At 44.5% G+C, this 72,089-nt stretch overlaps 1 protein-coding gene across 2 annotated transcripts; it reads right to left on the reverse strand.

The window, feature by feature from the left end:
- Positions 1 to 6,611: 6,611 nt before the first annotated feature.
- RIOK1 (RIO kinase 1) lies at positions 6,612 to 38,918 on the reverse strand. 2 transcript variants are annotated; one of them, XM_074985917.1, is made up of 18 exons: positions 38,768 to 38,918; positions 38,133 to 38,244; positions 35,135 to 35,327; positions 33,368 to 33,458; positions 31,638 to 31,707; positions 31,130 to 31,172; positions 30,265 to 30,357; positions 27,974 to 28,086; positions 27,751 to 27,831; positions 22,754 to 22,840; positions 21,836 to 21,973; positions 21,247 to 21,350; positions 19,117 to 19,223; positions 15,572 to 15,637; positions 12,614 to 12,733; positions 11,110 to 11,163; positions 9,460 to 9,606; positions 6,612 to 7,949 (listed from the first exon to the last, which is right to left on the reverse strand). In XM_074985917.1, exons 2-18 carry the CDS (start codon positions 38,201 to 38,203, stop codon positions 7,839 to 7,841), a joined length of 1,689 nt encoding a protein of 562 aa, XP_074842018.1. In that variant the 5' UTR covers positions 38,204 to 38,244; positions 38,768 to 38,918; the 3' UTR covers positions 6,612 to 7,838. The 2 variants fall into 2 exon arrangements, with proteins under 2 accessions (XP_074842018.1, XP_074842019.1); XM_074985918.1 differs by lacking the exon at positions 38,133 to 38,244 and having other exon boundaries at positions 38,768 to 38,820.
- Between the last annotated feature and the right edge of the window lie 33,171 nt (positions 38,919 to 72,089).

A 72,089-nucleotide genomic window follows, 5' to 3' on the forward strand; every position in this document is an offset into this window, starting at 1 on the left:
TAAGCTTTCGTGGGCAAAGAGCTGATTCATCTGATGAATCAGATGAAGCGGGTCTTTGCCCACAAAAGCTTACGCTCCAAAATATCCGTTAGTCTATAAGGTGCCACAAGACTTCTTGCTGTTGTCTAGCAGCATTACCAATGCTTCCACTGCTGACTGGGCTCTCAGAAGACATGTGGGGTAAACTGCAGCTAAACAGCACAGAATGCTTAGAGCCAGGCCTGGTGGCTGGAAACACACTTTACGGGATCATGGGAAACTTGGCCCCATCCATGATAAGTGGTCATCTGGCTAACTAAAAATCATGCCAGATTATGGAGTTTGCCAGACAAGAGAGGTCCTCATTAGAGAGCTTCAACCCATAGTGGCTGTAGTGTATGGTGAAACAGCTGTGAACAAAATATAGTCCACACAAAGAACTGGCTAGTCACACAGCACCGGCTTCTCCTCTTTTCCAGCTGTTACGTGGCACTGGAACCACATCATACTAATTATTAAATAATTACAATATATTTTTCACTTGTGTAACTGTTGTCATTACCACAGGATTTTCTTGGTTCATCAGTGTCTGTTAAGATCTGGTCCTCATTCTGAAAAAGGCTGAAATCCCCTATGCTAAAATCTGTAAAACAATCCTGCTGAATTCAACCCTCTTGGATTGATCCTTTAAAATGTAAACTAAATAGGTTTTAAAATGTGTGCGTTCTAATGGCAGAGCTGGGTTTGTTCTTACTTTTGGGGAGTTTATGGCTAAGTTTCTCCTCTAAGTTACTATTCAGTGACTAAGCCCTGAGATCACCATAGGGTGACGGCAACGATCATCACAGAAGAGGCCATTAATGATATGATATTCTTCATATTCTAAAGACCTTTGTAATCTCATTGTCAGGCAAGGTCCACTAAAGTCTGGAAAAAAAAAAAAAGAGAGAGAGAACGTGCCCATAATTACCCCTCTAGAACTGTCCTTTCTCAAAATCCAAGTAAAAATTGTTTTGAAAGGAGACACTATTTTTCTTCTGTTTACATTGGTAATAGAGGCTTAGATTTTCACAGCTACCTAGGGACATAGTCACACAACTCCCACTGAAATAGATTTCACTGGATGTACACCTACATCCCCTCATTGGCTTTGGTTGAGATCTTCAAATATTTCTCCTGGACCCATGCTTTGGGCCTTACCCTGCTCTCAACTCCCATTACCAACAATGGGCAGGCATTGAGAGTGCCGAGCTGCTTAGGGGATCAAGCTGTTTACTATACCCACACTACGCCATGGTTTCACGCCACACCATGATGCTAGACCTGCCGCACCAGGAGCAAGTCCCTGCCCACACAAGGAAAGGCATCCCAAGCAAGCTGAAGCCACTCCAGAATTATTAAGTTGTCCTCCTCCCTCCCTTCCTTTTACTTTACCTCTCAATTTACTCTAAAGGACATAGTCATGGGAAGGAGATCGGTAGGATGAATGAAAAAATGGGTGAGGGGTGGGGTGAGCAGGCAGGTACTTGTTCCACATTAGATTAACGGAAAAGTAACAAACAAGTACCACACACAAGTTACCTCAGCTCTTGGGGAAATGGTACATTTGAGAACAACAATGTATGGGCCTTCCTTCATTTAGTCTTCCCCTCCTCTGCAGTTCCTCCGTCACTTGAGACATAAGCATCACCGCAGCAGAGCAAGTTGTTATGAGTGTTAAAAGTTGTGGGAAAATAAGACCAGGTCATGCTTTTTTATACAGAAAGATAAAATACACATTTGCATTTGCAAAGCTCCTTTATCGCCTTTCCCTCAGTTCCCAAAACACTGTACAGTCAACAGTTCTGCGCCAACTAACACATCTGCAAGGCAGTGTTTCATTAATCTCAAGGTTACTCATATGCCTAAGTATTTGCAAGATGGGAACCCACACAGAGTAGCACTAAGGACATTTCTGTGCTGTGGCCAGGAATGTGCTTCCCAGCTCAGGCAGAGAGAAACACACTAGCATTGCCCCAGATAGCTTGATAAAAAGCAGTGTTATAGCTGGTGGTTGCTCAGGCTAGCTGCCCAAGTGTGTACCCAGCATGTCTTGGCAGACTTGTCCTCAGATGGCTCGCCCAAGTCGCCGCCTGTTACACTACAGCTACACTGCTCTTTTTAGTGGGTTAGCCCAAGCACGTCAGTCCACCAAGCTGGGAAGCGCACTCCCTTGCTGCAAGTATAACCACTCCCCTGTTGAGTGAAGAAAGCAGCCAACTGGTGCACAAAATGTGCCATATAAACAGAACTAGGGAATGAAAGGTTTGGCTGGGACAAACCTGTATTCTAATAAAACACAACATGAGATCTATAATGCTACACGGGATGCTGTCTTTGAAGATCTCAGCTAAGACAACCACCCCCATGGACTACATACAACTTCATTTTTAACTATGCTTTTTCAAAAAGCAATCTTCCCCCTCCATTTCTTAAGTTACTCTTTTGTTAAGAACAAAATGGGCAGCAGAAAGTGAGTGCTACAAAAGAGAAGATAGTGACATCTGCCTCAAGCATTCAACTGTGACAGCTAATTGATGCTCTCCAAATAAGCAACAAAAATAGTAGCCGCTCTATACCTAATGATTACTATCGATCCTATGTAATTGCTGAAGTACATGGTATGAAGCTCATTTATTACTTGAATGCACAGAAAGCCACAGTTGCATCCAATGAATGTGGCCAGTCCTTGGAGCGTCATCCTTTGAATGAAAAGCCATACATTTTTCCAGACAGACATTCTCTTAGGGGCAGTCTTTGTACATACGAAAGGATAGATTCTCTTTTAAATATATTAATACATATCAACCCAAACACACCAAAACCCCAAAGTTGGGGTGTTGAAAATCCAAACCTGGACTCAACTCCACATTTTTCATATGGCCCACACCTGTAAAATTGGCCCAACCAGCCATACCAGATATGAACACCCAGAGTTTTTGGGCTAGTTGAAATCTAAATCAAAACAAGCTTATTCTTAAAAACGGTCTGACCCTGCAGTCTTCGTACATGTCAAAGACCGCTGGAAGATAACATATGTCTGGCTTTCATAAAGGCTACAGGATCAAGCTCAATATTTTCATAAATGAGTAATTTAAAAATCCATGTATTAATTTCCCGACCCCCCCGCAAACACACACACACACACACACACACACACACACCCACACACACACACCCCTTGCTTGATTTTCCCCAAAACGTAGGTGATAATCTTTTTTTTCCCAGCATATCCTGAGAAAGAACTTCGGCCTCCCTCTACAGGGAGTAAAAGTGATTTCACATAAAGTGAAATAAAATGGGGAGCAGGACATTAAACAGGTACTAGCCCAGCCTCTCTCTTTTCACCTAATAAAGTAGGGGAAAAAACCCCCCACAATCTGAGCTTTTACAAAAAATGCTACATGTTTATTAAGTTTAACAAAGCAAAACACCCCAAGAAATTAACAGTTCATGGATCCTTTGTTTTATTTTTAAAACATATAAAGAACTATTTATCAAAGTATCAATTTTCTTTTACCACTTACCAAAAAAAACAAACAAACCCCTAACTACTTTATGAGCCACCAAATCACTATGACATCTAAGTAACGGCCTGATTCTTCATTCCTTTCCACTTCTGATCAAAGTTGAGGAAAACAAGGGTTGGGGGTGCAAGACTGGAGTGTGGACTCCTAGGATACTTTCCTTTTTCTCGATTACTATTAAATCCTCCCTGCAGCTGCTCTATAAGGGTCAGGCTCTGCTGATCAGAAATGGGCAGGGAAGGGGAAGTCAGCCCCACTCTCCCCCACATTTCACATCCACAACTTTGCATCCACAAATCAATGATGTGCACAATTTTGCAGGGAGACATGAAATTCCTTCATTTGTACCTCCAATGTACCTGCAAATTAGATAATCAGAGGTCCAAGTCTCCTGCACATGCAGGAGAATGGATTGTATTGACTGGCTGAAAAATTACAGGAAAGGCCATGGAGTCCTGGCAAATTTAGGTTTTTGCTTCTCAGAGGCCGCATCTTGCAGTTTCCTAGGTGTAGCTCTTGAATGAGTGACTGATGCCAAATGCAAGCACACAGCAAGTACAACGGAGGCCTGTCAGAGCCAGTTTTGCATTCTTTAATCAAAGTATTTTAGCGTGAGAAAAACCTCCCGTCGACACCTCCTTATGACCAAAACTGGATTTACTGGCTTCACCAGGGACAACGCATCTGTACGTCTCCTCCACCTCCCAAAACTTCCGTGCAAATGTTATGTAAAAAATAAAGTCTATATTTAACACGTAAAAGAAACATGCCAACACCTGGTCCAGTACTGACTTTATAGATTTGCTAAATTTTGCTTGGACAGAGAATACCAGTATGTTATTCAGAAATGCAATATCAAAGTAACTGCAACAGTGCTCAGGCTACGTAAGTCCAATATCCACTCCTCTCCAACAGTAGAGTGTGCTGGATACCTACCAGTAGAGGAAGGTGTTTTTAAAAAAAAAAAAAAAAAAAAGAAAAAACTAATATGCAACAACATGCCCACAGGGAAAAAAAGTTTCTTATGTCCAAGTGATTACTAATTGGCTTACGTCCTGAAGCATGGGGGTAAAGCATCCCTTAATTTTTATGCTACCCATATAACTGTGGACATTCACATTCTGCATGTTTAATCCTCTTGAATACTACTATGTATTTTGGTATAGCACTTTTCAGACGTGACTAGTGATTTTGAGCATCCCATGTAAGGCGCCTTAAAGGGGTCTGATTTTGAGTGGGCAGGTGCTCAGCCATTCCTAAAAATTAGGCTTCTTTACAGTTTCTGAAGTTAAGTACCCAAAATTGCTAGTGGCAATCTGACTCAGAGAAGGGCTAATGGGAATAGGAGCTTGTAGCCAACCAGGCTCGGGTTCCCCAGAGACGAGGCTGCACCCAGAAGGAGAGTGCTATATTTGGTTTATTGAAAGCGCGTGACACCCGCGACGGGAGCCCCGGAGACGCCGCAGTCACCCATGGGGGGAAACCCGACGCGCCGGAGCTTCGCTCGGGGAGAGGCTCTGTAACAGGCCTCCTAACACTAGCTGATAAAGCTGAGCTCATTAACATAAGATTGCCTAACATTGCCTATGCATTTCTTATCACTATCTTTTGTGGCCTACTGCCAGCGTAGCCTTGAAATCTTGGCAAGCGCGGCTTATTCTGCAGCTGTTCCCATGGCAGTTTGCAGCTTTCACCTTGCACAGACTGGTCTGTTTAGATTCTCCTGAGGATTCACAGAGGGGTCGATCTGCTCTCATGAGACCGTTACAAACTCTTCTCGCACCCTACAGAGCTAAAGGCACACTCAGCAGATCAAGCTCTGGACGGAAAAAATACTAGCAGTTTTACGACCTGATCAAATGCAACAGAATTAAGTAAAGGAATTTCCATCCTACCCCACTGCTAAACCAATGTAACACTCATGAACTTTGTCATACATATGGAAATGAGATATGGCCGCTAGTTCATTTTAACTGTTAGCATTATTTACTGGTTAAAAACATTACATAGCAGACTTGTTAGAACCAACCACTCATATCTGTACTATCCCTTTAGCCATTGGCGCGAACAAAAGCAGCTTATCATTAAATAAATTCATATTGCAGCTTTTTAGATATACAGTAAACCCTCAGTTTTACAGACCATGATTTAACGGAATTCGGGAACAATGGACATCTCCCCTGTAGTTCCCAGAGTCCTCTGGGGTTTGTAAAATCATCCCGCCACCCCCCAAAAAAGCTGAGACTTACCACTGCCACAGCCTGAAGAAGCCACCATCTCCTCTTGCTAGAGCCACCATGCGCTCCTCCCACCGGGGTGGGGCATATGCACAAGCAGACTAGCACTCGCATACGCGCCCCACCCCGGTGGGAGAAATGTGTGGCGGCTCCAGTGGAGGCCCGTCCAGCTGCACACAGTGAGGCAGCTTCAGCTGCACGTGGCGGGGTCTAGCGCCTACTCCAGGAGCAGCGACTCTAGTGAGCGGCAGGGTTTTTGTTTTGGTTTTGTTTTTTTTTGGGGGGGGGGGGGCGGGGGGAGGGCAGTAAACCCTCACATTTAATAGACTTTTGGGATAGTGGACATCCCTCCCCCCATTACAGTAAACCTTCATAATGCGCAATTTCGAGTTGCACTTAACTCACGTTAACACAACTCAAAATCCTACTCCCCTCATTCCCAGCTCAACAACCCTGGCCCTGCACAGTCCCCGTTCAACCCAGCCTCACTCATCACCCACGCGCATGGCTCCAATTCACACCCCCCCACCCCGGCTCAACTCCACAGCCTCAGTTCAACCCCCTGTTCCCGGCCCCACCTACCACCCCGCACACGGGGCTCTGACTCAAACCCCTGCCAGCTCACCACCCCGCCACATGGTTCTAGCTTAACCAGCACCCAGTTCTACAGCCCTGCTGTGCCCCCCTCCCTCCCACACACAGCTCTGGCTCAATTCCACCCCCAGCAGACCTAACCCACCACACGCTTAACCCCCGACCCACTCCTATGGCCTCAACCCACTGCCAGGCTTAACTGTCCCCAACTGCCCCCCACCCCCAACCTCAAGACTTACCTTTCAAAAGGAGCTCCAGGTTCCCCTTCTGCTTCCCCAGCTATAGAATGTGCATTCTGCAGGGGAAAAAAGCGCCCCCAACCTACGCAAAATTCCAGTTATGCAAGGGTGAGTGGGAACACAACCCTCGTGTAACTCGAGGCACTACTGCAGTCCATTGCATCAAAGGCTTACTGCATATGGTATGCTAGACTCCAAATAAGACCCATTTTCCGAAGTATACCAGTCACTAAACGTTATGCTTGTATTTTGAAATATATTTCAGACAACAAATGTAACAGTTCTGCTTGCATAAACCGCTGTGAAAGCATACTGACAAAGAAGCTGCAGTCTTCTTTGATGACCTCACTACAGAGGTTCTCATTTGCAATGAAAGCATCTGCCAGTTAAATTTGACCGCTGAAACACCAAAACAGAGATGGAACTGACAAAGAAGAATTACTGGAAGCTTAACAACTACCACCTCTCAGCAGCATGCAGCCAATTGATATCAACCACACGAGAAGCATTTTAGGTGCAGGAAAAAAGTTTCAAGGTGAAGCAATTAAGCAGATACACCAACATTTTCAAAGTTTGGGTACCTGAAGTCAGGCATCTAAATAAGTGGCCTGATTTTCAGAGGTGCTGATCACTCACAGCTCCCAGTGACCCCAGTGGGAAATGTAGTCAGTTAGCATCTCTGATAAAAATATCAAGGCACTCATGGTTCAGTCCTATTTCCATTGCAGCCAATGGCAGTTTTGCCACTGGTGTTCCATGAGAGTAGGTGGTTTTACGTGCACCTAGGTAAGGACTGGTGCACCTTTATTCCCTCCATACAAACACACAGTACTAATGTCCATGATAAAAATAGAACTGGATGTCCATGCTGCTCTTGGGGTTTTCCTTTGTTTTTAGAGGGAGAGAGAAACAAGCATGCATTCCTCTTCGTTCTGTGTTGGGCTTGAATCATGAAGATGCTTCTTCCTGGCAGTCCAAGAAGCAGAATAGCCCCCAACACTGATGGCTAAAGGCTTTGCCTATTTTTACACAGGCACGCAAGTCAATCTTCTCCACCAAAAAAGCCCCAGTGTGCACTGCATCCAGTCAACCACAAGACTGTTAACATTCCACCATCACAGTGAAATCTATATTTACGTAAATGGAACAATTTTGTAATGAAAATAACTAACAGAGACCAATTGCTGGCAACAGCTAACCCTGCCCTCATGATCAAAGGGAAGTTATTTGCCTTTCTTCATTTTTGCTGTCTTCTCTTTTCGCTTCTTCACGTGCTTTGGGATTTTGTTTTTTCTCTTCTCTCTTTGGGCTTCTTTTACCAGCTTTTTCCTTTCCTATAAAAAGAGAACACCACTTCACTAACAGTAATGACCCTGAGTGATTGTGAGCAGGTTCTTAACATGTGATATGTTACTATTTGAAAAAGGAAAAGTTAAGCACTTTTGGCCCAGGCTTTCGAATGCTGTATTAGGAAATTAAATGAACTCCACATGACTCTAGATAAGACTGATCCACAAAAATCCAAGTTCTAAATTTCTGAGGCATTTGAAGCCGAGACAACTGTTGAACATAGAAGTTTATAAAGGGGATGAGAACTCCTACTGTTTAATTTGTAAACTCCATGCTTAGCAGAAATTGTAAGAGGAATCTGATGCATGGCTTTTGGATATGCAGGCGGGACTACTGCAGTGAACATTCTCATCGACTGCCAAGAGGGAGACCAATCCACTGCCTGCAATGAGCTCAGATTGCAGCAATTTGATCGTCAGAGATTAAGTGAGGGAATTCTATATGGCAACACTACGCAGCTGATTAAATCAGGCAGTGAATGCTACTTTATCTAACCAAAACTGCTGGGGCAATTTAGGTAAGAAGAATTTAGGTCCAACTGGGATCTGACAAATACAATAAGATTAACATCCCATCCTAGAAAAGAGAACAAGGGACTCTCCATTTTACAGCGTACGTGAAAGATAAATCCTACTGCCAGAATTTCACCATAGCACAGCCATTGTAGTTCAGATCTTTATGCTCAATTTTCATTCTCATCTTCTGTGATGCCTTCAATCTTTTTGAGCTGCATGGGGTTTTCCCTTCATGCAGTGAATGCCTGAAATGCTGCTGATGGGGACAGACATTGAGTGAAATTCTCTGTGGGCCTGAGGGAGGTCTCCAACCTGCTAGAGTGGATTCACAGTGCTGGGTGCAGAAATCTACAGAGCTGACACTCAGGAAGATTCTATACCTTTTGCTCAGACACAGCTGGGCATCAGAGCCGCTCTACCCAAACCCCTGAGGCTGAAGCCCCTGAAGAAGGGCGTGGACAGGGGTCCTGGCCCCTCATGCAGCCCAACAGCCAGAAAAGATGCTATAGAACTATGAACCGTGTCCAATGGCCACGATGGATTGTTCCTCACACCTCACGTGGAGTACCCAGCACAAAGCTTGTGTGTGTATTCTGGCTTTGGGTGTGGGTGCACTCACTTCTCTTAATTAAAACAGTTAAAAGAATAAATTAAAAGCATCTTTGCTCTCATTGAGCAGTGTGTGGGCAAATGTATTATATAGATGGCACTTGAGTAGCTCCCTGGAGCAGAGAGGGTAGCCATGTTAGTCTGTATCTGCAAAAACGACAAGAAGTCCTGTGGCACCGTATAGACGAACATATTTTGGCTTAAGCTTTTGTGGGCAAAGACCCGCTTTGTCATACATACCATGCACCCGACGAAGCAGGTCTTTGCCCACAAGAGCTTATGCTCCGAAAAAAATCTGTTAGTCTATAAGGTGCCACAGAACTTCTTGTCATTTTAGAGGGGAAAGTGTGTGACTTCTGGGACCGCTGACCTTTTTGTCCATGCCCACTTCAGTTGGTTGGTCTTTGGGATGCAGCGCCTCTCCCTGTTCTTTACAGACAGAGTCACAGTCATCAGAACTGCCCCCATCTTCTGAATCTGATTCCATCTCCTCTTGTTTTTCCAGGAGAGCGGGGACCTACAGGGTACAGAGAAGGGTTTCGTCCCTCACCAGAAGTCAGCAGAACATTTAAAAAAAAAAACAAACAAACAAACAGAAAACATGTAGCATTTAGACAGTAGATTCTCCTGAAAAGAATGCCTTCAAATAATTTCTTTGTGTTCACTTCTCCACATGCAAAGCGCCTTAGACACTGGGATTAAAACTACAAAAAAAGAGAATGAAACAAACTTAATCCAAGGTAAAAAGGAAGGGGACAGTAGACAATGCAAATACAGCTGTGTCAAGGAAGCTGATTACAAGAACAGTTCCACTGTTACCTCCCCACCACACACAGAGTTGAAGTATTATTCAGTTCTGCAGTGTGCACAGAACTTTGGCTTTTTTTTTGAAGAATCAGACCAAAGCCAGTTGATTCAGCAGTAACACAGTCAGGCACCAGGTTATAACCTGGTTCCTTGACATGGTTGTATTTGCATTATAGACATGAACTGTCCAGTGGGCTACATCTACACTATAGTGCTCTGTCAACAGAGGTTACTGTTGGAAGATATCTTCCGATAAAACTTCTGTAGATGGATCACAGCCACATGTGAAGCTGAATCGACAGAGAGCGGACAGACCGCCCAACCTCTCTGTTGACAGACTGGCCAACCAGAAGCACAGCAAGCAGGGCTGCCTCGGGACCCGGAAGCCCCGTCTGTTGACAGAGGGACCCCCAGAGTGGCCACATGGCTTTTTGTGGACAGATCCTGTCAAGAAAGGCGTTCTGCCTCGTGGGGGGAAGGCAGAACTCTGTCGACAAAAGTGTTGTGTTCTGTCGAGTTACTGTCCACGGAACGCATTTTTAGTGTGGATGCTCCAGGAGTTTTGTCAACAAAACTTTCTAGTGCAGATGTAGCCGTGCTGTTTGACTGAGCCTGGCTTACAAAAAGGATAAAAAACCCAACATGCTCTTACTGTAGCAGGATATCCACAATCTGTTAAGACACTAACGAGTGCAGCACTTTTTTTAGTTTTTAAAGTACTGAACTACAACATTTCCATTAGTTAAGACAATGCCTTTTTCTGCATCTATGTGCCACAGTTACAGCACAAGTCACTCAAAACGTAAACAGCATTTTATGACTGTGTAACATTTTACATCACACAAGTTTTCTGCGCTGGAAAATCATTTTTCTCTCTAAATCTAGACATGGACATATGCTGTTTCTGCCGGGGTGACCATCTGGTGGCTCCCTGAGCATTTTCATTCCTGAGTTACTCCAGCACAAGCGGAGTAATGCAAAGTAATACCACATATTGCAGCATGTGGTATTTAGGCACATAATGGTGTAAGGATGAGATACTAGCCCTTGATCCTGCAATTGCCTCTCTGCTGGAAAAGCCCAGTTGGCCCTTCTTAAATCAGGGGGCTGCCTGCATGGAACCAAATGCAAGATCTGCCCTTACTTAACTTTTCAGGTACCTTTATGACCAATAAAATTCACTATAAAAGAAAATCTTAACAGGCCTTCTCACCTTCTGAACACCTGACAAGTCCTTCTTCAATCCCGTTACTGTCTGGTAGAGAATCTAAGATAAATTAAAATCAATTATACAGAAACATCTGGCAGCAAAACTCTCATTATGACCCTGCCAACCAGAAAAAACAGGTTGCTGACTGTCTCAGGTGTGCCTGTTTTTCAGTACTCCCCACACGACTCCCTGTGGACAGGCAGGAGATTCTGCACAGCAGGTTTTAGAAACCTGTGATTCCCTAAGTCAAATCTCCATTTTCTGAGATCACACGATATTCTCTGTGACCATTCTGTGTATCTGCAGCGAAGCTTCTCCATGCAGAAGAGCCAGGACGGAAAAGACCCAATTCTCACCTGGGAAACCTTAGAAGGCCTCGTCTTATCAGTTCATTAGCACCATCATCATTTAGGCAGTACTAGTGCACAAATGGCTTAGGTGCTGTACAACACAAAGACAGAGCCCTAGCCTCCAGAGCTTGCAGTTTAAAAAGAAAAAAAGCAGAAGGCGAGTAGGGGACAGAGACTGGCCACTGTTATAGATGTCGGCTACATTTTGCAGATGGTCTGGTGATATGGCTTTTTCTTGGCACTACCAAGAATGGGAAAGTCCTCTAGAAAAGGGACATATAATATTGTTTTTCTAAGCATGAAGTACAGCCAATATGCTGCAATACACTGATGGCACTATTTTTTTTCCCCACTCATAAAGGTATATCGCAGTTGATGTCTTTACTTAAATCATCACCCCAGCTCTCACATATTAGAGTCTTTAGCTATCCAGTTGTTTTTATTATGTTCTTTTGTCACTCAAGATGGGAGCTGTTTGAAAAGACTCTCTTAATGGTGTGTACCACAGCTTTTAAGAGCTCAGTCTCTACATTTTGTAACACAATAGTAAATTAATTCCTCAAACCTTGAGAATATTTACACTATTCATGGAGTTACAGAAGCTTCGCCAGGACAAGGAACAACGGTAAAATGTAAGTTCAATTATTCCTATAACTGGAGTCCAGACACCGTCTTAAGTATTTCCCCTCTATGCTTTTAGTTAACCCACAAAAATAATACAAAATTAATTTCAAAGAGAGGGGCTTCAATTTAATTCTATAAAAACAAAAAAATCAGAGGTAAGATCCTTGGGCTGAGATGTAACTAAGATCTATTAATTTAAGCCAGAGATTAATATGGTCTTTCCTCCCACAGTATGCAACATTTACTCCATACATAGCTGAAAGTGAATCCCAAGTTGATTTGACAGCTACCACACATCCATTCAGAAAGTGGGTGTGATTGTTTGCAACTGATCTCTTATATTTTAACATGTATTTTAAAAGCATTCATTCTTGAAATTTTTGATCGTATATTGCTACAAAACCAGGATTCACCAATACTTAAACACAGCTTCTGGTGGTTCTTCCATAAGAATCCACAGCTAATGGTAAATAACTTTGTTACATTTCTCTGCCAACTCAAGTGGTTTGTAAAGGCTCAGGAAGTCCACTTACATTATCCTGCTGCACATTTAACGCCATGTCCTCTTCCTTCAATTTCATCATAACATCTACATCCCTCTCATAGTTTTTAACGTCAGTCAGGGTTCGGGGGATATAAGCTTTCTTAAACACCTAACAGAGTAAAATGAAACAACAGATTTATTGGTTACAGAACTTTTCCTTGGGAATAATCCAGAGAGGTATCTGACACCCATAATTCAGAGGTCCTACTTCACCACCTTTGGTCAGCAGGAGATGTTTTTTGGGTGTGGAGAGGGAGGGAGGGAAGGGCCCTATCGTATGTAACTCACCCATGACAATAGCTTAAGATTTTATAGTAAGGTCTTTTTAGTGTACCTGCTCTTGGTCATGTCTTCATGCACACTTCCATGCATTCCTCTTCCTCACCAATTTCTTTGAACGGTATGAGCTTTTTAAAAACATTCTTAGCTGTATTTTAGTTTTGATTTTATGATTTAAGCACACTTGACTACTAGACCACCCTTCCTCTCAAAGTACAGCTCCATTTAGTTATACATAAAAACCACGCTATGTTAGTTACAATAGTAGATCTCCTTACACAAGAGGAGCCTGCAAGTATACAGGGTAAGTAATGAGGTTAGGCCCTCTTCTCTGAGGAGCCGAGCACCCTCAACTGCCACTGAAGTCAACAAGACAGGTTGACACCAGCAAAATCCTTCCTGGGCCTGGGTAAAAAAGGAAAAGCCTTTCAACTCACTTCAAACACAAATCATGAGGCAAGGAACCTGCAGAGATGCAAAAGCAAAGGAACTGCCTTTAATACATGATGCCCTCTTGACTTCAGTAGGAGTTGAGGGCACACTACACCTCACCGATTGAGCCTCTGGTTTCTAAACACACCAGTGGTTAGCTAAGGGACGAAGCACGACCTGTTTTTAAGTCTTGATCTGGTATAAAGTGCCCCTCAATATACTAAATTCAGGTTTGATTGTAATTCATCACTTTGCTGCTGACAAGTGAAAAATCAAACCAAGTCAGTGATTTTGTCTTACGCTACTCATGTTAAACAGTACTCCCAGTTCACCACACTTCCTCAATGAGGCCAAGAGAGCAGGCCTATGCTGGCTACTGCTGCATCAGAAAATCAGCAGAGAAACACTGATCATCATAATGCAAAGACCCAAACCAGAATGGGGTTGGAGAGCTAGACTTGTTTTCCAGTCAACAGGAACAACTGGGAAGCAAAAATAATTCACATCTTAACACTGTATGAATCCTCATTTACCACATTAGTTTTTATCCATATTTGCACAAGCTCAAAGATGTCTTGCCCTATGTACCTTCATTGCTAACTGATTCCCTTGTGATGTCTCAGGTCAGGGCCAGCTATAACCAAGCATGCTGATCTAGGACAGGGGTTCTTAACCTTCCCCTGCCCCTTTCCCTCTCCCTCCCCCTCCCCTGCCCCAACATGCTCTATAACCTCCAGGGCCCAGCTAGTGGCAGTGGGGGGCGAGGAGGAACAGAGCAGGGGTCTTGGGCATAGATGTAGCTTGACTTCTGTTTTGGGAGTTCAGGGGCCATCTCCAGATAACAGGGTCCAGGGAGGGAAATGCTATCCCTACACCCTGACCCATTTCAGCAGGCCACCCAGCTTGACTCTGTGTGCGTGTTTGGGGGCAGGGAGGTTGCTATCAAAAACTAACTCAAAGGCAGGGATCTTAACTCTAAAGGTTTGAAAACAGCTCAGGGTGCATGGAGAGTGTGGTGAAGGACTGCATTCACACAGGGGTTGGCAGTGGGTTCAAGGAGGGTGGGTAGCTAGGGGCTGAGAGCAGGCTGGTAGAGAGTCCCTAATACCTTTTATCCTTAAACCCTGAGCTATGCGCTGGGAGGACTCTCCTGCAGTCCTAGTTCCCAGAAGAGTTTGCCAGCTACAAAGCAGGATCTCCCCAGTCAGGCAGGTCTTACCGGCTGCCCCTGCAGCAGCAAAAGCAGGCTGGGAGCTGGGGAGAAGCTTCAACCTAAGACATGCACTACCTGCTCCATGGCAAAAGTTAGAGCAACAACTGCCCCATGCTGCTCAGCTCCAGCTTCCCTCTTCCGACCTGGCACCAGGGGGTGAGGAGAGGAGATATGTGAGGGGAAGCTGCCCCCTGGATTGCCACGCTCTTGACCTGCAGTTTGAAGGGTGAGAAGAAAATGCCCCCCCATGTTCCCAACTCTGCCCATAGGCTCAGAGCTTCAGCTCCACAGGGATCATGAATACTCAGGGCTCTGGGATTTAGCTCCACAGATGGTGCCTGAGATCGGGGGTTCATTCCTGACCCTCACAGCTTCACTACTCTGGAGGATTATTGGGGGGCAGGTAGGGATTGGGGCCCCAACCATGTGTGGAGCTGAAGCTGGTCATGAGGGGGTGTCAGGGATTGGGAGTTCAATTGCAGGGCCCTGCAAACCCCCAGGGGGCTATGGACCCCTGGCTGATAAACGCTGGTCTAGGAAACCAGGTAACACAGGTGATGCTGACCTGAAACTACAAAAGAGGTATCATAAGAAGGGTTTAGCTCAGGGGTCCCAAATGTCACTGCACCATGACTCCCTTCTGACAACAAAGTTACTGTGTAACCCTGGGCCTGGTTCCCCACCACCCTGGAAAGAGGAGAGGAATAGGGGCCTAAGCCCTGCTGTCCCAGGAGGGGCTGGAGCTAGGGCATAAGCTTAAGCTCAGAAGGCCCAACAAGTGTAATGATGGGGCCACATGATCCCCCTAAAACTGGGTCCCAACCCACAGTTTGAGAACCGCTGGTTTCGCTATCATATAAAGAATCATTTAACGTCTGATTAAATCTGTGCATTAGCTGAGGACGTGTTAATGCAGTAAGCATAACAGTCTGTGCTTCCAGGTATCAAGGGGAATGGTTCAAAGTCTTCAAAAAGGATAATGAAAAAATTCCTCTCCCAGCAGAGGAAAAAAAAAATCCTCACCTCCTCGTCCACGTTATCCTGACTGGACCTTTCCTCCTCTGTTCTTTGGGCTGCTATTTCCATCGCCTATAGCAACACAAAATGCCATACAAAATCACCACTCTTCATAATCCAGTTCCTCATGCTTGATAATTCACCCAGCCACTCCCATCTGTATTTCCCCACCTCCACTCCATTCCAGCCTCACTCAAGCTTTTCACACCACAAAGCCTTTAGTGACACCTGCCAGTGAGAGATATTTCTACAGGGCACATCCACTTAAATCCCATTCCTGGCTGCTATCTAACAAGAAGGTGGTTTTTGAAAAAAAAAAAAAAAAAAGAGACACTTTCCCTCCCCTCCTGTCAATCCAAGCCCAGGGCCATATTATGCCTGTCCTTGCACCACTGTGGGGTAACAGGGAACAAGGAGTCTCGTGCTCTCACACAGCAGGCTGCCAGCATTCCACAAATGCAGAGTTGCTGCTATTGCTTGCAACAGCACTCAGTAGCCAGAGGAGCAAGATGGGAATATTGTAGCCACAGTCCTACTCCCTCCTGCCCATGCACCAGAGAGTTGCCAAAAGCTAAGTGTGTCATGCAAGCGTTTATGGGCAGCTTGGGAGCACTTGCCCCTATCCAGCGTTTCAGGCTGGGTCAGAAATAAGGTCACTCTGTTCCCAATCTGGATGAGGTCAGGATACAACGGTTAACTTGATCCTTCAACGCCTGTGTTGGTTTGACTACCAGAGCTGGGATTCACTGTACCAGCTAACGGGGGAAGGAGACTGCAACATGGCTGCTGGGGTTGATGACACAGAGGGACTGCTACGCCTCCAGGGCTGGTGAGCGATCTATCCATGACAATCCCCGGGGGGCAACAACTGGACTCCAGCTGAATTTAAAGCCACCTCTGGTGGAGTCACAATGAGACTAAACAAAGGTAAAATTAAGACAGCAATGGTGAATAACTGAGATCATAGAATCATAGGGCTAGAAGGGACCTCAAGAGGTCATCAAGTACAGCCCCCTGCTTCAAGCAGGATCAACCCCCACTAAGTCATCCCAGCCATGAGTATGTCAAGCCGGGACTTAAAAACCTCTAGGGATGGAAATTCCACCAACTCTCTAGGCAACGCATTCCAATGCTTCACCACCCTCCTAGTGAAGTATTTTTTCCCTAATATCCAACCTACTCCTCTCCTGTAACTTCAGATCATTGCTCCTTCTTCTGCTGTCTGTCACCACTGAGAGCAGTTTCTCTCCACGCTCTTTAGAGCTCCCCTTCAGGAAGCTGAAGGCTGCCATTAAATCACCCCTAAGTCTTCTCTTCTGTAAACTAAACAAGCCCAAATCCCTCAGCCTCTCCTCATAGGTCTTGTGCTCCAGCCCCTTAACTATTTTGGTGCCCTCCGCTGAACCTGCTCCAGTGCATTCACATCCTTTCTATATGGGGGGGGGGGCCCAAAACTGGATGCAATACTCCAGCTGTGGCTTCACCAGTGCCGAACAGAAGGGAACAACAATCTCTCTAGGTCTGCTCGAAATGCTCTTCCTAATGCACCCCAATATGCCATTAGTCTTCTTGGCTATAAGGGCACACTGTTTACTCATATCTCTTCTCTCATCCACCATAACCCCTAGGTCCCTTTCCACTGTACTTCTGCTTAGCCAGTTGGTCCCTAGCCTACAGCAATGCTTGTGATTCTTCCAGGCCAGGTGCAGAACTCTAAACTTCTCCTTGTTGAACTGCATCAGATTTCTTTTGGCCTAAACCTCCAATTTATCCAGGTCACTCTGGATTCTCTCTCTACCCTCCAACATATCTACAGCTCCCCCAGCTTTTTGCCATCTGCAAACTTGCTGAAGGTGCAATCCAGTCTCTCATCCAGGTCATTAATAAATATGTTGAACAACACCAGCCCCAAAACCGAGCCTTGCAGCACTCCACTTGAAACCGACCACCATCCATTGACCACTACACATCAAGCCCGGCCATCAAGCCAGCTTTCTATCCACCTTATGGTCCATGCATCCAATCCTTATTTCCTTAACTTATGGGCAAGAATGTTATGGGAGACTGTATCAAAAGCTTTGCTGAAGTCAAGGTATATCACATCCGCTGACTTCCTCATATCCCCAGAGCCTGTTACCTCATCATAAAAACTAATCAGATTGGTCTATAGTTCCCTGGATTGTCCTTCTTTCCTTTGTTAAAGATGGGCACTACATTTGCCTTTTTTCAATCATCTGGAATCTCTCCCGATCTCCAAGAGCCTTCAAAGATAATGGCCAAAGGCTTGGCAATGACGTCTGCCAATTCCCTCAGTACCCCTGGGCGCATTAAATCCAGACCCATGGATTTGTGCACATCTAATTTTTCTAAGCAGTTCTTAACTCGTTCCTTCCCCACCGAGGGCTGCCCTCCATCTTCCCATACTGCATTGTCTAGTACCGTAGCCCTTCCCCGTGAAGACTGAGGCAAAAAAAAAAAAAAAAAGCATTTAGTACTTCAGCTTTTCTTCTATCATCTGTCACTAGGTTACCTCCCTTATCCCATAATGGCCCCACACCCTCCCTGATAACCCTCTTATTGTTAACATCTGTAGAAACCCTTCTTGTTATCCTTCACATCCCTTGCCAGCCGCAGGTCCAATTGTGCCTTTGCTGAACTGATTACTGCCTGGCATTTTGCAGCCACATATTTATAGTCCACCTTAGTCATCTGTCCAAGTTTTCACTTCTTATACGCATCCTTTTGGAGTTTAAGCTCACCAAGGATTCCTCTGTTAAGCCAAGCCAGCTGCCTACCATATTTACATTTCTTACTATGCAGTGGGATTGTTTGTTCCTGTGCCTTCAGCAAGATTTCTTTAAAATACTGCCAGTTCCCCTGAACCCCTTTGCCCTTCATCTTCATTTCCCAGGGATTCTGCCAATCAGTACCCTCAGGGAGTCAAAGTCTGCTCTTTTGAAATCAAGGGGTCTATATATTACTGCTCACCTTTCTTCCTTTTGTAAGGATCCTGAAATCTACCATCTTGTGATCACTGCAGCCCAGGTTGCCACCCACTTCTATTTCTCCTACTAGTTCTTCCCTGTTTGTGAGCAGCAAGTCAAGTTGTACACGGCCCCTGGTCGGTTCCATCAGCCTGAAGCATTCCAAGTGTGGGGCCTAGAGCCAGCAGGGGAGCCAGACCCACCCCCTTCCCCTGCAAAAATAAGCAAGCTCCTTTTACCAACTGGACCAAATCAACATTAAACTGGTGATAGCGGGTACTTTAGGGTGGGGCGAACGCCTCCCTCATTCCACTCAACCCAACCCATTTCCCTCCACCTCACTCATGCTGCTCAGAAGCCCCACCCCACACACCACCATGGGCAGGAGGTAGGTTCTCCCATATTACACATCTTGATGTTAAAACACTGCTAATTTCTTTAATTGCTCTCTCATTACACAATGCACAATCTTTACTGCAGAAGCGTCATTGTGGGATAAGTGGAATGGAAGAGCATGACCTGGCTCTTATTTTACTCCTTAAATCTTCCAGGACCCTAAGGACTGACCTTTGAGAGATAAGCATCCAGGTTGTCACTTGTTATAGAAGGATCTGTAATAAACTCGAAGAGCTCTCTCACAGTCATCACTGCAACACCATACTTCCAGAAAAAGTCTGCCAGGAAGCAGGGGAAAAAAAAAAAAAATCAAGTCAGAATGATCCAAGTTCACTATGTTTATATGCTACCAAAGTGATGTCAAAGCAGCAGTAACTACAGAATAATGGTCTGAGCGTTGGGGCAAATTCCCTACAAGACTTGCATCTTCTCAACTAGGAGTGATTATCAGAAAACTATTGCTCATCCAAAACCCAAAGTGCCCACCTTCGAGACACAACAAACTCAAAATGAAGCACGCAAATTTGAAGCCCAGTCCTTACTGAAGATAAGGGCAAAAGTCAAGCACACTTTAGTACAAGCCAAATGGGACCAGTAAACAAGCGAAAAGCAGGAAAGTGGAGGGGAGACTTCAAAAAGGATCAAGCAGTTGCAGTACATTGAGATGAAACTTTGTAGATGGCAAACAGTGAAATTTGAAGATCTAGAATTTCTGGAGATGAGAATCAAAGGTGTACCCTAATATACAGTTAAGATCTATTTATATTCCATTCACAACAGGACAATAGGGCGCACGACTTGGGCTAACAGCCGTTCTTTGATATCACAACCAGCTGGCTTAAGATATCACCTTTAACTAAATCTGAAGGTTGACAGAACAAATAAGGTTCCATACCCAAGTGAAAAGCAAAGGCATTCAGTGGGACACTTAGCTGAATACCATGCCACACTTATGCGCTCTGGGGATAAATCAACATAGCATCCCTGAGAAATGAATTAGAAAGACAGAACAGGAGATAAGGCTATAAGCAGCTAAGACATCTCTCACAACTGGGACAGAACGCATGGCATCTAAAATTACTGTCATGCTCATGGAGAAATACTCTTGCAAGTTCTATAAATACACAAAGTAAATAACCATGTGGAATTAATAGAGCAGAGAACCAGGGTGACCAGAAGTACCTTCAAAAGTCATGTGGTCCTCAGAGAAAGCACGCCAAACAACATGGAGAAGAGATTAGATGGTACAGATAACAGAAGGAAACATTCACAAACCCAACAAAAACAAGAACTATAAGGTATAATTCATTCACTGGTTCACATCAAAATGTGACAAGTTGTTTTATGGATGTTTCCTTTTTCTGAAATAAAGATTTCAGCAAGGAAGACAATGTTTACAAAGGAACATGGATTTCTTGCTGAACAGAGCTGTACATATTTCTGCTTGTACAATATGAAGACAATTTTAATGTTTTTAAATAATATACTGTTTGAGGGTGCTCATTGCATCTTGCCGAACTTGACATAAAATTTTAGTGTAGTTCCTTAACAATAGATCATCAAGGCCCCAAACCTGTAAATCCCTCTGCACTGGTGCAAGAGCTAACATGATCAAATCTAAAGTAACTGTTTGTTGACTAAGAGCAGATCTACTACACTAGGCAGGTAAGTCGACTGTAGATATGCAGTTCTAGCTATGGCAAATGCATAGCTAGAATCATCTTAACTGCCATCGATTTACCTAGCTGTCTTCATAGATGGAGGTCAACAGGAGAAACTCTCTCATTGACTTCCCTTACTCCTTGCAACATCAAGGAGCATAGGGGTCAACTGCTGACCCCAGATACTTCGATTTAGCACGTCTTCACCAGGACTGCAAAATCAAATCCCATAAGATGGATCCTGACTGGGTCGATCTTCCACATAGTATAGACAAGCCCTAACAAATTCTGTACTGGATTTGTAATCAGTTAACAAATCATGTCTATAGTTTCTATCTTCTCCTTTGTTGTAACAAATTGTAAGAAACTGTGTGAACTTCACTCTTCTTAAACTAGACTAAAACACAAGCTTACATGTAACTGAATGTGTGTCCTACTGTATCTTGTCGAGCAGTGCGTAGCATAGTACAATTTTTCAGTTTCCTAATAAAAGCTACACACATCCTAAAATGAGGCGCATTTTAATTAACTCCATCCTGTTCTACACACAGCGTTACTCTGAAGAACAGAAGGAAGTATGCAGCTAACCTTCCTATTAGAATGAGCTATTAGAAGAGGAGCTGAACTACTGCCCACTTACCATTGATATTGGCACAATCTTTCCGCAGGAATTCTAATGCGTGTGGATGATCATGCTCCACTGACTGAGACACATCAATGATATACACCTCTCCATTGTGGTACCTGGAGAAGCAGCAAGGGAAAAAAAGGAAAAACAAATTAAAAAAGAATCTCAGCATTTAAAAAAAAAAAAAAAGGGGGGGGTGGTCATTTTCTGGGAGCCTGATACCAAAGTTTTGCTGTAGGACACATTCCATAAAGTTGTTTTTTTCCCAGTTATACTAGTGCATGTTACTTGAGAGAGCAATCCTGGTAAACATGAAAAAATTATTAGAACTATTGATTAAAATTAGTTTTCTTGTTAATTCATAAGCTTCTGAGAAAGCTTGTTGAATAACTATTCAGAGAAGTCTTTTGCAAACTAAACTCCTGGAGAGAAATTTGGGTTGAAATCCACGTAATAATCAGGTAAATTACAAAAGCAGAGCTGAAAGGAGACAACTCTCCCAAAGGAGCACACTGGTAAAACACACCTCTACAAATGAGAGAAGCCACCGCAGCCCACATTACAAGTGTTAAAACACAGAGCAAGGTTTTAAAAAACATACAGCATATTAAATTCACTGAGATCTGCATGAACAAGCTTGGCATCCTGGTACATTCTTCTCATGTACTGTATGATCTGTAGATACAGCTCCCGGGCTTTTGAGTCAGATAACTGAACATTTTTCAACAGAGGAGCAGGCCTGGGATTTGAAACAAAAACAACAGAGTAAATTCTTCCATTTTACACTACCTGTAAAGTCCCTTTGCCATTATACTTGATCCATTTGAATTCAGTAAATGGAAAGACCTCAGTGATTTACCTTAACACTGGAGACTCTAGGCCAGCTCCACAATAATATAACTATAGCTCCACTGCAAAAAGCAGAACTACATTTTTTTTTATATGAGTTGAAGAATTAGACCACAACACAGTATTAATTTGACATTACAGAATACTGATTTAACACTTCTGTGAGCATCGCTAATGAACTTTCCAACTAAAGCATTAACACACCACTGAGCTTTGAGAATTATTTTACATTGTTCTAACACAGAATCCTCAACATCTGTCATAAAAAGGCTCGTGCAGATCCATTAACAGCACTGGGCCTTAATTTGCGGCCAGTGCAAACTCTCTGCTCATTCCTTGCCCAGGTGAGACTTTGGAATCAGGCAGATCTTCTACACAAAACTACACAAAAGGTGTTAGTGTGTATAGAACAGTCTAAAATATGTATACACAGTAGAACTTCACCATAATAGCTGGGGCATTACAACTAACTAGACACAGGGCTGATCCAAAGAAACAGGAGCTTGTGGGGAATCCTGGTATTTTAAATCTCATTTATATATCAGCAATGTACTCAAATTATCACCAGCCTATGTCATAACCTAAGCAAATTCAACATGTTTTAAAATTTACATTTGTTCAAACCTATTAATAAAAGCCTTCTCACTGATTTTTTTAAGAGGTTACTTACATGTCATCTTTACCAATAAAACCCATGACAAGTACGTGGCTTCTGAGCATAACTGGCTCTGGGCAAGGTATTTGTGCTGTATTTAACCTGTAACATTAGAAACAAACAACCCATAACCACCCATTAAAACAAATGCAAGCTACAGGATTTATAATTTGCATTAGGATTGCCCTGAGGGGCACCATTTAAATTGGAAGTCCCTCTGTTGGAGGTGCTGTACAAAGTAACAGACAGTCCCTGTCCAAAAAGGCTAATGTTCTAAATATGCAAAGGGAAGTATCATTACCCCCGTTTCACAGATGGGAGCTGGACACGCAGCGAGAAGGACCAAGGCTGGACCGAGAGTCCATGGCAAATGTGAAAAGTGAAACCCCACTTCGAGTCCCAGGCCAGCATCTTCATCATAAGACCTTAAATCAGACCTCCCAGCAGACCTGTCTCTCTGTTGCTAAGTGTTTCATTTTTGTTCCCTCTCTGCCCTCCCCAGACATATGCCTGCATTGGCAGCAAGTGGTCACAGGCTTTTGACATTACTGTGATTTTTGTCCATGCAGAAAGACAAAATAATAATAAAAAACAATTCCCTGAGAAGGAGCCTGTGTAACTGGTGCTCTGCAAAGGAGCAGTCTCCCCGTCTCGGGTGTTCTTTGCAGCTCCACTCCAGGGGACGCTGCAGGGTCTGTGCAGTGACTTTGTCCTATTATAAAATGACATTATCACTGCCCATTAGAGGAAGGCAACACCTCTGTTGGTCAGTGTTGTGCCATGAAATGTGATGGGGTCGGGTCACCACAGGTCAGAGTGATTCAACAGGGAATAAATACTTGTACTTCTGGCTCCCCATCTGCATGGGGAAAGTGCCCATGTGCTGATGTGATTTTCAGTGGTGAGTGTGGGATATAAGGGGATCTGATCCCCCACACAGGATCTGGGGCAGCAGCTGTTTGACAGCGCAGGAAATAAGGAAGGCTCCTGCACTCAGATGAGAGCTCACAGGGCCTGGAATGGAATCGCAGAGCTGGGGCTTGGGCAGGGAGAGGAAGGAGGACCCCAAGGGAACACAGCAAGCAGGATCACAAGAGACTGTGTCATGGAATCAAGCTAAGGAGGAGGATGGGACGTGAAGAGGAAGAACGATGAGCATGCAGGCAGAGCCGTACAAACATTCCTTGTCTTGGCTGTCAGAGGTTGAGCGAGAGGACAATAAAGTTCCCTTGTGTTTGTGCTAGAGGGCTTTCCTCCTGTGTGTTGTTCCCCAGACCTGGGAGGTACCTTGATGCAGTGGCTGGCACTCTCTGCTGTTTTACTCCTGACACAGATAGCACTTAAGGCTTCCACCCACTATCATGCCTTTGTGAGGGACGCTACAGATCCGGGTGAGCAACCTTTCCATGTCAGGCCCCACTTTTCATTCCTGCAGTTAGCAGCCCCCCTCCTATATGGTACGAAAGGGAAGATCCACCCTGCTCTAAGGGATACCTCCCAGATGGCCCTGAAAGTGAGCTGTGATCTCACAGAAGTGAAAATTTCCTGGATCACTAGAATGACAGCAGTAGTATTACTTGTAAAATACACAGTAATGGGTGTATGGGTGTGTAGTTGATTTGGCCAGTTTCTTACCAGGAAAGAATATTATTTTCCTATGTCTAAGATCTCAGAAACACAATATAAGTGTACAGAGAGCCTGAAAATCAACACCCACTTTCTGGGTTAGAGAAACTATTCTGTATTAGAGAAAAGTAGTCTATTGCTAAACTCAGGTTGTATCACTAGAGGATATATAGATTAAAATTAATTCACTGCCAAATTCAATTTCTATTGCCATCCCTCATCGCTGAAGGTAACTACTCTTCCAGAAATACAATTCTCGTTATTTCAGTGAAGTCATTAGGAGCTGCCAATAGTAGATACTCTGCAACAAATTCAGAAGTTTGTCCAGGAGGAGGCAACAATATGCTTACCCTGCACGTAAGGTACAACTGATTAAAAATAAATGCAAGAGTACTCTAAATGCTTTGTTTGTAGGCATTCAGAATAATTTAAAATTAATTAATTTTATTGCAGTCTTTTTAATTTTTCAATAGCTAGGAAGGTTAAATACATAATTTCAATCAAAGTTTATGCCAAATGCTCAGGTCACTAGTATGTGTCCGTAAACAACAAAATCTGTTGATTGTTGTTCACTGTTCTTACTGGTGGTACTAAACAACACACTTAACATGTTACTAGTATCTATCTTTTCATCTTTATTCCCACAAATGTGTGCATTATATTTTTATGAGCTGTTCCTGAGAATAAGTTAGCATAACGAAAAGTTCTTACGAGTACATGACAGTATTTAACACATACTAGTTGAGGGCTGCAGTGTATTTAACAGTGATCAGGGTGAGCAAACAATTTACTTGGAGCTGTGGGGGCAGGGGAAAGGCAGCAGAGGCCGGGGTGGGGGGCACTGCACCCCCTTATGAAATTTCATTCCCCCCATACTTTGCATACCCCTGCTATAGGTAATGGAGGAGATCAGGTTTAAAACACCTTGTTCCCCACCGTCATGGAAGGCAAGATCTGTGATGGCTAAAATCAGAACCCACCTTTTGTGCTCGGGGATTGGAGGTGGGGGTTGACTCTGGGACAATCAGAAGTTCATCACAATAACTAAAATCAAATGATCCACCCCCTTACTGGCACCAGTATATTGATTAGCTCTCTAGCTTGCCTCATTCTCTCTTCCTTGAGACCCCACTACACACACTCAAAACCACTGACCCTAGTGGAAGGAAGCCATAAAGCTCGCTCTTCTCAAACTTCAGCAGGTTACGCTCCGAGCAGGTGTGGCAATGCTGGAGATTTAGGACCAACCTTGTCCCTTGTTGCCAGAGTTTTTCAAAAATGTGTAAGTGAGGAGGACAAGGCCTACTGACAGTAAATGAGACTTGTGCTCTCAACTCACAAACGCTTTTGAAAACGCCACACTAAATCTAGCGGGAAGACCCTGGGTCCGTAAAAAGAAGAGATGATTAACCTCCCCAGTGGGACCAGGGTGCCAGAATTACTCAAAAAAGAGTACTTGTTTGACCCTGGCTGAAGAATCAGGCTTGACAACAGAAAATATCTCCTATTATCACCTTGTCTCTCACCCTACTATTTTGGGGAAGTTTTCATCAAATAACCTTGACAATAGCTATCCTTCAGATTCCCAGGCAGCCTGGTTTCTGCCCTGGATACGTGACACACACTGGTCTCATGGATGTCATCATGGAGAGGAACAATGATCACATCCCGGTTGATTCTTTTGAAGCCTGACCCAAAACCCATTACAGCCAAGAGGAGTCTCTCTCTTCACCTTCACAGGCTTTGGAGCAGAACCTTAAATCCATCAACTGCCTCTGATCCCAGTGACCATGGGGGGTTCGCACTTCTGCAGACCCTGGCAAGGATAGGCCTTGATAGACCCCGGAGCATCTCTGCTCTTTCCTCTCCTAAAGGGCCAGGCTGCAGTGATGAACAACTGCTCCTCTGGCCCGAAGCCTCTCTTGTGTGGAGTGCCACAAAACTGGACTTCGCCACCACTCCTGCTCACCGTTTGTGAGGGAATGAGACAAGACCATGAGCTCTGTTGCAATATCACTGCCTGCCTGGCACCTAAAAACATCACATCAGAGCTGTGTGTTAGAAACAGGTGTGCTAGCAGAAAAGCCCTACAGTGCATTTCCTACACATCGAACATTCACAAGCAGCTACAGTCTGAATGAATGAATAGTCCAGGGGCCGGCAAAATACAGGTTGTGGCCCAGCAGGAGCCTCGGGCATGATGCCCCCACACCCAGCACTAACTCAGAGCTTCCACTGCCCATGCCCGTAGAACAGCAAGCATGCAAAGCAGGGGAGACACAGCCTCCACTGCCAGCCACTCGAATAAGCACGTGGGGATATGGAAGGTAGGGAGCTTATCTGAGCGTCCTACTGGCTGGGAGCTGCCTAGGTAAGCACTTCCCAGCCAGAGCCTGCCTCACACCCTAGTCCTTCCCACCCCCAGCCCTCTGCTTCCACTAGAGCACTCCCACCACAGACCATAGCCCAAACCCTCGACACCCTGCTCCTGCACCATACCCTCTCCCAGACGCTGCACCCTCTTTTGCCCCATCAATCCTCTACCCCAGGTCACAACCCCCCTCCCTAGACTCCATGCCACCCCCTCCTACACCCCAATTCACTTACCCAAGCTCCCTCCTACACCCCAATCTCCTACTTAAGCTCCCTTCGGCACCCAACCTCCATCCCAGACCCCACACCTCCTCCATTAATATGGAGGAGTGCAGCCTTTGACCATTTACCACATTCTTGGAGTGCCCCCCCCCGCCATCAAAAATTATTGCCCAACCCTGACAGAAAGATGGGGTGAATTTCAAAGCTTAATGTCTTGTGCCAGATCCTGACACACTAAATCCACTGGAAATCGCCTGAGGATTTTGCCCATTGCACAAACGATGCGCACTAAGATGGGGCACTTAAATGTTAATGGAAATATTTAACCTAATATAGAAAAAACAGAGCAATGGTTTCGGAACAGACATGGCGACAGTGTGATGTAGACCTTATTCCCGTACTGACAGCGGGCAGGGGGGATAGCTGTGTTTGTGTGGCTTTCATTCAGATCTGCGAGGCTCCATGTGAGTAGAGCAGTCTGCTCAAGTGCCATTAATGCAGAAGAAACACCTCAGTCACATCACGCTGGGACTCTGGCCAAGCCACTCAGAAGCACTACAGAAGTCTTTTCAACACCCCATAACCACTCAGTATGAATGAACAAAGCCCCCAAATAAGCAAGAGGCCAACTGGTGACAGCCCTGAAGGCTGCGACATCTCATCCCACCAATTTGCCACACAGATACAACACAGGGGCCACTAAGCAGCAACCGGTTCACACTCACTTCCATTCCCACCAGCAAAAAAAATGCACAAGGCACATGTGCGCCTAAGTTAAACATAAAAATCACCTTATTAAATTCCTCATCTCTTTTTCTGCCCATGTCTTCACCATTTTCCTCGGGTTTCCTTTACAATATCCATGACGAAATCTTAAAAACAGAAACACACCACAAATATTTCCATATTGTTCTATTTATGGAATAACGGTGACATAAATTAAGAGCAATCTGTAGGTAAATGCAGTTAGTTCTGGAAAGGTTTGCTGTCGTTAAAGAAAGAACACCAACTCACCTGAATTCCCCGCTCACATACTTATCCCGATCCTTAAACATCAAAATAGAGGTTTTATAAATCTTTATTGCTCTGTTCCCTCCATTCACTGTGCTGGCATGATAGACATTAGCCTATAAGGGCGAACATACAAGAACCAGAGTTAACATCTTGGGAACAGTTTAAGAACTGAAAAGTTTGCTCAGGCAACAGATACCACCAAAAACATAATTTTTGGAAGAGAAATTAAAGCTTTGGACTTTGTCATAGGGTAGCATCTCCTTTAAAGGGAAATGGGTCTGAATCCCACCTGTGATACAAAGAGGGGTGAGCCAATAAGGCTTCTGGCATAGATAAGGGAGAGACTTCGGGTGAGGTAGTGATCTGAGCCTGATCAGCTGCAGAGAGTGAGATGGCTACTGCTAGAGAACCTGAGACAGCAGGGGAAAGAGGGTTTTGTTCTACTTTACACTTGCGCCGACAGACTCTGCCAGTCCAGAAAGAACTAAATGGCTACGTGTACACTTAGGAAAAACTTTGAAATGGCCAGGAATAAGGGGATTTCGATGTTTGCAAGGTCCTTTCAAAAACGATCCCCACATAGACGAGCCGCGCGTGAGCAAAATGCGGCACTTATGAAGTGCCACGGCTGGCAGCATGCTAATGAGGCACTGAATATTCATTCCAGCACCTCATTAGTATTCTTCAATTTGGCCATTAGCATGGCCATTTTGAGGTTTTTCCTAAGTGTAGACTCGGCCACTGAGTGTAAATCCAAGTGGGCAGTCAGCTACTGGAAGCTGTATGAGGACTTAATAAATTGGACCTTGGACAAGGAATCTTGTTTTTGAATACCTTGCACAATGTAAATTTAAGGAGAATGGAAGAAAACAGAAATTGAAGCAAGGGTGCTGCCAGGACACCCAAAAATAGAAGGGGTGTTCTGGTGATGGCAATGGTGTTACAGACCTCAGTCCCAGAGACCCATGCACTCTTCAGGGTGCCCCACTGAAGTCAACAGGGTTTTGCTCAGACCCAGGGACTATCACAGAAAATAACTTGCAGGACTGGGATCAAGAACTACACAAAAAGGTGTTAATGTGTGTAGAACAGTCTAAAATATGTATTCACAATACAGATACAGTAGAACTTCACAGTAATAGCCAGGGCATTACAACTAACTAGACACAGGGCTGATCCAAAGAAATCCAAGAACCCTCAACTCTCACTGCTGCTCTGAGCTGTGTCTACACGTGCGCGCTACTTCAAAGTAGCGGCACTAACTTCAAAATAGCGCCCGTCGCGGCTACACGCGTCGGGCGCTATTTCGAAGTTAACTTCGACGTTAGGCAGCGAGACGTCGAAGTCGCTAACCTCATGAGGGGATCGGAATAGCGCCCTACTTCGACGTTCAACGTCGAAGTAGGGACCGTGTAGACAATCCGCGTCCCGCAACGTCGAAATTGCCGGGTCCTCCATGGTGGCCATCAGCTGGGGGGTTGAGAGATACTCTCTCTCCAGCCCCGGCGGGGCTCTATGGTCACCGTGGGCAGCAGCCCTTAGCCCAGGGCTTCTGGCTGCTGCTGCGGCAGCTGGGGATCCATGCTGCAGGCACAGGGTCTGCAACCAGTTGTCGGCTCTGTGGATCTTGTGTTGTTTAGTGCAACTGTGTCTGGGAGGGGCCCTTTAAGGGAGCGGCTTGCTGTTGAGTCCGCCCTGTGACCCTGTCTGCAGCTGTGCCTGGCACCCTTATTTCGATGTGTGCTACTTTGGCATGTAGACGTTCCCTCGCAGCGCCTATTTCGATGTGGTGCCGCGCAACGTCGAAGTTGAACATCGACGTTGCCAGCCCTGGAGGACGTGTAGACGTTATTCATTGAAATACCCTATTTCGATGTTGCTACATCAAAATAAGCTATTTCGATGTTGGCTTCACGTGCAGACGTAGCCCTGGTCTCCAAAGAGTGGTCACATCAACTTCAACACGACTACTTGCACAAGTGAGGACTACACATATGATAAGGAGTGACAGCACTTGAGTGTACCACTCAAATCCCTGAAGTATGGTCTAAATGGAAGTTAAATACTGCTTAATATTTTGATTATCAAACAGAGTTCAGTAGCTTCACTATTGATACATGATGAAATTCAAGTAACAGACATCACGTTTTACAGTAATAAAGTGTTTGACACACACAAGAAAATTGATATAGTGCCAGAAATAAGTATTTTAACATTTCTCTTTTATCACAGTAAACTTCCATTCAGTTTATAAAGAAAGACTGTAGCATGCCACTTGGAATGAATCTTACTTCTTTTCCTGTGCTGATGCAGCCATTTATTTCTGATATGACTCCTCTTGTTAACATCTTGAACAGAATCATTCGTGTTCTTGGATCTAATACCTCATGGGAAATTAAAAAACAAAAATAAGCAAAAACTTACTTTATCCAGTTTACTGAAACTATTATTGTACTAATCCATCTTAAACTGAAGAAAGCATAGAATCAGAGCATCTCAATAGACCAAGCCAAGCAGAATTATATCAGGATAGTATTGTTTCTCCTATAATTTTGGAATTATCTTTAAAACTTGGGGTAAAATATGTTTGTGACTCACAAACACCTGATTAAGGATGCACATCAAATATTGTATGCAACTCCTAGGCTAATGCTACTGAAGTGTTAGATGAGTAGTTTCACATACGAAGTATTAAACGTACAACGTAACTATCCTAAAATGTATCTGCCATTCAACAATAGCACACGGTGGGCCTTTCGGTAGACAGGCCTTCGGTAGACAGGCACACTAGTTTTAGAAGCAAAAACGTGTGGATTTTAAAAAATAGGATTATTTCACCTTTGCCATGGAAAATTCCACTTTTGAGATAAAGCTGAGATGAAATTCTACGTCTATCAACAAAATCCCTGTTGGGTACAACAGCAAATCATAATACTTAGCACCACAATGTTCTCCAAACCACCTCTGAAAGCAAACACAATTTTTATAAAATAGCTGTATTCAAAAAGACAAGAAAAAGATGGGGTGAGACCATGATCCCACTTAAGTTAAGGAGTGGTTTGCTCTTGACACCAAAGATGATCAGATTTTACCTCTGGTTGTTGATTCAAATGGAAATAACCCCTTTACAAAGCATGTGATACATTACAAACATACCTGTTCTACTGTTGCTCTGTCTGATTTATCTTTGACTCGATACCTATTGGAAATGAAAATATAACAGCATGACATAATTTACTCAGGAGTAATAGCCACAGCTGCAATAATTTCTGAGGATGACCAGCCAAGAAAAATACAGGTGAGGACAGGGAAAAGAGAGGAAGTATCATTACATTAAATTGAGATTCCTTTCCTGGGAAGTACCACCAATATTTTCTGTCTTATTGGCTAATTCCACAGACACTGAAATGAATTAGACTTGTCACTGACTGCAAAGAAAGCAGGATTGAGACCTAGACTTAGTGACTGGCTCAGCAAATTGTCCTATTTTATGGAGGGGGGGAGTTTAATTCCAAAAAATAAGCAATACACAGAACATATACATTCTCCTAACTTTTAGTTTATTCAGCATCACAGATCATGCTGCAGCATGTAGTCGGAAAGTATCTGAGGGTAGAAGAGCTTTCAATAAATCAACAGAAATGCAGCCAACCAAAGTACTTACATATCTGCTTCCTTTTGTCTAGTCTTTTCTGTCACTTTGTTTATAACAGAGTCAGCTAGATTTAACCTATCTGAAAAATACATTAAAAAAAACAAAGATCAAAAAGGTTTTCCACCCCACACAAAACTGCAGCCACAATTCTTCTGCCAACAGACATATCATACGCTTTCAAGATACATAAATACTTGAAACAAGATGATCAGGTTTTCAAAATACATGAACTAGTGGCATGAATTAACTTAATTAAGCTTTTCTCCTCTGTGGGCTCGAGACCTACTCCAGGATTATAGATGAGCAAAAAGGGGTGCTGCACTAGTGATTAGACAGTGCCTAGAAATGTTGTCCTTCAGATGTGATGTTAAACAGAAAATCACTCTGCCCATCTCTCAAGAACCTTAAAAAAAAGCCATTTTTCCCAGAGTAAGCAATAGCCCTCAGTGTCCCAATCAACCTTTTTCTGAGTAATGCTAAGGCTACAGCTACATTTACCAGGAACGTCGACAGCTGCCATTCAATTTTAGGTAATCCAACTGCATACCTAAAATTGATTTTGCAGCTGTCGACACTGGGCCCTGTTGTCACTGCAGAATGTCAATGGGACTGCTCCTCCCTCTGACATTCCTTAATCCTTGAGGTTCTCAAGGATTTCCAGGTTCAAAAACTGATCCCAGAACATGCTGTTTTTCACGTGTGAAGTGGCACCCCAGAAGATTGAACCAAAGCGTTCAATCTTCCACAGCTAGGTTAGACCTAGCCTAATTTTGATATTTAAGGCGACAAGTGACTTTATACCAAGTGTACTGCTGCTGTTTGTGTCTATAAATCACTGCCCTACTCATTCACCTCATCAGTTTGGGTTTCTATTGGTATTCTAGATACTAGACAAAGTCATTTACCCTGGTACACATTTGCTATCACAAGATGCCAGGGTACGTTACACTGCAACTTCACTTCTAAGTGAATATATAGAGAACTGTAGAACCAAAGAAGATGACCTGCTGCAGTTTGAGAGTGATCAGATGATGGTCTAATGGACACTGAGTCCCTCCAAGCCAAATGTTAGCTGTGTCTGCACTACAAAGTTTTGCCTACAGAAGAGGCTTTCTGTCAACAAAACTAAGGTGTATCCACAGTACACTAGAATCTGTCGACAGAACACAACCTTTTTCCTGGCAGAATTATGTCTTGAAAGTTTGAGGCACAGCGCCTCTGTAGACGGATTCTGTAGACAGAAGAATAGTGTAGATACTCTGGGGGGGTCCCTGTTTCCAGAGCTTCCGGTTGACTGTTCTGTCGACGTGAGGTTGGGAAGTCTGGCCATTCTGTCGACAGAGGGAGCCCCTAGTAGGTGTGGACATGCTCTGTAGATGAAGTTCTGTTGGCAAAACTCTGCCAACAGTGACGTCTGCAGACAGAACTTCGGAGTCTAGACCCAGCTACACTGTTTCTGGGATGAAAACTATGGAAGAGTTATTTTGTGTAATAAGGAAGAGGCAGAGAAGAGAGAGAGAGAGAGACTGATCTCTGGAGAGGTGGTGGTGGTGCAAGGAATGATCTTTAAAGACAAACATGATTCTGAAGGCGACATCCAATGCAAACACTTCTAACCGTTTGGTAACAGATGGCTAGCTATAATGCCTAAAAGCCCCAGCTCACTGTAATCAGAATTAGTCACTGAATGTCACAAAGGTGTACCTATTACCGTAAGATGACAACAGGATTATACTTACCAAGATTAATTTTATGCTCAAATTTTCTTAGGGCCTTGTCTGTTGGAGTGGACATTTTTGCTGAATTGCAATTAGGGGTCTGTCTATTTGCCTGAAACAAAGCATGTGTTACATAATTTGCCTTACCTAAGTAGCCCACAGATATACACAGTAGCTGGGGGTGGGCTGGGGAGGAGAATCAACTTATCTAGTTTGATCTGCTCATGTGTCAACACCTGTACAAGCTTATCTGTATTTAGGAAATCTTAATTAGTCGGGGTATGCGCATAGTTTAGAACTGGAAATGATTTTAGTTAAGAGAAAACAAAACACATGTGGGTTCAATATCTTATTAGACAAGTGTTCAAGGAGAAGGTGCTTGTTAATTAGGGGACTGGCAGTAACTGAGTCAGACCAGCATATTTTAGCTCCCAAGAGGGAACAAGAGTACCAATGATGGGCAAACAAGGAAAGAAAATAGCAGCAGAAAGATAGAGAGAAAAACGGAAAAGGGTGAGTCGGGGGCGGGGGGGGGGGAAGAGATCAAAGAAGGGGCATGCATGGCTTGTCAAAGGCATCAGTTCCTATAGCTAATCTGCTCCAGCCCCACTCAATGTCTGGCCCAGCCAGCCCCCTATCATTAACCCCTAACTAGAATGCTCCAAGAACACTCCATGCATAACCCCTTTCTCCTCAGGCAGAAACAGACAGCCCCGGAAATAATTTTGTGCCAGCTACAACATTCTATAACTGACCTCCCACACATTCTACAACTCACCCCGCCCTGATGTCCCCAGGTCAAAGAGAAAAGGAGAGATTTTCTATTTCTACTGCCCAAGATAAGAACACAATGAAAAGCACATTCATTTTCAAATTCTGTGGGTTAAATAATTCGGACAAGATTTCTGACTTGAGAGCATCCCCTGTAAATCCAGTCACTTTCAGTGTTTTCATCAGTTAGCTCACCTTCTTTACTAATGACACAGAATGCACACTTGCTCTCCCAGCTCCCTAGCCACAGTTTGTGTGTGTGCGCACGCACTGAAGAGGACAAAGCAGTGATATCAGGGTGCAGGGAAAAGTTGACTGGAAGAGAAGCTGAAGCCACAAGGGAGACAATGTAATAATAGTTGAGGAAAGAGAACCATTGGGGGATGGTAAGAGGGCGGTATTGGCCAGGATGTACTCTCTCTCTGTGTGTGTGTGTGTGTGTGTGTGTGTGTGTGTGTGTGTGTGTGTGTGTGTGTGTGTGTGTGTGTGTGTGTGTGTGTGTGTGTGTGTGTGTGTGTGTGTGTGTGTGTGTGTGTGTGTGTGTGTGTGTGTGAGAGAGAGAGAGAGAGAGAGAGAGAGAGACGAGGCCAGGGAATGCTCCTAAGCTGACAAGTCAGGGAGAAATCCCACCTTGAATGTATGGTTGGGGTCACACTCACCTATCATTAGGGTGACCATATCTCCCATGGCCACATTCAGGATGGGGGGGGCGCTCCCTCCATCCCCGAGCCTTGGAGAAGCGGCCAGGATGGAGCAGCCAGGGTGCTCCCCTTCCCCCAGCTAACCTGCCAGCTCCCTCTGTTGGCGAGCACACACTGACATACAGTATGTGCTCTCCAGCAGGCAGATACACCCGCACAGCAGATAGGGGACCATTACCTCCTCTTAAAAATAAGTCAGGACACCTCTTTGGCATCCCAAATATGGGACCGCCCCGCCGAAATCATCATTCCCCTTGTGTAGCTTCATTTGCTATTAAGTACTCTGAAAAGTGTCCTGAAACGTTCTTTAACGTACCTGTAGGTTGCAGCCTCCAGGTGCAGTAAGACGCTTGGTGAGTCTTCCAACTGAATCATCCCAGTCCCACTCTTCATCCTTGTCATCATCTTCATCTTCATCAGTGTCCACTTCTTCAGACAAACCTGATTGCTGAGTTTTCACTGTTATTTCCACCTCCTCTTTCACTGTTTTGGTGCCCTGGGTAGATTCACTTTAAAAAAAAAAAATCCTGATACACATTACCCATATTAGCAGAACAGTCGTGAAATTAATTTATAGTCATCCATAAGAATGAAATAGCAAGGCTACATCTCTGCTCAATACTTTATTATTTCGTCTGCCCCGACACAGCAACCCAAGCTCCTCTGCATGGTGGATGGGTTTTACTGGAGCACTTATAGCTATCTTCCTTTGCTCAAATGCTGTATTGTAATTCATTCAACTATTCCATTTAGTGAATCCTTCTACCAAGTGCCTATACTAGAAAAGACCATTCTGTTCACTCTTCAAAGGCAGACACACTCCACTGTCCTAACAAACAAGGCTAAGCTAGGCTTCTCACTGAGATGTTCCCCAGCCAGGCCTTACCTGGTGATCTGCAGAAAGCTCAACAAATATCCAGTCTGAAAGATCAACAGATCAGGGACTAAAAGTGATGACTTAGAAAGGAACATTTAGTTGTTACAAGTGCTTATCATCCACCCTAAGCCTGGTCTCTACGGTCCGTCAGCAGTGTTCCCTCAAACTTTTCTATTCATGGATGGAATATATTTTCTTACATATACCAAGGCATGTGTGGATGTGCACCATCATAGAACACATGCTGCCAGCTGTGGGCAGCTTCGGGTGCTCCGTTAATCAGCCGGACAGCACCTGAATCTCTTCTGGGAGCCTGCTCAAGCACACAGCTTACAGGGAACACTCTCCGTCAGTTTCTTTATATTCTTCCCATGCATCTCTAACTTCTCCTTAGTCACCTCGGGGTATGTCTACACTGCAACAAAAGACATGGATGCAAGTGGTCCAGTTTCAGCCTGACTCAGACTCAGGCTGCAGCCCTGTAAAATAGCAGAGTAGATGTCTGGGTTCCAGCCTGAGCTCAAACGTCTGTTCTGCTACTTTTAATCTCACAGCATAAGCCCTGTGACCTCAAGTCAGCTGACCCATGCTCTGACACTTGGCGCTACGGGGTTTTAAACCGCAATATAAACATAATCTCAGACATTTATAAGGTTCCCTCCTATCTCAAAACTAAACTATAACCTTAGTCTGAGAAATACCAGTTCTAGATTCCTGATCCGTTTCTATGCGGTCCACAAGATCTTGGAATCGCATTTAACAGGAAAATGAGACCATATGCTGCAGAGATGAAATGTACCCCTCCCCAGCTCAAAACCTAAGGAAATGTGTTCTTGGAAGAAGTTCAAGGATAATTTGGGAGTCACGTTTTACCTTCAACATCCAGGAAACCCACAGATTTGCCACAGCCCTTCCAAGGTTGCTATTTCAGCCTATGACCTACTATTGCTGCTCAGCACTTCCTATATTGGGATTTTGAACCTCTACATCATCATGAATTCTGAGCCTCTCTACATGATAAGCAAAGGAGTGAGGCAGCCTCTGTGTATATAATAAAGCTGTCACATGTAGTTGTAGATCTGCAGAGTTCAAGTAGGGCAGAATGCCTTGCATGGGCCCAATGGCTGGCGGGGGGGAAGGAGGAGGAGAGGAAGCAGAAATTTCACCTTAAGATTATAATTTATCAACCCTTACCTTCCCTCCCCATTACATTTCTCTGGTGTGTCCAGAGAAAGCTACTATTCCGTATACTCAATCTCTCATTCATAATTGGGACTCTACCAGATTATCAGAACATAAGAATGGTCATACTGGGACAGACCAATAGTCCATCTAACACATGATCATGCCTTCTTATACTAGCCAGATGCTTCAGAGGGGTAACCAGAACAGGACCATTATTGAGCGATCCATCCACCATCCAGTCCCAGCTTCTGGCAGTCAAAGTTAGGGCAACCACATCTCCCTACCCCAAATAAGGGACAGGGAGATATGAGGGTGGGGACAGCGGCTCCCAGCTGCACCAAGCCCCAGGGAGCTGGTGCTCCCCCCTCCCCGGGGAAGCGGCAGCCACAGGTGTTTCCGGCCGCACCCCCAGTGCCCGAGGGCCTAAATATGGGACAATTCATCCCTTTTAAAAAATAAGTCTTTTTGGTAATACGGGACCATCCTGCCAAATACGGGATGGATAGTCACCCTAATCAGAGGCTTAGGGGCAACTCCGAGCAGGAGGCAGCACGACTGACCATCTTGGCGAACAGCCATTAATAGACCTACCTTCCCTTAAAACTAGTTATATTTTGGGCCTACCAACGCCCCCGGCAACGAGTTTTACAGACTGACTATGGAATGTCAGATGCAACACAGGTTTTGTTAAACAAAAACCACACATACACACACACACACACAAAACTTTTCACCATCCAAATACATCTTTCACAAATTCTCAACATAATGAAAATATTATTATTATTTATGGTTTTATTTAAACAATTTTCTTTCTAAACAAAAAGAGACTTATCCATTCATTGAAACAATTCAGGAGAATCAAAGTAAAATTGCAACAAAGCAATCAAGTCAGCAAGAAGATCCACAGCAGTAAACACTATACCTATACTGTTTGCAAGACCCGGCAAGCTTGAACCCCATGATGAACTCTACCAAAAGGCCATCTGTACCATGCACTAGGTCTTAGGGACCACAACAGCAGGGGAGTAAAAAACAGTTCCCCATGGTGTATCATAGTATACACACATACATGGAAAAAAAAAAAACAAACCTTGTCCCCACATCTTACCATCAGAAACCCCATCACACTGCCCCATGTGTCTGACACTATCTTAAAAACACAAGTGGGGAGGGAGTGAAAAGAAAAACAAAACTCTGCTCTAAGTTTTCACGATTTTAAAATAATTTTGGCAGTTCATTTCCTCCTTACCTGTCTGAGGAGTCTGCATCATCAAATTGTCCAGGAACTGTTCTGCTCATCATCTCCTTCCTGTAATTCATTGTTGCAGTAGATCTCCACACCACTTACAGGGGACTGAAATCTGTGTCATATGCACAATGTGTCAGAGACATCCTGTACCGGGTGTTTATATGCTATATTCTAAACTAGGTGGAGTTTGTTAGGTCGACCTCTTAGGCCAAAGCTATCACCGATAAAAACAACACCTGAAAGACTAACTCACTTATTTGGACATAAACTTTTCACACCCCCATCAGTGTTCCCTGGAAGCCGTGGGCTCACGTGGCCCTTTATGAGAAATTCGCATGTTTCCTATCTGATTAGCACAGCCCCAGATAGATTTTGTGTTTCCATGTCTGGTGCACAGTCACACACACACCTATGTCCACATAAATATTTCACCCAGGTATGAAAAAAAAAATCCACACCTGGACGAAAAACACGAGAGGGAACTCTGAGTACAGTATACACTTCGCGTGTGTTGTACACTGTATGTTGCTCTGCACACGTACGGTGCATTAGGTAGGCAGATGTGAAAAAGAAACACACAGAGAGAGAGAGAGAGAGAGAGAGAGAGAGAGAGAGAGAGAGAGAGCGCTGCCTACCCTGCTGCTTGGAACCCAGCCTCCCAGCTGCGCGCGGCCCCTTCGCTAGGACCGGGGCTGCCGCTCCCTTGGGGCGGGGCTCGGCCCCCTCTGCACCCGGCGTTCCGAGCTCACACACGCAGCCCCGACAACCGCCAGCGTCGCTGCTCCCTTCCCGACCTAGCCCCGCCCCTAAGAACCCCCTCCGTACGGCACAGCCAGAGGCTCAAAAAGCCTCGGATGCGACCGCACGCTGTTTTCTAAGCTGCAGCCACCCGAGGGCAGGTCTCATTTAAACCCGTGCCGGGGCCCCGCGCCACGACCGTGCCAAGTAAATAAATACCGGACGCACAAACGCGTGCGTGAGTATGTACAGCAGCACAGTAGGCACGGGCAAAGTGCCTACTTGCAGCTGTGCATTCCCATAAGCCAAGTAGGTGCACAGACAGTACATCTCTCACACATCTGACGAAGCGGGTCTTTGCCCACGAAAGCTTATGCTCCAAAATATCTGTTAATCTCTAAGGTGTTACAAGACTTCTTGTTGTTCTTGAAGATATAGACTAACACGGCTCCCTCTGTGATACATCTCTCACAGAAGACAGCAACACAGGCCCTAGGCTACGCACACACATCAAAACCACATACATGTAATGTTTATGTGTCCAAAATGTACATACCTAAGTACATTTAGAAATAAAGGCAAAAAGTAGATCATACTCGTGCAAATGAATGTGCCTGCATGCCACTATTATTTTGTGACAAGTATCAGAGGGGCAGCTGAGTTAGTCTGTAGCTTCAAAAACAACCAGAAGTCCTGTGGCACCTTATACTCTAACAGATATTTTGGAGCATAAGCTTTCATGTGCAAAGACCCACTTGGTCAGATGAATCTGATGAAGTGGGTCTTTGCCATGAAAAATTATGCTCCAAAATACCTGTTACTCTGTTATTTTGTGAACACTGAAAACAGGCTCCTGGAACATGGTTAGGAGACAACTGTCAAACTGGTAGCATTTAACACTATGTAAATTTAGCAGGCAGGGATAACCAGTCACTGATGATGCAGGTGGACACAATTGCCGTTTACAAAGGCCCTCAGGCTTCACCTGTAACTTCCTCTTATTTCTTCTTTACTCCACACCGTTCAGGTAGGGGATTGGTTGCAGATTTGTAATGTCAAAGAGGGTCTTTGTGACATCACCACGGCCTTAGCCAATTGGACTTCTAAAAAGACCAGCCAACTGCCTCCCCACCTCCCCATACGCAAGTGGTCCAGGAGGGGCTGGGAAGCACTTGGCTGAAAGTCAGAAAAGTTTTGATGGATCCCAGATGTGAGCACATTCGAATTAAAAACCTGGCAAAAACTGAGTAAGAGAAGTGAAAAGAGGTGTGGCCCTGTGATAAATTTGTCCCCCACTTATAAAAACAGAACTTTAAGACAGGCGTAAATACAGTTCATAAAATCCAAGCTGGGGGAGGCAAGTTATTATTATTACCATGATAGGTATTTCCTTGGGAGATTTTTTTTAACTAGGAGAGAAAAAGCATCCCATATTAAGGTATAAGTGATTAACCATAAGGTTAGATCAGTGAAAAGCTCCAAAGTTCAGATGTTCTTCTGAAATATTTGAACTACTTTGATTTGCAAAATCATGTTCTTGCACAAAATTCTGGCAAGCTGATTTTCAGTTTTCCTAGAAATACTGTGAGAATTGTCTTTTCTTAAGTTATTTTGGTTATATGTCTATGATCCAACCAGGACCAGCAAGTGTAAATGTATGTAAAAATTCAAAAGGTTTGGTCTAAAATCTGGGTGAAATTCTGGCTCTACTGAAATCAACGGCAAAATTCTCATTGACTTGAGTAAGGCCAGGATTAAATCCTCGGTCATTTTAATTCAACCCAGTTCATCCATCCCTAATACTAAATTCTAGGGATTTAAAAACAAGATAAATAATATATTTATAAAGCCATCATTATTCTATTAGCATTAATTCTAAATGGAAAGAATATTTTGTAATGTCATGTCACGTCATGTTGTACTATCAACAATACTGGGACTTTCTCAGAGTAGGAGAAGTGGATCAATGAATTCTGCCCAAGTCTGAAAATCTTTTCATAGGAGTTGGATCAGGCCATTATTTCTCCACCATGAACATACTGATCACACAGTCCAGTTTATGGCAGAAGAGCCTGACCAATGCACAATTGCACCAAATGCTCTTCAGCTCGTCCCTTATCCTAAAACGATACTCCAGTCACTGAGAGGACCTGTAATGATGGACAAGCAGGGCCCTTTCATTCTGGAGCTTGTGGCAGGTCTCAGTTACTTAAGACTCTTACATAGGTTAACTAAATCAGTAGTAAGATCATTTCCAGAAGTCCTTTTCCCCTTACTAGGAATGACTGCGTACTATTTTAAAGAAGAGTTTACTTGGCAGAATATATATGTATATTGGATGCAGGTATTTCATTTATTTCAGGTGAAGTTTTCTCTGAGTAAAGATTGCAGCTCTATAAAGGCAGATATATAAATATAATATAAACTTATACACCCATTATATAATTTGTAATGCAAATTCTGTGCTCTGTGTTATATATACTGGTTTACATAATATACTATAAAATCTTCCAATGCAAGCTTTACTCAGACAAAGCTCCAGCTGAACCCAATAGAATTCCCAATTTTCTGTCCTCATTAGATCACATTTCTCTGTGGCTACGTCTACACTTGCCCCCTTCTTTGAAGGGGGCATGGTAATCAGGGTGATAGGAGATTATCAATGAAGTGATGGGATGCATATGCAGCACTTCATTAGGCAAATTCTCCCCCGCAGCAAGTTTGAATTGTCTAACTTTGAAGTGCCAGCATGCGTGTAGTTGTGGGCACTTTGAAGTGCCCATGGTACTTTGAAGTGCCTTTACTCTTCAAAATTTTGGAGAGTAAAGGCACTTTGAAGTCGTGCGGGCACTTGGAAGTGCCTGCAGCTGCACGACATGCCAGCACTTTGAAGTTTGACACTTTGAAGTTGCCGTGGGGGAGAATTTGCCTAATGAAGTGCTGCATATGCATCCCATCACTTCATTAGCAATCTCACATCACCCTGATTACCATGCCCCCTTCGAAGAAGGGTGTAAGTGTAGACATAGCCTGTGTGCGTCATAATAGTGTCTCTATATTCAATACGAGAGACAAGGTGGATGGGGTAATATTTTTCTGGAACCAATTGCTGTCAGTGGAAGATACAAGCTTTTAAGCTTCACCCACAAAATTTGGTCCAGTAAAAGATATTACCTTACCCATCTTGTCTCTTTCCTATCTTGGGACCAACATGGCTACCACAACACTTTTAATAACCAAGGCACAGGCAGTTTGATCACTGCTTGATTGTTTGTTTGTTGGGGTTTCAGGAAAATGAAGACAGAGGTCAGCCTATTGTTATCATTGTTTGCAGTTTATGCTAACTGAAATTAAAATGGTTACAATCTTTTATTCGTAGATGTTTCACCATCATCCTGTACGTAAAGAAGAAGGTTATCAAAAGTCTTTGGCAATAATCATTAAATCAGAGGTTGATGCTATTACCAAGCACCCTTTAAATACAATGAGTGAAGGAGATGCTCTTTCCCTTAGCAATTCTCTGCAATTGACCTGCCAAGATTCTCTTAATGTTGAAAGCAGCAATACAGCTTCAGAGACCTCTCAGGTATGTATGTTAAAGAGCTACCTTAGGATATCTCTGTGTTTGCCCATGCCAGACTCTAAGGTCAGTTCATATGGAAATTAAATATCCCATGAATATTTTTACCTCCAGCTTCCATCCAGAACACACCACATGATCCATTATTTATAGTCAAGCCCTTAGATGCAATTGCATCTGCTCTGATCCTACTGACAGAGACCAAAAACTTCAAGATCTCTACCAAGCATGCATACAACTTAATTACCCACCAGGAGAAGTAAAAAAACAGATTGACAGGGCCAGACAAATACCCAGAAACCAGCTACTTCAAGATAGGCCCAAGAAGGTCAATAACAGAACATCACTTGTCATCACCTACAGCCCCCAGCTCAAATCCCTGAAACACATCATTAAAAACTACAGCCTATTCTAGATCATGATGCTACACTCTGGAAGGCCCTAGGTAACAGACCTGTTCTCTCCTATAGACAACCTCCTAACCTAATGAAGATTTTCACTAGCAATCATAGGCTACACCACAATAATACTAATCCTGGAACTTATGCTTGCAACAGACCCCATTGTCAACTTTGTCCACATATTTACTCTGGGGATACCATCACTGGACCTAGCCGCATTAATTTCAAGGTCAGGGGCTCATTCTTCTGTAGCTCAACCAATATTATATATGTCATCATGTGCCAGCAATGCCCATCCACTATGTACATTGGACAAAACCTGGCAAAAACTTCTTCAAAGAATGAATGGACCCAGAGCAGACATTAGGAATCTGAATACACATAAGCCTGTCGGTGAGCATTTCAGTGAAGTGGGCCATTCTGTTAAAGACCTGAGAATATGCATCCTACAACAAAGAGACTTTTAAAGCAAATTACACCGGGAGATTTGTGAACTGGGATTCATATGCAAATTCAACACATTAACGCTTGGTAAAAATAGGGACAGCAATTATCTCACACATTACAAGGACTGTCTTCCTTCCTCTGATGTTCGTAATTATCTCAGGCAAGACATTTAACGTCCCACACCCCTCACTCCACTCCTTCAGTTCCATGTATTTGCTTTATCAGTTTTTATTGCACTTTTTGGACCTCTGTGCTATACAACTGAGTTTGGACTAGAAATACTATAGATCTGAAGAAGTGGGTCTGTCCCACGAAAGCTCAGCACCTAATAATTATTTTGTTAGTCTTTAAAGTGCTACATGACTGCTTTTTTGTTTTATTAGAATACAGACTAACACAGCTACCTCTCTGTTACTATTTACCAAAGCAGTAGGGGAATTACATGTGGTACCATAAAGATACTCTCCTGCAGTAAGGCATGGTTCATGGCCATGCCTCTGTATGAGCTGTTGTTAAGAGGGTGGTGCGTATTTGCTCTCTACACAGCAGTAGGAACATGAGGACTCCACACCGACACAGCTGGGCTCCAAATAACTGTATTTATAAATATACGTGCAGGGCCATCCCTAGGGGTGTGCAGGGCCTGGGACAAATCAGCCTGTGTTTCTAATCTGCAAGGGAGTGCGCCCCTCTGTCTCTGGCTAGGCCTGGCTTGCAGTCCACCCCTGCCTCCAATACCCCACCCCTGCCCCAGTTCTTCACCTCCGGTTCCCTTCCACCCCCTCTCCCAAGCGTGCTGCTCTCTTGCTGTTCCTCCCTCCCCACTCTAGCACCTTCTGACACCACAATACAGCTGATCTGCTGCAGGTGATAGGCACTGGGAGGGATGAGGAGGCTTTGATCCCCAGAGTCTGTCTGTGAGCAGGAGGCACTGAGGAAAGAAGAGGGGTTGATAAAGAGGCTGCTCAGTGGGTGCTGAGTACCTGCCATTTTTTTTCCAAGCTGGTGCCAACACTGCTACTGCTGGATACTGAGACCAAGCCCCACACAACATGCATGGATCGCATGGGGCCCCTAAGCACTGAGTCCAGAGCAGTCACGCCGAGGCCCTGTACCCAAACAATGGCTCTGTATATAAGTATACAAGAGTCAACACCTAGCTTCATACACCACTGCTCTGTTACTCTACGTCTACGCCGCAAATAGTAGCAATTGTGTCTAAATAAATTTGCTGTGGCTACACTATGGAAACGCTATTTTGAAATAAATATTCCCCATTCCCTGTCTTAACAGCGCCCATTTCAAAATAAGCACTATGGCCTCAGACAATGCATTTCCAAATAGTTAAAGTGCTATTTCGAAATACATTTCTGTCTGTAGCAGTGTTGTTTCAAAATAGGTATTTTGGAATAGCTTGTACAAATCACTTAATATCTCTGAGACTAAGTTCCCTCGATGTGAAAAGGGGAAAATAACACTTCCTTATCTCAAAGGTATTTTGCGAGAATACTCAGACAGTGTGCTGATGAATATCCCTTCGACATCTAGGTAGACTATAGTAGACAATGAAACAGCGGGGAAGCTGTAATTTATTGGGCTGAGCTGAGGGCTGGAGTTCAGAGATCAGGATTCTAATTTCTGCTCTGTTTTCTTGTGTGACATGACCTACATGACTGTGCAGGGCTGAAAGATATCCCCTATACCACCACCACCTCTATGCAGGCTCTCCATGTCTCGCTGGTCTCAGGCACAAGTGAGAGGAAGCAGGAGCTGCATGCCCCAGAACATTTTCCCCACCCCTTGCAGCTCAGCATGAGGTATACATAGAAGACTGAATGGCAGGAACTGCTCTTTGTGGGTCGTTATAGCTACACATTGCTGCATACACAGGGTAGTCCTTAAAAGCTGCATCTAATCCTGAAACTCTCTGTGCCTCCCTTCAGTCACCTTAATGATGACGCTTGCTCACCTTTGGCTAGGAAATGCAAATACTGTACACCGTGATTCACACTTACCGGAGACAATAGAAAAAATCATCTGTGTGTGGTGACTCTTTTTAGTGAGGAGTGAGGCTCTGTGACCTGATGAAGGTCCAAATAATGCAGATTGTTAAGGATTCCCCTTTTCGTGTTTGCAGGATAAAATGCAGACCATGAGGAAGAAAAGGGATCCTGGCTGCAGACTCTACAAAGGAGACTGTCTTTCTGAGCCAGGGCTGGAAAAATTGATGTACAGTATGTTCCTCTTTTGCAGCAAATCATGAACTAGAAAGAACTGTAATGGTCATTTTTATAGCACCCCTACGTATGCTACTGTGGCACTTCACAAAAGGTATAGAAGACTCAGTCCCTTCCCTAAAACACATGTGGCCTGGTGTAAAGTCCATTGAGATCAATAGAAAGCTGCTTTTGATTTCAACAGGTTTGGGATCAAGCTTCTGCTATCTACTTTTCAGGTGTGACATCAGTTAAGGAGATAAGCAGTAGAGACAGGATGGAGCAAGAAGGTTTGGAAACAGTAGAAATATAATCAAGATGGCGTTTAAGCAAAAGTGTATTTACTTGCATAAAACATAACTATGTCAACTGGACAGCAAATAACTTCACGAAGAAACTTGTGGTCCATATTCAATTCACCAACCCACAGATGTCACTCCTAAATTGCAGTGAATAATCAATTTCCTTCCTCTCTGTCCACGGGACCACCAAAATGAGATAATTTGGTCCTTACAGCTGTTCCTTTCTTGTCAGACCTTCTTCCCATGCAGGCTCACTGATGATTTAGAACAGGACGCCACAACATGCTGCTCCCTATTTCCATGAGCTGGAGCGGCATGCACGTCCAGCTAGCACTTGCTGTTGACAGCAGCATGTGTGCTTAGCTGTCCGTGGGGGCTGCACGCGCACACGCACTCTCTCTCTCTCTCTCTCTCTCTCTCTCTCTCTCTCTCTCTCTCTCTCTTTAGCTGGCAGATTACGTCTTTGTGAAACTATTGGCCCAGATCCCCAGCTGATGAAAATCAGCATAGCTCCGCTGAAGTCAATGGAACGACATTGATTTACATTGGCTAAGGATCTGACCCATACTGTGCAAGTCTGCATGCTAATCATAAGTACCTGCTAGTACCACCTCGAGTATTAGGATGGATGCTGCGCTGCTGCTTGCTCCAGTGTAGAAGGCTCCCTATACCCTAGTTCCCTTTACCTGTCAGCACAACAGAAGCCAGCATCCAATCCACAGCATGCTAATTCTTTTGCATCATTCATTCACTATTCCTCAATATCGTAGGCTAAATTCTGCCCTCAAATGCACATTGACTTCAGTGGACTTACACACCTATGCCTGAGGACTGAAAATTGGAGTGTGCTACTCTAATCCCTGGTGTGAGCATTCACAGAAAGGCATCGTGTTCAGGTTAGGTTATTTCTGATCAGAAAGCTATGTAAACTGAAAGGAAATCATATACCTGTTGTGCTAATCCCAGAGGCCGTGTCTACACTAGCCCCAAACTTCAAAATGGCCATGCAAATGGCCATTTCGAAGTTTACTAATGAAGCGCTGACATACATATTCAGCGCCTCGTTAGCATGCAGGCAGCTGTGGCACTTCGAAATTGACGTGGCTCGCCACTGGGTGGCTCATCCAGACGGGGCTCCTTTTCGAAAGGACCCCGCCTACTTCGAAGTCCCCTTATTCCCATCTGCTCATAGGAATAAGGGGACTTCAAAGTAGGTGGGGTCCTTTCGAAAAGGAGCCCCGTCTGGGCGAGTCGCGTCAATTTCGAAGTGCTGCGGCTGCCCGCATGCTAATGAGGTGCTGAATATGTATTTCAGCGCTTCATTCGTAAACTTCGAAATGGCCATTTGCATGGCCATTTCGAAGTTTGGGGCTAGTGTAGACATAGCCAGGGGGACCAGCATAGCTCTCCCCAGTTACGGGGTGATATGTCTGTTAATATGCAATGGCTATGAACCAGTTCAAGTGTATTTACTCAATCCCATCCTGTGCAGATTTTGAAGATGCTTCACAGAAAATTTTGACACCGTTATATGATACAAGAATGTGCCCGAGCAACAAGGCCTCTATACATGTAGCAGACTGGAAGGAATCCTCAGATAATGAAAGAATATTCATCCCCAGGGAGGAATCATTAACCAAAAGAGAATCAACACAACACAGTAAAATGCTGGATGGGCCAAAGGGAAGTACTATTATGGGAAAAGACTTAATGAAAAAAGCATCATGGGAAACTGAGAATGAAAAAGGTTCACTGGCAAAAGAACTCTTCCCTCTGGAAGATGATCTCTTTGTGACAATGGGGGAGTCACTGCTTGCATGTATTGTTAAGGAATCCCCCATAAAAGAAGTCTCCTATTTTCTCACTCAACCCACAGGCTCCTTAATTAAGAAAAATCCATGTTTTGTTACTGAAGAATTACTTTTCAGAGAGGAAAACTTTAACTTGGCTGGCAAATCAGCCAGTCAGAAAGGAAATATGGTAAGATTTCAAACTGCTTTCTACAACAAAATGGAGACATGTTGATGAAAATTACATTCCCAATTATGGCTAGCAGTGATATTGGAAATAATGTGTGTACCTAGCAGCACTCTCTGAGTTGTGTGCCTGATGTATGATGTTATTAACAAGTAGGGCGACCATATCTCTCAGTCGCTCCTGCACCAAGTCCCAGGGATATGGCAAACCCTGCCCCACCCCAGCCCCCGGGGAAACAGCGGCCGTGGGTGCTCCCCACCCGGAGCCCTGGGAAAGCATCAGCTGTGGGTGCTCCTGCCCCCACCCCCTGCCCCCGAGGGCCTAAATATGGGACAATTCGTCCCTTTTAGAAAATAAGTAGGGACAGCTTTTTGGCATCCCAAATATTGGACCGCCCTGCCCAATATGGGAGGGTTGGTCACTCTGTTAAGAAGAGAGTAGAAGAGTTCATATTAAAATAGGGTGCAATAGACAAGCCTATTGAATTAACTGAGCTCTGAATGGTACGGGAGAACATACTTTCACTGATGTTCCCATTCAGTTTACAAATACTTGCCTTCTTTTGACAGACAGACCCTGAACAGCACATGGACTGTGCAGAGAACTTGAAGGATATTTCTCCAGTCTCTTTGGATGAAAACATAGAACATATTCGAGCTCTGATGCAATCAAATAGATGCCTGAGAGCAAATATCAAGAGCAGCTTACTACAGTGTTGCAATAAAGAAGAAAGTGTTGGCAGCAGTCTTCTGTCTGAGTCTGTGAGATGCATTTCATTTATAATTTTTCTATCTGTTTAGCCATGAAACTGCAACAAGGGGAAGAGATTTTTAGTTTAAATGAGTTGAAAAGACTGCATAAAAATGTGCTAGCCAAATTCTGCTCCAGTTTAGAATTAGTTTTATGATAGCATTTGGGAACTCTCAATCAAAAATCAGGGCCTTCTTGTCCTAGGCATCGCTGATACCCAGTTCTGTCCCACTGATGTCAGTGGTGTCACCCAGTAGAACGGAAAGCAGAACTTGGCCCTTGATCTCTCTTTGGGTTGAGTTGTACCACCACTGAGTGAAATCTCCCTTATACAGTCCACACAGAAATTCAACCCATACATTCAGGGCTATCCTGAGGTGGGAAGTGTGCACGGGGACAACTCCTACAGTGCTCCAGGTGCAGGGCCAAGGGCAGTCCCCCTGTTGTGTCACAGGCCCTGCCCTGTCTCCAGCTCCACCCCTGCTCTGTCCCCTTCCCAATCAATGCTGCTGGGGGATTATGGGACCTGGCACCATGGAGGCAGGGTTTGCTTCCCCACTCACCCATGGTTGATGGGAGCTGGAACAGCGCTCTGTCCCACCACATCATAATCAGAGCCCGCTGCATCCCACTTCTCCACAGCAGTGGAAAGTGGGGGACCCTGGTGCTGAGGTGCTCCACTTCCTGCCACTGTGGAGAAGCGGGGTGCAGCAGGCCGGGGTGGGCAGTGCAGTGAAGCGGAGCAGGCTGCCAAGCTCCTGCTACCCACATGATAAGAGTGGGGGGCAGCAGCCCCTATTGCTGCAGTGCCAGGCCCCCTATAATGCCAGTCACTTCTGTCCACAGGATGCCTGGGGAGGCTACAGCAGGGCCCCAGATGTTTGTGGCATGGGGTAGCTGTCCCACTTTGTCCTATGGATGGGATGGCTCTGCATAAGTTGTTGCGTGGATCAGTGGATCAGTTTATCTGTGGTCTTGTTTGATTTTTTCTTTTAAATATTCTCTGTCTTCACTCTCATGCTATCCTGTGCAATAGCCGTGACTGCTGACTTAAGCTTTTAAATTCTTGCTGTAAAATGGGGGCTCATCACAGCTGAGGACCCAAACCTGCAGTGACATCCTTGTGAGCCCCATTCATTTCCTTGGGGCTCTGCACAGACACAGTGGCCAGGGATACCATTGCAAGACTGGAGCCCTAGAGAGAGAATAGTTTTTATTCATTGTCAGTTCAGGAAAATAGAGTCTCCGATTTCTGGGTTCAGGGAAATTTTGTGTCTTGAATTTATTGCACTTTTCTTTTTTGCCATTACAAAAATGATCTGTTAATCATTTCAAAAGGAAAATACAATTAAATGTGTTTTTGAAAACATATTTTATCTATTAAACTTTTTTTGGTTTGCTTCATAATGCCTGGGCAAGATTGATTCAGTTCTCACATACTTCAATTGAAGTTAATGGAAGTGTGGTGTGAATAAGGTAGACTGATAAAAGATGGCAGGATGTGAACTCCTGTTTGCAATGGCAGAGTGGCAACAACATTGCTTCTCTAAAAGTAAATGGAACTCATTCAAATTATCATCAGGTGAACTAGTCAAGCAAGGCAGACAGTTACAGCCAAACAAGGCATGTGTGCTTTTGTTTTTCTAATAAGTTGACAATAGGTTGCTGTTGTCCCCCCAGGGAGCATGTATATCTGAGAAGTCTTTATTCCATCCTTCTGAGAAGTTACTCGATGGTCAAGAAGAATGCATGCAAGGGGACATGGGTAATAAAGGAATTCTCCCATCTCATAGTACAAGAAGCCACTGCCTGAGTCCCTATGAAGCCTCCTTCAATGCGTATGAGACGAAAACCTCAGAGCTGGGCCCAGAGAAATGGCTGGTCCAGGAGGTGGATGTAGACTTGAATGAGGTCATAAAAGAGTTAGAACAGGACCAGCAAAAACAGCAAACCAAAATCATGGATCTTCAGTATGATAATATTTTTTTGGAGAAAAAAATTAAAGAAATAGAGAAACTGCTGCTTGAAGAGGGAGGTATGGACTTGGGTGAGGTCACGAAAAAAATAGAACAGGACCAGAAGAAACAGCAGACCCAAATCATGGATCTTTATTATGATAACATTTCTCTGGAGACCAAGATTAGACAGCTAGAGATGGACATTGTCCACCAGCAACATTATATAGACACCATAAACAAGCTGAAGAAGAATATTGAAGATCTGATTGAAACAAAGGATAAGATCACTGTGGAGAAGATGGAGACCGATAGCTGCCTGAAGAATATGCAGGAGGCATTATCAAGTGCCAGGAAGCATCTTGAGGAAGTTGGGACTGAAAGAAATGCTCTTCTGCTGCAGCTCGAAAACCTCAGAACCGACTATAGTCTCCTTCAGGAAAAGCATGAGACAGAGATGGAGCAGAAGACCACGTCTGTGACCCAGTGCTTACAGATGGATCAGACTATACGCAGGAAAGAGGAAGAAATACAAGAGCTGCAACATCTCAGACAGAAACTGGAGCAAGAGGTCAAGACTGCCATTTCTGCCTTGAACAGACTAAGGAAAGAAAAGGAGAATGCAGAGGAGCAACTCCTGTCCCTTCAGGCAGAATTTCAGAAACAGAAGGATGACAGGCTGGCAGAAATGCAGAAGTTAGAATCCAACTATAACAAGCTGGTTGCTCAGATTAAAATCTTGAAAATAGAATCTGAAAATGAGCGGGCTGAGACAGAGAAAATGCAACAACAGATCAGTGTATTCAAAATAGAGAACGAAGAGCTTCAGCAACAGATAGTGAAAAACAAAGAGCAAAATCATTTCCTCCAGCTCGAATCTGCCAAGTGGAAAGAGCAGTATGACAAAGTCAGGGAATCACAAATAGTAAAGGTATTCATTTACACTTTGAATCCTTGATCTACTGTAGTGCTGTAAAAAGCATAAGAACCTACGTAGCTTAGAACTGACTAGAAAGCCCCGTGCCTTATACACTAAATTTACGGCTACACTGTAGCCATAACTTGAAATGATTTACACAATTTGCGCAATGCAAATTGCGTAATTTATTTCAAGTTAACTTATTTCAACATTGGTGCTGTCCACACAGCACCGAAGTTTGAAATAAGGAGCTATTTTGAAGTTACCGCTACCCTCATACTGCGAGGGGTACCAGAAACCAAATACTGCGCTCAAAATAGTTGAATGCTATTTTGCGCACGGTATTTAGCTATGGAGTTGCTATTTTGAGATACATTTATATCCTGAAATCTCAACTATAGTGTAGCCATAGCTTCAGGGTGTGTCTACACAGCAAAGTTATTTCAGAATAATGGCTGCTCTTCCAAAATAACTTTGCAAGCATCCCCAAAGCAAACCCACTATTTTGAAATAATTTTGAAATAGCAGATAGCTTATTTCACTTTCTGTAAACCTCATTGTATGAGGAATAGCGCCCACTTTGAAAGAGAGATTTCAGCATAGGGGATATATAGACAGGGAACAGGGGCTATTTCAAAATAAACTATTCTGGAATAGTTTGTTCCGAAATAATGCTCCTGTATAGACATAGCAGTAGAGTGTTTCCAGGGGCTGTGATCCGAAATAGGCTCTATTGTATGTGGACATGCTGGCTACGTCTACACGTGAAGCCAACATCGAAATAGCTTATTTCGATGTAGCAACATCGAAATAGGCTATTTCGATGAATAACGTCTACACGTCCTCCAGGGCTCGCAACGTCGATGTTGAACTTCGATGTTGCGCAGCACCACATCGAAATAGGCCCTGCGAGGGAACGTCTACACGCCAAAGTAGCACACATCGAAATAAGGGTGCCAGGCACAGCTGCAGACAGGGTCACAGGGCGGACTCAACAGCAAGCTGCTCCCTTAAAGGGCCCCTCCCAGACACACTTGCACTAAACAACACAAGATACACAGAGCCGACAACTGGTTGCAGACCCTGTGCCTGCAGCATGGATCCCCAGCTGCCGCAGCAGCAGCCAGAAGCCCTGGGCTAAGGGCTGCTGCCCACGGTGACCATAGAGCCCCGCAGGGGCTGGAGAGAGAGCATCTCTCAACCCCCCAGCTGATGGCCGCCATGGAGGACTCAGCAATTTCGACGTTGCGGGACGCGGATCATCTACACGGCCCCTACTTCGACGTTCAACGTCGAAGTAGGGCGCTATTCCAATCCCCTCATGAGGTTAGCGACTTCGACGTCTCGCCGCCTAACGTCGAAGTTAACTTCGAAATAGCGCCCGACGCGTGTAGCCGCGACGGGCGCTATTTCGAAGTTAGTGCCGCTACTTCAAAGTAGCGTGCACGTGTAGACACAGCTGCTATTTTGGGATAAGTTTTGCTCATTTTGGGGCTTCCCTATAGTGTGGATGTTTTATTGTGGAATAGCTTATTTTGGAATAACTCCAGAATAAGCTATTCCAGAATAAATCTGTAGTGTAGCCATGACGTCAGTGGCCACCATGTGCCTTTCTTTTACTTATTTAGGTGGTGTGAAATTCACCCTCCTACAGAAGTCCAGTCCTCCATTTTAAGACCTATTTTGCAGAGTTCAATAATGCATAGGCCATGATTTGCCTTCATGTTCAGAGGTGAACTTCACCCGAAGTGCATATAGCAGGCACATGCACTTGCATAAAATGCAAGTCACAAATAGCTGCTAAATGCAACTTTTACAGTCTGAATATTATGGTTGTGAACACTGATTGTATATTTTAAATCCCTCACTGATGTAAATATGGTGCTCAAAATGTGTATGTTCAGACAGGAGGAAGTTGTGGTCCCCTAAAAAGTAATAAATCTATTTTTTTCTTTTCTCAGTGAAAGGTGGTAGTATGCATTTGTATTGAGCAGAGAGGTGATCAGCACATGAGGTTTTCTTTAATTTTGCTGTCTTCCTGCTAGGAGCAGATGCAGTATCAAATGATCCAGACACTCAGACATAAAATTGGCATTCAGAAGGAAGAACTAAGGAAGAAAGAAGAAGAAATAGAATGGAAAATGCACATTCTGGGGAGATTTCTTCTGGTATGTGAGGATAAGTGCTGTCCTTTCTTAGGAAGAATGCTGTATTACAGCAATAGAAGGCAGACTTCCTTGTCTACAGATGACATAGTCCTTTCTTTCCTTACCTATGCAAAAATCCAGTTGACTCAAGTGGGAATTCTGATTAAGATGTGGAAGAACAGGACTTAGCACTGAGACTTATAGCTGAAAAAGGCATTTAAGCATCTGCTCATCTTTAAGTGCATGGGAACTATGCCTACAGTTAAAAGACAGGCATATGTTTAAATGCTTTGCTGGACTGGGGTCTAAGATGGGAAATATGTCTGATACAGTGGCTCACACAAACATTCAATTACATGGAATGGAGATAAATTTTACAGTTTGTAATTTGCGGTGTACAGCAAATTAAAGTGGAAAAATAGTTTTGTCCACGTCTATTACCCCCACTACTGCCAGCGCAGATGAAAGAACAGAATATGTGCACCAAATATGTCCCAAATTATGCCAGAGGGATGGGATTCAGCTAATGTGGCATCATACCTTTTCCTCCAGCACAGCAGAAACCTGTTTACATGATTTTGGCATGACTGGCTCATCCTCCTCCTCCCCTCTCCTATCCCTTGGGATTTCCCTGTACTATCTTTAGGCCAACTCCAGCTCTTTGCTCTTAAACTCTCAGCACAGGGACAGGTCCAGGAACAAGTAGGGAGCTATTAGGAGCAGTTACTAAGAGTGTCAGGGAGAACAAGGAATAGGGAGGAACCACTGAACTTTTAATTAATTAATGTATCTCCCTTATGTTGATGTATGAGACCAGCAGAGTGTTCTGAGAGATCTCGGGAGGTATCGTGGGTAGGAGAGACATAGTGCTTGTTCTGTGGGGTCTGAAAGCTCCACTTCTCTCAGGTTCTCCAACACTCATAGCCTATGTCTACACGGCAGCATTATTTCAAAATAAGCTATTCTGGAAAGCTGTGTCTACACTTGCATTCCTCTTTCAAAGGAGGCATGCAAATGAGGGAAATTGAAAATGCAAGGGATGTGCAGATTTACATATCTGGCCCCTCATTTGCATATTCTTTCAAGAGCGCTTCTTTCAAAAGAAGAAGAGCAGTGTAGACACGACTCCTTTGATAGTAAACCCCATCTTTGAAAAAACACTTCTTCCCATAAAAAAATTATGAAGAAGGTCTTTTGAAAGAAGAATGTGCAAATGAGGTGCCAGATACGTAAATCTGCACCTCCTTTGCATTTTCAATTTCCCTCATTTTCATGCCTCTTTCAAAAGAGGATGCAAGTGTGGACACAGCCACATAGTGTACATTCTTCAAATATAAAAGAAGTTACGGTCCTTTTCCTGGGGAAGGATTTATGGTAAATAGATATATGTCCCAAAAGGCCATACAGGATATCTGTGTTGGAACCTGAAATATACAAGGAATTATTGTAAAAGCTAAGAACATGGCATCATGTACTCATGTTCAACTTCCAGATTCCACTCTGAAGTTTCTCTTATGAACGCTAACCATAGCAGGTAAGAATACTGTGTTGCCTGTAGCAATTCTTTGTAATTATGCATACTACTTGCATTTGCATTTGGGAAGCAGCCTTTTTCCTGTAATGTGACAGACCCAATGTGTCCATACAGGATATGAAGTCGATGCATTCTGAGTTGATCCAGAAAAACCTCCACGGTGAAAAAGACCATTTCAGTTCTCCATATGTGCAGAGAGCATCACAGCTTCTGTCTAAAATACGCAGCCTTCTGGCTCTCACAGAAGGACTACTGACCTGCCAGGTAATACATAACAGCCCTGTGAGTACCTGTCTACACAGGTCTTAGGCAGTTGTATCAGATCTGCTTGGAGCTAGTCATCCACTATTCATTCTTGCTGTGTTTTTCCAGTCATTTACAATAAAGGAATTTCAGACTTATCTTGAAAACAAACAAAAGCCCTGTTATTTTAAGTATTCCCTGCAACTTTAACAGCCACAGCTAGGTGGCTGAGTTCCTAATCACCTGATAAGTTGATAACTTTAGGTTGGAAGTGATTTTAGATTCCTGTCTCCAAGGCAACATTTTCTGTTCATGTATGGAAGGTCAAAAAGAAAAAATATATATACATGTCCTTGGAACATCTTCTAACATTGCTTACCTGCCAAAACACCATTCAGACTACGCCCTTCCACTGACAAACAGATAGAAGACTTGTAACAGTTTTCAAATCCAGCCAACATAAGCAGTGAGCACAGTCAGCTGCCATCTGATGACTACTGGGTGGCCTATATGAAATGATTTGGTGGTCTCAGTCCAGTTCCAGAGGACAGGTACCTACAGCACAAAAACTCCCTCAGCTCATTGGCCATCTTCATAGTAGTCTTGCTTGGGTTTGACTTGGGGCTGGAATGACCATGGGTTTGACTTACTGTCTCGCTCCTGGAATGCTGTTAAGACACATGCCTACTGCCTGTACTCGGCATTATATATTCTGTTCATATAGACAGATCATTGTTATTCAGGCCTGTCAAGTCAGAAACACACATTAGAAGAAAAACAATTTAAAAAATTAAATAATTGCTCTACTCTTTTATCTGTAAGCCTCTATGGTCTTGATTACAGTTGGCATATTTTTTGCTACCAGTTCAGTTCCACCAGCATAACGATGCTTAGAGCCAAAGTGTAGACTGGGCTCCATGCTGCTGCCAGCATTTTAAGCACTGTGCCAGTTAGACCAAATGCATGTCAAAGATCTGCTGCTTAAGAAAGGCTGCTGGTGAGCGTACATTAGTACCGTCAGCATGGCTGGGTTAGCAGTAAGGCTGCATTTTTGAGCTATGCTTCTAGTGTTGCCCATACCTGCAATCTGCAGGTAGTATCTTTGGCTTAGGCACACAAAAGTCATGCATGCATGAGTAACAGGTGTCAAAACAAGAAGTAGAATTTTCCGTTGTTACTTCTGGCTCCTTGTACTTGATTCCCAGAAGAATGGATTTGCAACAGATTGCTGCTGTTAAGAGTTGGACTGTAGATTTCCATGTGACTCGAGCTATTGTATTAAAGAATGTTATAATTCTTGTTCATTAAAATCATGTTGTTTCTTGATAGACAATGTCTACTGGAAACAGAAGAATGTGTCAGAGATAAATGGTGTTGGAGAAGTAAGGCTAAATTCTCTAGCTCTCCTCAGCGCACTTGTGCCATGCTCGCAGCACTAACGGGTCTAAAACTGATCTCTGCTGAAAAGTCCTCCAATGTGGAGTGTCCTCCACTGGAGTAAAGCTAGCATGACAAGCAGCTCCCTTCCTCCATGGCTTGACAGAGCAGGCGTGTTGGAGATATGACCAGAGTGCTACTGGGCAGGCAGCTGTTTAAAAGGGTACATTTAAACAGCACTAAAAACAATTACAGCACCAACTCTCAGAGACCGGGACAAAAATTTGCAGTGTGTGTAGACCTTTGGCCTTGGCCTGGGACCTACACTGAGGGAGGAGACCCACCCAGTCTTCCCTCTCATTTTTTCCATCTATGAGCAGAATAAATTCTGTTATGTGCACCAAGTCATACAAGGATGTGCACCATGGTGGTTGTGGGAGCTCTGCTAATCAGCTGGGAGGCACCTGAATCTCTCCTGCGCAGCTGCTCAAGCATTCAGCTTACAGGGAACACTGGATCCACCTGCTGCATGGGGTCCCAGAGCTAAGCTTCAGCCTGAGGCCAAACATATACACTGCAATTTTTACTCAGCTGACCCAGGCCAGCTGAACAGTACATGTCTTTTATTTCAGTGTAGATGTGTTCGTAGGGACATAGTTTAAAGCTGTGTTTTTCAACTTTTTGGTTTGGTGACCATCTTTGGAATTTAAAAAAAAAAAAGTGACTCCTTATCTTAAGCTCAGGCTTCAACGCTAAGCAGTGGGGCTCGCGCTGAAGCACATTATTTAGCGTGCTTTGTGGCATGGAGGCCTGTGCAGTTACTGTGCCTCCTTGCCAGGCCTGATGCCAGCTCTGCACCTGCAACCCTATCCTGCGACACGCAGATTTCAAACACTTACCAAACTGTTGTAAACTACAGCAGGGCTAGGACTGGGACAGAGCCAGCCTGAAAGTCAGGGAGCTGCAGAAGAGCATACTTATGTTATACTTGCTGTACTTTGCATTGACCAGATGCAGGAGAGATGGATGTGCAGTACAGATAATGCTGACTTCACACAGATGCTACGGAATTGTATAAAACTACAAACATACTGGGAGAATTTACAATAAATAACAAATGGACTGTTGGCACAGGGTGAAAATTCTCCATGGGTTCCCTCAGGAAGGTGACTATTTCATCTTGCAAATAGGAATCTCTGAATATTGTTTTCTTTTCCTATTTTAATGTTTCATAGCCATGGAAATGAGACAAAGTCTTACCAATACACAGATGCATGTGTGACATTTCACACTGTGCCAAGAACTGGGGAGAAATCTTGGCCTCTTTGAAATCAATAGCAGAACTCTCTTTAGCTTTCACTCCTGCTACATAGACTGTAAAATAATGACACCTTTCAAATATTTGGATGCCTTCTCTAGATTCAGTGATAAATTAGCTTATTCTTTTCATTGTCCTCCCTAAGGTTCCTGTCCTGCAATGATCAGGTAGAACCCACAGATATCAATGTAGCCATGTCTACACGTGCACGCTACTTCGAAGTAGCGGCACTAACTTCAAAATAGCGCCCATCACGGCTACACGCGTCGGGCGCTATTTCGAAGTTAACTTCGAAATTAGGCGGCGAGACGTCGAAGTCGCTATCCTCATCAGGGGATGGGGATAGCGCCCTACTTCGACGTTCAACGTCGAAGTAGGGACCGTGTAGTCATTGCGCGTCCTGCAACTTCGAAATAGTGGGGTCTGCCATAGCGGCCATCAGCTGAGGGGTTGAGAGACGCTCTCTCTCCAGCCCCTGCAGGGCTCTATGGTCACCGTGGGCAGCAGCCCTTAGCCCAGGGCTTCTGGCTGCTGCTGCGGCAGCTGGGGATCCATGCTGCAGGCACAGGGTCTGCAACCAGTTGTCGGCTCTGTGTATCTTGTGTTGTTTAGTGCAACTGTGTCTGGGAGGGGCCCTTTAAGTGAGCGGCTTGCTGTTGAGTCCGCCCTGTGACCCTGTCTGCAGCTGTGCCTGGCACCCTTATTTCGATGTGTGCTACTTTGGCGTGTAGACGTTCCCTCGCAGCGCCTATTTCGATGTGGTGCTGCCCAACGTCGAAGTTGAACGTCGATGTTGCCAGCCCTGGAGGACGTGTAGACGTTATTCATCGAAATAGACTATTTTGATGTCGCTACATCGAAATAAGCTACTTCGATGTAGCGTGCACATGTAGATGTAGTGCATGAGTGCAGGGATTAAACCATGCAGATCACACTGCAGGAGTGGGGCCTATGTTTGTAAAAGCAGGGCTTGCCCATATGGTTATTTATCATGCAGCAGGTCAGTGTATGAATCTACAGCACACTGGCCTGCTGTGGATTAACTTGCTAAGTGGACTCTGCTACCACACGCTCAACGTTCAGTAGTACATGTGGGCATACTCCATTTGAATCCTGTTAGAGGTAGCTGGAGTCTATGTGACATTCCCTGTGATAAATTTTTTAAAAACATATCAGTAATTTTCCTCTGTTAGCACTATAGGGAGAGCTTGGAAGTCTGAGTCTCCCTTCTCATCTAGGACTTGACTCAGCGCCCACTGGAGTTAGTGGGAAGCAGGCTAATAATGAGTGGCAATACAGTATGTGGCATGTATGGGAAATGGAACACTGGCCTATTTTATTCAAACCTCACTGAAGACCTTTCAAGTTGTATGGACTACTTGCATGGCAGAAGAGCTGCAAGACCCATGGAAGAAAAAATGAGAGAAAAATGGACTGGTGGACAATTTAAAACTGGTGTTGGACTAATTTTAGTTCGGTGTTTGAAAAGAGTAAAAATATGTGCAAAACCTCAAGGTCAGTGAAATAGCGAATTCTTCCTCAGTTATATGGCAGTTTCATGACATACAACATTACTAGCAATTCCTATATGAGATGCATTTGCTATTGAATTATTTAATTTCTTAACATGTCTATAGTTCAGTTGATATTTTGAGTTTTTATTTAAGCCTCCTCTGACAAATTCGGAGCAGGATAAAGAACAAAATTGAATCCGGGATCTAATCCTCAAAACTGGACTTGGATTCAAAAGATCTGAGTTCAGTTTCTGTCACAGACATATTGTATAACATTGGTCAAATCACTGAGACCTGGTCCTTCAACTAATTGCAAGTAATAGCAGTTGTTAGCCCATGTAGATCCCCATGAAGAGAACTGAGCTCTGCATTGGTACCCACGCATAATCAGTAGCGAAGCCAGGACTTCATTTTCTGTATCTCTCAGTTCCCATCTATCAAAGGGGAATAGTGTTCCATTTTCCCCATCCCTTATTTTGTCTTGTGAAATTTGATGGTAATCTTTTTGAGACAGTAGATGTGTCTTGCTAAGCATATGTACCGTGGTGAGCAAGGTTGGCCTGCACTTACTACTGAAATAAAAATAAATGCACGCAGAATTCCAGAGTAGAATAGCTTCCATTTTGACTTCAAGCCTACCCTTCGATTTTATTCACAGCCAAATCCTTTGGAAGTCTTTGGGAGGAAAAGGAAATTATTTTTACTTCCCTTAATTCTTCCTTTGTATCATTCATTTTTTAATTATTTCAAGTGTCCAGCTATTGCTCTAGGAAATTTTACAACCGATAAGGTAACGCTGAAATTATAGGAATTTTTATAACAGACAAGTGACACTGATGTCATTATATGCAGTACAATAAAATCTTCCACAACTGCCTGGTTACATTTTCTCACCACAGTAATCCTACCTAACTGCCCCTTCTCTACGTTATTCAAGACATATCTTTCAAGCCATGCTTCCCAAACAGGTAGAGAAGAAAGATGGTCTTTTAAATGGTGTCTGGAATGTTCACAAATCTGTACTCTGGTAAACCAAGGGCAAAGTGAGCTCCAGAGTCACAGATCCCTCATGGAAAACATCCTGTCAGCAGGCCCTTCCTGTGTAAGTCAAGGGTGTCCACCAACAAAAACCTCCACTGATCACAGCTGAGGTTGTGCTGCAAGGGGAGGAAGCCAGTCTCTTGAGTAGGCAGGTTCCAAACCTTTTTGGACATTGTAAATTAAAACAGATACCTTATATTTCACCTGGAAACTGACAGCCAGCCAGTGCAGATCATAGGGTACTGCTGTCACATATTTAAAAGCATAGTGGCTGGACTTCCACCTAAGGACCTCTATAAGTGGTTCCCTCTGAAATCCCAAACAGAACTATCTCTGGGCAGTCCATAACAGGAGGTCACTGAACAACCATATTAAGTTTTCTATTTTCCCTTAAAGTTACTACTGTTCCAGTACTATCTGGCCTATGGAACAAGTTCAGAACCTAATGGTTCTAAACAGACCTCAAACAGACCTGGTAAGAACATAAGAACATAAGAATGGCCATACTGGGTCAGACCATAGGTCCATCCAGCCCAGTATCCCGTCTGCCGACAGTGGCCAATGCCAGGTGCCCCAGAGAAGGAGAACAGAAGACAATGATCAAGTGATTTATCTCCTGCCATCCATCTCCTGCCCTTGTACTGAAGGCTAGGGCACCATACTTTACCCCTGGCTAATAGCCATTTATGGACTTAACCTGCAAAAATTTATCGAGCTCTTTTTTAAACCCTAATAGAGTCCTGGCCTTCACAGCCTCCTCCGGCAAGGAGTTCCACAGGTTGACTGTGCACTGTGTGAAGAAAAATTTCCTTTTATTAGTTTTGAACCTACTACCCATCAATTTCATTTGGTGTCCCCTAGTTGTTGTATTATGGGAAAGGTAAATAATTTTTCTGTGTTCACTTTCTCCACACCATTCATGATTTTATATACCTCTATCATATCACCCCTCAATCGCCTCTTTTCCAGACTGAAAAGTCCCAGTCTCTCTAGCCTCTCCCCATATGGGACCCATTCCAAACCCCTAATCATCTTAGTCGCCCTTTTCTGAACCTTTTCTAATGCCAATAGATCTTTTTTGAGGTGAGGAGACCACATCTGCACACACTACTCAAGATGTGGGCGTACCATAGTTTTATATAGGGGAAGTATATCTTTTGTCTTATTATCGATCCCTTTTTTAATAATTCCTAACATCCTATTTGCTTTACTAACTGCCGCTGCACACTGCGTGGATGCCTTCAGAGAACTATCCACTATAACTCCAAGATCCCTTTCCTGATCTGTCGTAGCTAAATTTGACCCCATCATGGTAAATCTCATTTGTCTGACTCTGTAAACATTGTTAATTCTGTCCCGTTGTTATGCTTACTAGGACATGAATAGTCATTCTACCATCGAATATTCCAAGAAGAATCAAACAATTACTGAACTGAGAGAGAAAATGAAGAACATCACCCTTAAAAAGAAAACCCTGGAGAAAGAGGTAGATCTTCCGTAATTTTTAATAAAGATAGAAGTGAGGCACCTTCTAATCCAGACTGTCCCAAGAAGAAAGACAGATTCCTCAAAACACCACCACAGTGTTAGGTAAAGTCTTCTATGGCAATGACTATGACAATGATGTCTGAGACTCAAAGGCTGCGTCTACACTACAAAATAACTTCAAAGTTAACTTCGAAGTAAGGGGCTACTTTGAAGTAGACTGCAGAGTGTCTACACAGGCTTTTCCTTACTTCCAAGTTAACTTCAGAGTCACTACTCCATTCCCAAGTTTAACTTTGAAGTAGGGAGTATGTAGATGCTCAACTTTGAAGTTGCTTACTTCGAAGTGGTACTTCAAAGTAAGCAACTTTTAAGTTTTTTTTGTAGTGTAGACACAGCCAGACCCAGACAAAAAAGGTACTTAATTCTTAAGTATTCCAATAAAAGGCATTATCTATAATTCCACGTTATTGTTTTTATAATAGTAATTCCTGCTGAGATGTGTTCTCAAATTCCTGGATCAAACTCAGCAAAATAATGCCCTCAATTTGTGGTTCTGGGTATTATCTCCCTCTGTTAATTACCTTTTAAATTAGCAAGAGGTTTCCACTGTAGTGTAAGTCAGAACTCCAGTCAAAATACTTTATATAGTAGAATCCATTTACTCAGCAACCTGACAAATGCTGTGGCTGCTTAAAACTGCCAAGCAATGTATTTCAATGTCTCTAAAAAATGGCAGTGAATGGTAGGTATCTTGCCGTATGCTATGTTTGCCAACACAGTACCGCATGAAGTGCTCACATTCTGTATTGGTCCACTACGAGGAGCTAGAATCTCATTCATTGCTAGCACTACAAATGGGAAATACCTTGCACTGACCAATCCTGCACCCCTACCTTGTACTGCACAGTGGTGGAACTTACTCCATGTATGTTTCTAAATGGTATCAAATTGTACTCACACTCTGAGTATTGGATGGCTGGTTGAACTGAATTATCTTGGGAACCTGGCTTCTGATTCTCACATCTTATTCTGGATACCACCTTGTAAGGAGGCTTTTATAAACATATTATTTTACAGACTGAACACAGTATAGCCTTGTATTGATACCAACTATTGTTATAAGAGATGACAGTGCAATTGCAACTCAATTTCTTTAAAAGCAATGTCAGTCGTGCGCTCTATGACTGCTATAAAATGTCCCTTAATGTACTCTGGCCTGCTGTTCTGTCTGCAGAGAAAATGGATATGAAAATCAAAATAAATAAAAATAAATTGAGTAAGAGATCTATAGCCAGCCCTAGGGTAGAGATGGGTTCCAGCAGCCCTCCCCACTTGGGCATCCTGTGCAGGGGCTGAACAGAATATAGTCCTCGAACCCCTCTGCATACAAGAACTGTTTCCTGCTAGTGTCCCAACAAGTAGTTGCTGCCCAAAAAGGAGCTGGGGGGGAGGGCTTAGGATCTCAAAGGCATGCTTGACCCCTAAAGCCCAGGTCCTGCAATTATCCCCATGCAGCTGTACCCCCGTATAGGCGCATTGACTGAAGAGTAAAATGGGAAGTGATAAAAATTATTGGATGGACACAGGGATGGGCATGATACAAAAATCTGAACCGATTGCATGCATGTGTGGATACTGAAGTGATATAAATAATGTGCTACACGTAGGCTCTGTGCATCATTTATAAGGCTGCATTTTTTCTGGGAGTCCCTCCACTCAAGATTTGTTTGACTGATAGTTTTTCTAAGATGTTTGTGTTAAAAATAAATGACACAAGAGTGGCCTATATTCTCTCTCACATACACAGCACATTAATCGCAGTAAATATTTAGTTACAGAAACACAGGGAAAGCATAGCAGCCATGAGAGAGTTAATTATTAACGAGAAAGCTTCCCAAGATCAAGCAACTAAGGTGAGTTCAACATGATCAACTATTGCAGAAGTTAGAGATAGTAGGTTGTTCTTTTGGTCAGAATTCATATAAAATGCTGTGCTATTTAACAACAATATGGTTGAGTTCCCTGGGGGCAGATTGTCGCTCACTGTGGTGTGTCTAGAGAGTATGACTGTAGTTTAAATTGGTGAATCCAAACTGGCTTTAATCTAGTTGGCTCAGGTCCTGGAGCAGTGAGGCTGAAGCAGCGCAGGCTGTACAGGCCCACCCAGAATCCTGGATAATTCCTTTAAGAACTAGCCTATGCTAAACATGCACTGGTGCATCTTCACTGCTCCGGGAGCTGAGCTAGCTGCAGACTACCACAGCCACCCCTCTGAGATCAGCTCATGAAAGTCTATTCAAGCTGCACACACTGTGGTTGTGGCTAGACATACCCTTTGCATAGAGCTTAACACAACAGCGTCACAATCCTGACCAGGGCCCTGAGTGCTAAGCAGAATACACTACTACCAAGCCTGCCGATGGGGGACAGGGGGAAGCAGAGGGGACAGTTGCCCCCTGATGTTTCAAAGGGGCCCAGAGCTCTGGCCACCACTGCGGCTACTTTGGCAGCAGCTCTGGCCAGAGCTTCTTGCCCCTTTGCAATGTGGCAGCAGTGCTGCTCCAGCTACACTCAGCTGTTGGGAGGTGGGGGAACAGCACCACCCAACTGATTGCCCTTGGATCCGCCCCTTCTGCTCTTGGCCCCACCTCTTGGACAGAGTGGAGCCAGGCCCCTCTGTCACCTTGCTCCTGGGTCCGCAGTGGCTGTCTGCATCACTGACTACTAGTAATGGTATCATAAGAAACAAGATGTATGTTTGGTAGGAGGATATTCTGCTTAGCACTCAGGGCCCTAATCAGGATTGTGACCCAATTGTGTTAAGCTCTACACAAAGGGTATGCAGCCAGCTATGCACCCACTGCTGGGCTCCTGTTTAGGACAGATACGCAGGGAACTTTGGGAGAGGCGTTTCAGTGCTTAAGTCCAGTTGTATTCGGGTGCACTGTGCTAACACATATAAATCAAACTGTCTAATAAAATCAGACTGCACTGTTGCAGGCAAGACAGTGCTAGCAGTGCTACCCCATTCGTTACCAGTGACTTACATACCTAGAGTAAAGAGGCCTCTTGTTTACTCTTTCCCTTTCCAAGTTTCATGTCTTACCTGTATAAGAGCAGTTATATTTTTATTGACTGTCAAGGAGTGATTTGAGCACTGGCCTTATAAACCCAGGGTTGTGAGTTCAAGCCTTGAGAAGGCCACTTAGAGTTCTGAGGCAAATAGATTGGAAAAAAAAAATCTCTCAGGGATGGTGATTGGCCCTGTCAATCTGTCAAGAGGGCAGGGGACTGGACTTGATGACCTCTTGAGGTCCCTTCCAGCTCTATGAGATATAAAGAAGACAAGGTGCAGGTAGGGCCAGGTTCAGAACTGGATCTATTTACTTCCTAGAACCCCTGGTCCATTGCCAAACTCCTCCTCTCTCCAAGGTGGCTATGGTCCCATGGGGGATTACCTGAGGGAATCAGATTTTGGTCATTTGCTCTCCACTCCCAATCCTGATATACACCTGGTACCAGGGTGTGCAGGGAAGACAACTTACAGCCCTGTTTGACATCTGTGTGCCAACTAGGGATAGCCAGTGCTCCTGGAATTCCTCTCACAGGAATTACATTGAGTCACACAGGTGGCCGTGTCTACACATGCCCCTCCCTTTTGGAAGGGGCATGTTAATGAGGAACAGGTTCATGAGGTGCTGACATGCACATTCAGTGCCTCACTAACATAATGGTGGTCAGTTACGCTTTGAAAGTGCTGCTTTCGAAACACAGACTGGCTGTATAGACGCAGGCACTTTGAAAGAAACCCGGCGCTTCAAAATTCCCTTATTCCCAATTCATTCTGGGAATAAGGGAATATAGTCTTTGGTAAACTGGGTAGTTTGGATAGTAGTTTTAAAAACAGAGTATGGAACTTGAAAAACATTACTATTAATTAGAAAAGGAAACAAGTCTAATGACTAGTATTGGATTTGACCCAGTTTTCCATAATGGCACATTTATCCATAGGATGCAGGTGCTAGTCAAGAGGAAACTGGAAGAAGCACAAAACTTTTAGATTTGCTGAGAACAAAACTGGATGAATACCACAAGCAAAGTGATGACCTCCATTGCCAGGTGAGGACACTGCAATCTGACAGAAAAATTGGGTGCCATGAGGATTGCTCTTTCAAAAGAAGGGCACTGAAGAGCATCTACACGTTTTCTTTCTAAAGAAGCTTTCAAAAGGGGGCGCTCTTCCTGAAATGGGAGTGGGGGAGCACGTTCGAAAGGGGCACTGCATTCTTTTGACTTACTTTTGAAAGAATGCTTTTGTGGGTAGATGCTCCGCAGAATCTTTCAGAAGAGCCCCCTTCTTTTGAAAAACCTTTTGGAAGAACTTGGTAGTGTAGATGCAGCCACAATGTTCGCCATCTGGTAGCCTCAAAACACTCAGCAAACAGTAACGATTTATGCCTCGCAATATTCTTTGGAAGTACAACAGCATAATTCTCATTTTACAGTTTTGGGAACTGGGACAAGTGACTAATAATGTAACTGGAGATACATATCTCCTAGAGCTGGAGGGGATCTTGGGAGGTCATCTAGTCCAGTCCCCTACCCTCTTGGCAGGGCCAAGCACCATCCCTGGCATCTATTTGCACCACTTTCTAAACAGCCTCCACAAGGAGTGAGCTCACAACCCCAAGGTTTAGCAGGCCAATGCTCAAACCACTGAGCTACCCCTCCCCACAATGGTTTGCAAAGACCCCTATTCCTTTTCAAGAAATTACGGCTCTTGTTTTATCCCCCACTCTTCCAAGTTGACAGCAGTTGCTAGTGAAATATTTTAGTTGTTTTTCTGAGATTACAAAACTGGAAAACCATATAGCTCTAAAGGAAGAAGAATGCAAGAGACTCACAGAGAAAATGAGAAGCTTCAAGGAGATTTGGGTAGCTTGACATGATTGCATAGTAGAAACTCTGCATGTTAACCTGACAGTGGAAAGCTGACAATTTCTGGACATTTGTTTAAATTGTATGTTCTTCCCTTTTTCCAATTCGTTTTAAATAAGTTGTGTTCCTAGACTTGTGGGCGCTCTATCAGATCCTACAAAGTAAGCACAGTCAGGCCTTGGATGAGAAACTTCTAGCATGCGTCTACACTTGCATTCCTCTTTTGAAAGCGGCATGCAAATGAGGGAAATTGAAAATGCGAATGAGGTGCATATTTACATAGCTGGCATCTCATTTGCATATTCTTCTTTCGAAAGAAGAAAAGCAGTGTAAACACTGTTCTTTTGAAAGTAAACCCCGTCTTTGAAAAAACCCTTCTTCCCTCATTTGCATTTTCACTTTCCCTCATTTGCATGCCTCTTTTGAAAGAGGAATGCAAGTGTAGATGCATCCCCAGAGAACACGTAGCTGGATTTGATATATTTTCTTCTACAGAAAAACAAACTATGCTCAGGATGTGTGAAAATGTAACGTATGAGCCAAGTCCTGCTTACTTTATTCACATAGTTAGTCCCACTACAGTTATAGTTGGATTATCTGCATGAGCAGGGGAAGTACGAGATAGATGGGGACCGCTCTTTAGGGCCAGTGAGCGTAACATAAAAAAGCAGGGCTTATGAAGAAGTACATGTAGTGTTTTGTGAACACCTTCTTTTGCTGCTTTATACAGCAGCTAATTAATTGATTATTTTATTTTAAAAGGTAACATCATATGAGGAAATTACTGAATGTGCTGACCAAAGGCTTGAGATAGCCAGTTCTCAGATACCATAGCAGGTTGTCTGTACTAATTACCCGATTTCCTTTATTTTGAAGACACCTGTAGAGGGTATGTGCATGTGAGAGAGAGAAAGAGAAAGAGAGATTTTCTCTTGCTTCCCTTATTCAGGGATACACAGAATAAATGATGCTCCTTCGCATGAGAGATGGCTTCATTTTTCACTGAAACGTACTGGAAACCAGTGGGGCCCACAGCCACCGTGAGCCTGGAGGCAAGAGTTGAGGAGTTAGATCTTCATCTCTGGAAGGGGCAGAGTCTCTGGTGGGGGTGGGGCCAACAGCAGTCAGCCCAGAGCGCTGCCCAGAGCATGGTGCTGGGCTCTTCCTGGCAGGGCTGTCCTTAAGATTTCTGGGTGCTTATGCAGTACTATTAAACTGGTGCCCCTACACCTAATGGGAGACTGGGGGAAAGGGAGGATGATTTTTAGAGATGTGAATTTATTATCTTCAGCTACACACTAATGAAATATTTTAAAGCAAATTTAAACCAAGATCCTGTTGACCTGTGTTCCCTTTATTTTTCTCCCATTTGTATGTGCACCAAGGCATGTGTGGATGTGTGCCACCAATAGAAACACACACTGCCCACTGTGGGTGGCTGCGGGTGCTGTGCTAATCAGCTGGGCAGCACATGAATCTCTCCGAGGTGAACGCCCAAGCACTTAGCTTACAGGGAACACTGCCAGTCATTTGACACAGTAAATTCAGAAACTGGCAGTATACACCTGGGTTTGGAAAATGCCTTTTAAATGGTTTCATTACCACTTGAATGGCGCTTTCCCTGGTTCAGTGTTCTGCTAATAAATCGATCAGGCTTTTCCACTTTTAAGTTAACTAGATCCCCTCTGAAGGAAGCAGAGCCACAGAACAGGAAGAGGTGGGTGGATGAACAGTAAGACACAGTGCCCGAAATTTTTGGGTGTGCTAAGCAGCTGCGTAATCTGAATGTGGCTAAGAATGACCCTGCTTTCTGGAAACTACAGTTCCATGGATGTGATTTTCAAAGGAGCACAAGGCAATTAGAATTTTATGTCATGCTGGAGGGCTGATTCTCTTAAATTGCTTTTGAAAATATCAGGCTAAATGCTTAATCATAATCCCATTGACTTCAATGGGAGTTTTGTCATTGGATTTCAGTAGGAGCAGGTATGTTCTCCTAGTACTCACTCCTCTGAGGTGCTGAGCGCTCTCTAGGCCCATTGATTTTCAGTTCTGAAATTGGATGCCTATTAATAAAGTAAATCAGAGCAGAGAGTAGTTGGCAACTTGCAGGATCCAGCTCCACATAAGTACAATATGAGTAACACATTTATTTCACTGTTAGCAGTCAGAAGCTGCGTCTACATGTGCCGGCTACTTCGAAGTCGCTGCACCAACTTCGAAATAGCACCCGCCACATCTACACGTGGCGAGCGCTATTTCGAAGTTGACATCAAAGTAAGGTGGCGAGACGTCAAAGTCGCTATCCCCATCAGGGGATGGGAATAGCACCCTACTTCAATGTTCAACGTCGAAGTAGGGCACGTGTAGCCGATCCGTGTCCCGCAACATTGAAATAGCAGGGTCCGCCATGGCAGCCATCAGCTGAGGGGTTGAGAGACGCTCTCTCCAGCCCCTGAGCTCTATGGTCGCCGCGTGCAGCGGTCCCTTAAAGCTCCCCGCCCCCTGCGTTCCTGTGCAGGAAGCTGACAGCGCGTGCAGGCAGCAGCAGTAACACGCAGCTAGCCTGCACGCCTCCCTGCAGCCCCAAGACACGCCCCCCCGCTGCGATGGCTGCCCACCAGCCCCCCAAGCGCCCCTCGGGCACCCCCCCAAAAGGGGAGCCTGGGCTCCCAGGCTGGCAGCCAGCTGGAGAAGAGGCAGTGGGACCCCTCCTGGACGGAGGCCAAGATCCGGGACCTGCTGGGGCTCTGGAGCGAGGAGGAGGTGCTCCAGGTAATGGGGAGCAAGAGGCGGAACGCGGATGCGTTCGCTCGGCTGACCGAGGGCCTGGCCACCCGGGGTCACCCTGCCCGCACTCCTGACCATGTCAGGAGTAAGGTTAAGGAGCTGCAGCAGGGTTACGCCCGGCCCAGGATGCGGCCAGCCGATCTGGGGCCACCCCCGCCACTCGCCCCTTTTACAGGGAGCTCAGGGAAATCCTGGGCCCCCGGCACACCTCCTCCCCTCCGGCCACTCTTGACACCTCGGCCGACGAGCCCCAGCAGGCCCCGGAGGCGGAGTCCACCCCAGAGGCAAACACCGCACCCCAGGGGCCCTCCCAGGAGCCCACCCCTGGGACGCCAGAGGAGGAGGAGGGGGAGTCCTCCTCCAGCGACGGGGGGCTCCAAATAATCCTGCTGTCCCGGAGCTCCAGCACGGCATCCACCCAGAGGGTGTCCTCCGACCGTGGGAGCGGACCGTCAGGTATGTACCCCCCCGGTGCACACCCCGGGGGTTGAGGGGCGGGGACAACAGACATGACCAGGGCCCTCCACATGCCCAGATGACCGTGGCCCCAAGGACAGCAGTGGCATGTCCCTCAGAAGAGTGAATCAGCCCCTGCCCCCACAGCACGACAGTGCCATGCCCCATCCCTGGGGATGGGGGGAGTGGAACTTAGGGTCCCCCGGGGGGGAGGGGGTGGGACACCCTTCAGCAGCAGCAACATCTCCCGGGGACGGGGATGGGGAACCAGCAGCAGAGGGGTGGGGGGAGAAGGGCCACGGCTCGGGGGCCACACTAACAGCTGTCTCCACTCTTCTTCCCCCCATGTTCCGCAGCTGCACCATTGGAGGGCCCGGAGAGCGCCGGCGAGGTGTCAGTGGTCCCGGAGAGCCCACCGGGGCCATCACTGCAGGCCAGCCCCTTGGTGGAGCACCAACCAGCCCCAGGGCAGCGCCAACGACGGACCTAGCGCCACCAGAGGACAGCGACGGACCCCCAGCTGCTCGCGACCCTCCAGCGGCAGCTGGAGGTGTCGGAGCGGCGCCTGCGGGTGGACGAGCGGTGCCTGCAATTGCAGGAGCGGGCGCTGGCCTGGCACCAGGAGGCATGGGGGGCCTTTATGCGCACTTTTGAGCGCATAGCAGACTACCTGGCCCCCCCATGCCACGCCGCCAGCCGCTCTGCCCGCTCCACCCGCCGTTTCACCCGCTGCTCCACCCGCTGTCCCACCGCCATCCGCCACCCCGGGGCCTTCCGCCGAGGGGGACCTGAGGCCAGCTGACACCCGCTGGCTGTATCTGCCGGTTCGCCCGGCCCCCAGCCAGCCTCGGCCAGGGCTGAGGCCGAGGCAAGGGTCGCGCCCGCCAACCCCAGGCGCTGGACAGTAGGGAGTGCGGGGCCCAGGACGTGCCCCCTCCCCTTTGTACATATCCCCATTATTTTGTATATAGTTTGTGTTAGACCCCTGTTCTTTTATGATACCTGCCCCCCATGTAAATAGTTCCCCCCTTTTGTTCCACTATTATATTTAAATATTAACACATACTATTAAATTAACACATACTTTTTTCTAATGAAGTCTCCCTTTGCCCTGTTAGTAGGGCCACACAGTATTTATTTCTGGGCCTGCTACAATTTTAAAACATTTTCCTGTTATTTTCTAATTGAGAAACCCAACATAAGAGGGGGAAGATTAAAAGGCCTCTTTTGAACACTTGACTGACAGACTTGTTGACCAAGACTACCATTTTCAAAAGTGGACTCAGATTTTGAATGTCCAACCAGAGATGGCTTGACCCTGATTTTCAGAGATGCTAAAGATCTGCAAATTCCATTGACTTCAATTAGAGTTATGAGATCTCATGACTTTTAAAAATTAGGCCTAAGATGTCTCAATTTTGATATCCAAAAATTTAGGCATCAAAACCAAAAGGCCAATTTTGAAAACTTTGACCAAATACATGTAGTGAAGTAATAAAAAATAAAAGTTGGTATATATGCTCTGTAAAGTATATGCTTTTTTATTCAGAAAATCACATTGTAAAATTTGCCCAATAAGACCTATTATTAGTTATGATTATTATATACCATAGTCAGTTACCTCTTACAAAAGTCTTAGAGAAATTTAATGGGGTGGAAAATGACAGGATTATATAAAAATTATACATTTGCATAGAATTTCACGAGAAAACTATAGCATTTAGCAGAGAATTATATCCCTTCTGTTGAATCTTATGGGTTGATCAAGTATATATATATTAGTATTATCTAAAGACCCAACTGAGAAGGGGGGACCATTGTGATAG

The sequence above is a fragment of the Carettochelys insculpta genome, chromosome 2 (assembly GCF_033958435.1).
Source record: "Carettochelys insculpta isolate YL-2023 chromosome 2, ASM3395843v1, whole genome shotgun sequence".
Taxonomy (NCBI): Eukaryota; Metazoa; Chordata; order Testudines; family Carettochelyidae; genus Carettochelys; species Carettochelys insculpta.

What these genes read in the sequence shown, in the direction of transcription:
- RIOK1 (XM_074985917.1), bottom strand. Translation starts at nt 38,203, where the DNA reads ATGAATTACAGGAAGGAGATGATGAGCAGAACAGTTCCTGGACAATTT. An exon ending in CTGGAGGCTGCAACCTACAG is followed by an intron (nt 33,459 to 35,134) that starts GTACGTTAAAGA and finishes GCTTTGTTTCAG; the next exon opens with GCAAATAGACAGACCCCTAA. An exon ending in AGACAAAAGGAAGCAGATAT is followed by an intron (nt 31,173 to 31,637) that starts GTAAGTACTTTG and finishes CATTTCCAATAG; the next exon opens with GTATCGAGTCAAAGATAAAT.